The 59,690-nt window shown below is 42.6% G+C and overlaps 2 protein-coding genes across 8 annotated transcripts in view; one reads left to right on the top strand and one right to left on the bottom strand.

The window, feature by feature from the left end:
- The window catches only part of Psmc4 (proteasome 26S subunit, ATPase 4), a 9,638-nt gene extending 2,236 nt beyond the window's left edge, over positions 1–7,402 (top strand). The window contains exons 4-10 of the mRNA XM_057762851.1: positions 684–940; positions 1,030–1,123; positions 6,109–6,276; positions 6,359–6,435; positions 6,577–6,745; positions 6,917–6,972; positions 7,193–7,402. Of these exons, the coding sequence (XP_057618834.1) occupies positions 684–940; positions 1,030–1,123; positions 6,109–6,276; positions 6,359–6,435; positions 6,577–6,745; positions 6,917–6,972; positions 7,193–7,306 (935 nt within the window). The 3' untranslated portion in view covers positions 7,307–7,402. The remainder of the gene's footprint in view (positions 1–683; positions 941–1,029; positions 1,124–6,108; positions 6,277–6,358; positions 6,436–6,576; positions 6,746–6,916; positions 6,973–7,192) is intronic.
- Positions 7,403–39,419: 32,017 nt separating this feature from the next.
- Positions 39,420–59,295, bottom strand: LOC130870276 (zinc finger protein 60-like). Of its 7 annotated transcripts, none has more exons than XM_057762925.1 (6): positions 59,224–59,295; positions 57,345–57,447; positions 55,065–55,115; positions 53,790–53,916; positions 51,819–51,917; positions 39,420–42,681 (listed from the first exon to the last, which is right to left on the bottom strand). In XM_057762925.1, the coding sequence occupies exons 3-6, from the start codon at positions 55,095–55,097 to the stop codon at positions 40,568–40,570; spliced, it is 2,373 nt and encodes a 790-aa protein (XP_057618908.1). In that variant the 5' UTR covers positions 55,098–55,115; positions 57,345–57,447; positions 59,224–59,295; the 3' UTR covers positions 39,420–40,567. The 7 variants fall into 7 exon arrangements, with proteins under 7 accessions (XP_057618908.1, XP_057618912.1, XP_057618910.1 ...); XM_057762929.1 differs by lacking the exon at positions 57,345–57,447 and adding an exon at positions 58,828–59,043 and having other exon boundaries at positions 59,224–59,273; XM_057762927.1 differs by lacking the exon at positions 59,224–59,295 and adding an exon at positions 58,666–58,815.
- Between the last annotated feature and the right edge of the window lie 395 nt (positions 59,296–59,690).

The following is a 59,690-nucleotide window of genomic DNA, read 5'->3' as shown; positions in this document are numbered from 1 at the left end:
GGCTGTGATTGGAGGGTAGGTTTGCAGGGAGGCAGCATGGGGAGTTGAGGTTGTTGTGAGAGTGGTCCAGCTTCATAGTCAGGTCTTGCTGTGCGTTGTTAGTGTAACTATAGGGAGTAGACTGGAGAAGAGGGACAGAGGCTGGTAACCAGGAATTCATGCAGAGACTTAGGTAGACTGTAGGTCTGAATGAGGGCAGGGTTTGGTTGTAGAATAGGTGAGGGCAGAGGAGAGACTGGGTGAATAGATTTGGGAGGTTGGGTGGAAAGTCACACTGAGTGAGGGGCTCTGAAAGGATGGAGAGAACCATCCAGTATGAGGCTTAGTCCTGACTGGGAACTCAAGGACAAGGGCACCCTTGACACAGATCCAGGAGGAACAGCACAGTTCAGAGAAAAATACAGGATAGTGTTGGGACACATTGAAAGATACCCAAGGACATCCTGAAGACAGTGTGTGGGACACCAGAGCTAGAACTCAAGGAGACCAGTACTGTAGACATGGAAGTGTGAGCATGGGGCTAGATTGCAGGAGGCAAAACTGGAGGCCAGGAAGGGCTGATCTGGATCGAAGTGTGAAAACTCAGGAAGTGCCATCTGTGGGCTAAGGAGAGTGGGGAAGGAGCAATGTCATGTCTCGGCCCTTTTCACCTTCTCTTTTTCCTTCCTGTCCCCTTTCCAAAGGTTCTAACTATTATGTGCGCATCCTAAGTACCATTGACCGGGAGCTGCTCAAGCCCAATGCCTCCGTGGCCTTGCACAAACACAGCAACGCGCTGGTGGACGTGCTGCCTCCCGAGGCCGACAGCAGCATCATGATGCTCACCTCAGACCAGAAGCCAGATGTGATGTACGCGGATATCGGAGGCATGGACATCCAGAAGCAGGAGGTGCGGGAGGCCGTGGAGCTCCCGCTCACACACTTCGAGCTCTACAAGCAGGTGAGGCGGAGGAGGTGAGGGCAGGGAGAGGCCTAGCGGGCTTCGGCGTTGTTCACGGGATCCCATGACTCATCCTCTGCCTCTCTCAGATCGGCATCGACCCTCCCCGGGGAGTCCTCATGTACGGCCCACCTGGCTGTGGGAAGACAATGTTGGCAAAGGCTGTGGCACATCACACGACAGGTGAGCCTCTCAGTGCCTCCCCCGTGCTCGTGTGCCCTGGACTCCTCACCTTGGTTCCGTGGGGAATGACATAGCGTGCTGTCTGTAAATAGAGGCTCTGGGGGCAGGTGGTGGGGTTCTTATGGGATGTCCAGTCCTAGGCAGGTGAATTGTGCCTTGGTTTTCTCCAAATTAAAAAACCTGATGAGCCAGGTGTGGTGCCGCAGGCCTTTAATCTCATCATCCAGGCAGTAGAAGCAGGTGGGTTGCTGTGTGTTCAAGACCAGCCTGGTCTATATAGAGAGTCCTGGCTGGCCAATGCTAAATAGTGAGACCCTGACTCAATAAGGTCAGATAAATTTTAAAAAGTCTGTCTGGACATGTTAGCAAATATCTTTATTCCTAACTCAGGAGACTGAGGCAGTAAGATAAGAATTTGATATTTTCCTGGGCTACCTAGCAAAACACTTTTCATAAAAAACAAAAAAAACCCAAAAAACAGAAACTCAAGCAAATAACCAAAACTCTACCCTGATTCCATAGGGCAATTTCAAAGAGTTGGAGAAGTGAGTAATACAGTGTCTTTCTTTCTTTCTTTCTTTCTTTCTTTCTTTCTTTCTCTCTTTCCTTTATTTTTATTTATTTATTTTTTAATTTTTTGGATTTTTTTGAGGCAGGGTTTCTCCGTAGCTTTTTGGTTCCTGTCCTGGAACTAGCTCTTGTAGACCAGGCTGGCCTCGAACTCACAGAGATCCGCCTGTTTCTGCCTCCCGAGTGCTGGGATTAAAGGCGTGCGTCACCACCGCCCGGCTCTTTCTTTCCTTTAAAAAGATTTATTTATTATGTATACAGTGTTCTGTCTGCATTTATCCATGCAGGCCAGAAGAGGGGATCATATCTCATTATGGTCCACCTCTTATGATTGTGAGCCACCATGTGGTTGCTGGGAATTGAACTCAGGACCTCTGGAAGAACAGCCAGTGCTCTTAACCTCTGAGCCATTTCTCCAGCCCATTCAGTGTATTTCTTATGGTGGGTTCAGACTCAGTGGTTCTAAAGGCGGTTGCTGGGCTGAAGCCAAAGCGGCAAGTGGTTAGAGAGAAGACAGTCCGCAGGGTGCACACGAGTGTGTCCTGGGTGTGCTGTCCATCCTGCGTGGACTCTCAGGAAGAGGTTCCCAGAGGAAGCGGGGTGTGGGAGGAGTGTGTCAGGCACAGAGATCGGAAGAGAGAATTTAGGACCAGAGGTGGAAAGGAACTCATTTAGTGACATCATGCCACTAGAGCAAATTCATGCTTTTGGTTTTTTCCTGAGGAGGGGCTGGCTGAGTAGGGGCTGTGTTTGGCAGCAAAGGAGGTGAGGCTGAAGCGATCGTGAGGTTCCTGATTATAAATAGTTGAGAATAGTTTTAGTCCGAAAGAAATCCGACACCCAGAGGACTCGGTTGGGGAGCCCTGTTACTATCCTTTCGCTGGGTGCTTCAGGACGGATAGTGCAGGGGTGCACACAGAGGCTGGATTAGGTGTCATTGGCAAGAGGTAATTCAGGAACAGTTCTCACCCTGGAGGATGGAGGGATGAGCTGGGGTAGGGGAACAGTGGATTCACTGTGGCACACCTGAGATTTCATGACAGGGACCATCCAGCAGAAATGTAAAGCAGAGCACTGTGTCACTTTGATTTGGGCTGTAAGTGGATATTTGGATTCATCGGTGTTTGTCCCCTTTAGTTGTATCTGTGGGTTTTGACAGGTGAGATAAAAATGCTAACAGCCACAGTAAATAAAAATCACAATGCACACTAGATGTCTGCAATGCTCTGCTCTTCTTGGGAAGCTGTGTGCACCTTTTGGAAATGAGCACTGGAACCACACTGGCCATTTGCTGAGTGTTTGCCATGTGCTGGTAGCTCTAGTTCCTGAGATACCACAACAATCAAGTGTCCATTCCTGGGATCTGCGTCCTCAAGGGCAAGTTGGAGTTGGTTTAAGGTGGGGAAGATTTAAGGCAGGTGGAGGTGGTGCACGCCTTTAATCCCAGCACTCAGAAGCCTGGTGCAAGCGGGTGAATCTTTGCGTTCAAGGCCAGCATGGTCTCCAGAGTAAGTTTCAGAACATCGAGGGCTACACAGAGAAAAGAAACTCAAAAAAAAAAAAAAAAAATTAGAGGGAAAAATTGTACTGTATTATAATTGCCTTGGGCAGGAGCTGGTTGGCTGGAAACATGATATAAACTTGAAGAAAGGTCATGGGTGGAAAGAGAGCCCTAGAGAGGTGGGGGTGCAGCATAGATGGAGGGTCAGGAGGGTGGAGAGGGTGAGGGAAGGTCCTGTCCTGGCAAGGAGCAGTCACATGATCTCGCTGCTCTCTATGGTGGGCTTAGGTGAGGTCTTCTGACAGCAGAGAGGCAGATAGAAGAGGTGCTTCAGGACAGTGAAGATTTAAACTCTGAAAATGCAAGCAGTTCTGAGGGAGACTGCAAGGTATTTCCTTAGCTGTGTTAGAGATCCAGGGCCAGGCAGTGGTGGTGCACGCCTTTAATCCCAGCACTCAGAAGCAGAGGCAGAAGAATCTCTTGAGTTTGAGGCCAGCCTGATCTACAGAGTGAGTTCCAGCACAAGCTCCAAAGCTACACAGAGAAACCCTATCTTGAAAAACAAAACACACACACACAAACCTCCCAGGGCACATTGATGAGGATTTGTGGTGGTACCATCTGTCCTTTTCTCTGATCTCCATAACAGCTGACCCTTGGGTGGGCATTTGTTTGTGTGGCAATGGCCCTGAACCCCTTATGTCCTGTAATAGGGGTAGCTTTGGGCACTGAAGCAGGCATTGCCTGTAATCCTGACTGCCGGAGCCCTGTAGAAAAAGAAATGTCTCACATAAGAACACAGTTATAACTTGTTCAGGGTCACCAGCAGGCTTCTGTGGTGCTAGGATTTGATGCTAAGACCTCTGTCCCCAAACCACAGGCTCTTGATACTCCACTGATCCTGGAGCTCAGTGAGACAGGAATGTGTAAGCAAGGTAAACGGTTCCAGGAGATGGCTGGCTATTTAAGACGGTGATGATAAAATTATAAAGGTTTTGGAGAAAATGATTTTAGGAAGTTCCAATGTGCCCCTCCCCCAGGTCCCTCCATGTTACTTCATGTCCCTATAGTGTTACAGAGCAGGTACAAAAGGCAGGAAGTTGCCATTGCAGCCCACTGGTGTCCTTGTTCTACCCAAGTTTCAATCCAGACAGGTGATTTTAGCCAAGAGCAGTCAGAAGTTGAGGGCTTCTTCTGTTCTGAGTGAATTTGGTGAAGGCTTTTTCACTGGAAGAGGGTGCAGGGGTGGAGCAATGGGGAAGATCCTGGCTTTATCTTCTGTGGAGAAGGAAAGTCCTGGTTGAGACAAGACTTAATCCACTTGCTGCGATGGTGACTGACCGCCAAGAGTGAGCCACTAAGCAGGAGATTGTTCCAGGGTAGGTGGGAGGGGTCAGAGGCTGAGCATTCTAAAGATTGACAGGAGGGCAGGGAGGGGGATGCAGGACAGGGTAGGTAGGAGGAGTCAGAGGCTGAGCAGTCTAAAGATTGACAGGGGACTGGAGTGAATGAGTCATACCAGATAACTCCAGAGATGGGTTTTCTTGTGGGCACAAAGCTAGGAGGATGTGCTTAGAACAAAGTTAGCAGCCCTGAGGTTAGAGTACGTGGTGAACCCCAAGGTGATGCAGGAGAATGGGTACTTCATACCTTCAGTCAGATGTGAAGTCTGGGCCTGAGGGAGTGTCAGGCCCCCAGTCTGCAGCCTTGCTCAGTTCCTACTTGGCCTGTGTATATGGATTGTATCTCCCTACTTGGTGGCAGCAGGAAGGAGAGTCTCAGGAGAATGTACCACACAGGATACAACCGTCCACTTACTAGGAAACAAGTCTAGAGGAAGGACCCAAAACAAACCTGATTCGGCCTTGCTGCCAGCTGTAGATTAAATAAAAAGATGGACTTTGATTCCTCCAGGGATGTGAAAAGTGGCTCAGAGCAGGGCAAACTTGTATAATCCCAACACTGCAGTGTAGCTAGTTGCTCTTTACTCCTTGAGGGCCCTCCACCCAGCTCCCAAATATACATGGAGATTTAGTCTTACTTGGGAATGCTCAGCCTTAGCTTGGCTTGTTTCTAGCCAGCTTTTCTGACTTAGCCCATTTCTCTTTTAACTACATTTTTGCTTCTGGGCTTTTTCCCTTTCTTTATCCTATATATCTTTCTTTCCTTCTTACTCCATGGCTGGATGTGTGGCTGGATGGCTGGCCCTGGCATCCTCCTCTCCTTTTTTTCTCTCCTTTCTCTTCTCCTGAGCCTAGATTTCACCTATTTAGTCTCTCTGCCTGACGGTCCCACCAATTTCTCTCTTCTGCCTCACAGTGGGCATTCAGATCAATCAGGTGTTTTAGACAGGCACAGTAATACAGCTTTACAGATTAAACAAATGCAACATAAAGGAATGCAACATGTCTTTGCATCATTAAACAAATATTCCACAGCTTAAACAAATGTAACACTTCTTAGACTAATATTTACAACACTGCAGAGCTTGCATCAGGAGAATTACTAATCCCAGGCCAGGCTGGGCTGTGTATGGTTCAGAGAGCAATCATGCACTTAGCACTCTTGGCCCAGCAGTCTCATTTCTCTTTCTGTGGATGTTTCTGATTTGTTAATTGGTTTTGCATGCGTGCTGGAAATTTGGGCTTTTAGTTTTTGTTTTGTACTTAATATTCTGATTCTTTTAAAAAGTCCCCAAAATAACATGTATGTATAAGATTTATGATTGCGTCTTATCTGTCACCGTGAGGCAGGAGCAATGATTGGACGTGGGGACCCAACCCTGTGCCTTCTTCAGATATTAGGGGGTACTTATTCAAGAATAACATCTTCAGGAATTCCCAGGGTCAGTTAAAGCACAAGGGACCCTAAAGGAGGATGGTCCCCATTCTGAGCCTTGTCATTCTGCCCTCAGCTGCATTTATCCGTGTGGTGGGCTCAGAGTTTGTACAGAAGTACCTAGGTGAGGGTCCCCGGATGGTCCGGGATGTGTTCCGCCTGGCCAAGGAGAATGCACCTGCCATCATCTTCATCGATGAGATTGATGCCATTGCTACCAAGAGATTCGATGCCCAGACAGGAGGTGAGTAGTGCCCACACGGCCTGGATCTTGTGCAGACTTGTCAAAGGATGTCTCCTGGATTGACCGTGTTTCTTACTCTCAGCTGACAGGGAGGTTCAGAGGATCCTGCTGGAGCTGCTGAATCAAATGGATGGATTTGACCAAAACGTCAACGTGAAGGTTTAGGGTTCAGGATTGGCAAGGGGCGGCATGGTGTAGGGACTGGGGAAAAATGGGGGCTGCTCATGAGGGCCAGATGTTATGATAGGAAAAAAGGATGTAGGGATGGCAAAAGTCTGAGCTGGTCCCTCCCGGTGCCAGGTAATCATGGCCACAAACAGAGCAGACACCTTAGATCCAGCTCTACTGCGGCCAGGACGCTTGGACCGCAAAATTGAATTCCCACTCCCTGACCGTCGCCAGAAGAGGTTGATTTTCTCCACCATCACCAGTAAGATGAACCTCTCTGAGGAGGTAGACCTGGAAGACTGTATCCTTTGGAAGTGTCGGGGAGGGGGGCTAGCAGAAAGTGATTAGGTCTTCATCACAGTCACCACCCTTAGGGGAGTATGGGGGGAGGTGGCACAAGAGCAGGACAGCATCCATTTCTAGAACTGACCCCATCATGTAAGGAAAGGGTTCCTTAACTTGACTGCCGCAGATGTGGCCCGGCCAGATAAGATTTCAGGAGCCGACATCAACTCAATCTGTCAGGAGGTGAGTGAGATTCTCTTCCTGGTCTGAGCAGGGATGCTTAAAGATGTCTCCCTTCTCTGGTGTTTTCTCTGCAGTCTGTCCGTCCCCTTGTGGCCTCCCTGGGGTCTTGAAGATGTCTCCCTTCTCTGGTGTTATTCTCTGCAGTCTGTCCTTCCCCTTGTGGCCTCCCTGGGGGTGGAGAAGGTAGTACGTAAGAGTGCAATTTTTATTCCCTTTCTAGAGTGGAATGTTGGCTGTCCGTGAGAACCGCTACATTGTCCTGGCCAAGGACTTCGAGAAAGCCTACAAGACTGTGATCAAGAAAGATGAGCAGGAACATGAGTTTTACAAATGACCCCCCCACACTCCTCCCACTCCCTAGGCACCTGTCCCAGAAGCTAGTTTTCTCTTTACCCAGGATTGGTTTAGTCAATAAATGGATGTGATTGGATCTATTTAATTTCTTCTTAGGTGTTACTCCTTTGGGGAATATGGATCTTGAGTAGAATCTACTGGGTCCCTCCTTGACAAATAAGTAGGCCTGGGGTGCAGCTTGAGAAGAGCAAACAATGTGGACCGAATGATTTCAGAGATGTGGGCAGGGGGGTGGAAGCCGTGGCCAGAGGCTGAAGCCCCTCTCTCATTTCTCCGGGAAGATCATTTGGATTTTCAGGGATTTCTGCAGAAGGGCCAGGGCCACAAATCCCCTCAGTCTTCTCCCTCTGCAGCCTCTCAAAGCACAGTGCATTTGGTTACCAAGTAAACTGTTAAAGCCCAGTGCACATGCTTGTCTTTTTGGTAGGGGCTGGTTCCCAAGATTCTCTCTTCAATGCCTGGGTATACCAAGTCTGCTGGGCATGCTACCCTATGTGTGAATGCACTTAGACTTGTGACTAAGTGCCCTTCCCTAGGCAAATGAGATTTAATCTCCGAGTCACAATCTAGCAAAAGCCCTTCCACCTTCCTTTATGCCAGAGGCTTTGTGCTTCGTTTATCCTGGTGTCTCCAGGGGTTCCATTCCTGGTTAAGCTTTGCCTGCCTGCTCTGGATGTGATGCTTCTTGCTTGGTCATCTGTATGGATGCTGGCTGCTCTGCCCTGCAATCCTCTGTCACCTAGCTGCTAACCACAGTTCAGTGTGACTTTCAAGGCTCTTGTCTGCCCCCTGCTTGCCTGTTAGCCTGTCTGGCTGCCTCACCTTGCAGGACTCTGAAGACACGCTCCCCTCTGCCCTTAGCTCACACTGTCCATCATTCTAATCAGGCCAAATCCCAGTTTCCTTTACTAGTATTTAGACTCATCTTCCTTTATGGATACCCAGCCTGCTCCCACCCTAGTCAGGAAGCTGAGTCCTCTGCCATGCTCCCTAGGGCCTGCCTATGTTATGCTTAGAGAAGCTACCATATGGCTCTCAATCTTCCTAATGCTGCAGCCCCTTATGTAGTGATCTCAATCTTCCTAATGCTGCAGCCCCTCATGTAGTGATCCCCAACCATAAAATTGTCGCAGTCCCCCTTGTCCAGCAAGAAGGATGCAACACCGGAGCTCTTCTTGCTAAGCAGTTTTATTCAGGACCTTTTGACAATTGTAAAATCTCTCACTCTCACCCTCTCTCTCCTCTCCCAGGGCAAACCTCTCCCAGCCCTTAAGTAGGCATGGGCTACCAATCCCAGATTGCCAGGTGGGCACTGCTCATAGGTCCACGCATATGCAAGCAGCTGACTATCATTGCGTGATAATAGCATAAGTCAGGTCTTAGCCATAATTAGGAGCTGATTATCAGATGTGGCTTCACGCAGCTCATTACAGTTCCCCCTTTTGTAAAGCTACAGGCAAGAGTAGAGGTCTAATCTGTTAAAAATGGAACATGTGCTAGTGTCCGTCCAGGTGTCATCCACCCAGAGAACACTAGACCTGTCCGGTGTCTTTTTACAGAGGTGGGAGCTAGACACCAACCCGCATGCAATCAGACTTGCTCTTCTTGAGGTTGGTGTATGCTTACCTCAAGTGCAGTGCGCAAGCCTCGCATCCTGTGCTCAAATATAGATAATCAAGCTTGAGGGGACTGTCCTGCTTCAATGGCCATGAAGGCCTGAATGATCATAACTGCATTGCAATGCTGTGAAACCCTTATGTGACAGACGCACCACAGGCATAGCAGGGAGGCAAGCACCATTAAGCCTGTTAGGGCTCCTATCCCTCCCACTCCTTCAGATGATCCATGGCTGTAGTGATCCAGGAGGATAGTCCTTCTGCCAGGCTGGTGTCCATGCGTGTGGAATCTGCAGTCGCCACTCGCAGCTCTTCCAGTTGTTTTCGAATTCACCAGACCAATTACCTAAAAGATATCTAGACAATTCTTTAGACAGATTAGCTGCATGAGTCATATTGAATGCTGGTCACACACAGCCCCAGATGGATAGAAATGTCTGACAGACTAGGGTATGGACTTGCCTCTAATAACATACCCCAGCTGCCATACCCCCGTGGCACATTCATTCTTGTCAGCTGAGTGCATTTAAGACACCTTCTCCCTCGTGCACCTCTTTGCTTCCCTAGCAGCTCAGCTGATCCTGCTTCTGCTAAGTGACCATATGCTGCATTCTCATGGGTTGTCTGATCTTACACAGGATTTAAAGATAAATGCCCATGACAGCAGGTGTTGAGATTGCCAGCAGTAGGGTTCCCAGTCACCACTAGACCCAACCTCCCATTTGGGCTATGGTATTCTACCAACCCTTTGGCTAAAACAGTACACACAGGTACCTACAATAAGGCAGTCTCTTGATTTAAATTTGCTCTGTCGCAGACGTGCAGAGCCTAAAACTGCCATTACCTTTTCCTTGCCCCGCGGCTACGCTGCGTTCTCTGGCAGCCCTGTGGGGTCTGTGCTCCAGCTTGTCTCAGCTCCAGCACTTGTTGCTTTGCTGATACTCTTAGCACTGCTGTGGCATCCGCCAGGCTAGGCACCGACTGCTGAGGTAATGTGCCTTCCACCACAGCCACCTAGCAAAGCTCTGCTCCAGCTCTGCTCCAGCTGCCTTTTCTGCCCCAGCTGCATTCATTCTGGGTCCAGACTGGTGCACGGAGTGGAGTGGAACTCAGGAAAGTAGGTTTGCTGCTCTGCAACCATTGAAGGGTCCCCACTTACACCATGTTTTAGGGAATTTGGGTGTTGTCAATCTGTCTACCTCCCCACCGAGCTGGAAGGTGGAGGCCAGCGCAGAGCCCGCCCCGGCCTGTTGCCCTGGGCTGGGACAGAGGTTCAGGCCAACAGATCTTTTCGCGGTTGTGCTGCGCTTCTATGCCCTGAGGCAGGTCCCCAGTGTTTGCAGCTTCGCAGACCCTCAGTGTTGCTTGGCCTTGGAGCCGCAGCTGCTCACACTCCACTGCAAACTCAGGAGGTCTCGGTAATTCAAACCACATGAATCTAACTCCCTTCCTTAGCGTACCTTGTTCAGCGGCAAAATTCAGATCTCTACCAAGCTTGTCCCAGGATGACACATTAAGATTGCCAGAGACAGCAAACCAAGAAGCAATTGTGTAACATTCAGTCAAAAACCTTTCCAATGGGCTGGAGAGATGGCTCAGAGGTTAAGAGCATTGCCTGCTCTTCCAAAGGTCCTGAGTTCAATTCCCAGCAACCACATGGTGGCTCACAACCATCTGTAATGAGGTCTGGTGCCCTCTTCTGGCCTTCAGGCATGCATGCAGAAAGAATACTCTATACATAATAAATAAATAAATAAATAAATAAATATTTAAAAAAAAAAAACCTTTCCAATGCGCTCCATAACAGCTCGTTAAGAGCCAGAAAAATCAGGTGTGCTGTTGAAACGCCCATTCTAAAATCCCATTTTTCCTTTTAGTTTTACTTTAAACCGTCCACTTTGGTCGTGGCTCTCATTTGATCCGTCTGCTATAGTCGCAGCTCTCATTACCCCCACTCTCCCTTCTACCGGCGAGAGCGGAAAACCCGCTTTTTTCGCGGATCCCCAGCCTTTACCTGAGGATTATACAGTGCACCCCCTGACTGCAGCAAGTTCTGGGCTCCACGGAGAGAGGTTTGGAGGTTCCCCGCACGCGGCACCACTTGTCTTGTCCCCGTACGGGCAACCACTTGTCGCAGTCCCCCTTGTCCAGCAAGAAGGATGCAACACTGGAGCTCTTCTTGCTAAGCAGTTTTATTCAGGACCTTGTTAACAATTGTAAAATCTCCCTCTCTCACTCACTCACTCACTCACTCACTCACTCACTCACTCACTCACACTCTCTCCCTCTCTCTCTTTTCCTTCCTCCCTCTCTCTCTTTTCCTCTCTCCCTCTCAGGCAAAACCTCCCAGCCCTTAAGTAGGCATGGGCTACCAATCCCGGATTGCCAGGTGGGCACTGCTCATAGATCCACGCATATGCAAGCAGCTGACAATCATTACGTGATAATAGCATAAGTCAGGTCTTAGCCATAATTAGGAGCTGATTATCAGATGTGGCTTCACACAGCTCGCTACATAAAATTATTTTTGTTGCTACTTTATAACTGTAATTTTGCTGCTGTTATGAACTGTGAAGTAAATATCTGTTTTCCGATGGTCATAGGCGATCCCTGTGAAAAGGTCATTTGGCCCCCAAAGAGGTCATGACCCCCAGGTTGAGAACCACTTTCTCATCTCCAGACTGAAACACAGCGCAGTCAGGGAATGCAGTCTGATCATAGTGCAGTCACCATCCCCTACACATAGTAAATATTTGTGTTTTGTTTCAAAATTGAGTACGTATTTTGAAGAATTGATGGACTCTTCCAGTAAAGAACATAAGGGAAGGGGCTGGAGAGATGGCTGGGTGCTCCTCTTCCAGAGGACCTAGGTTAGTTTTCCAGCACTCAAATGATAGCCCACAGCTCTTTTGGTCACTTGAGTATGCACTTGGTATACAAACATACATGGAGGCAAAACACATTAAAAATAAAATTTAAAAAGGAAACATAAGGAAAAATAGTTGAAGGGAAGGGGGTGATCTTCCCATCTGGCAGAATGAGCAGAAAAGACCCTATTAAAATGAGTCAGAGGCAAAACCACATTTAATCAATACCTATCCACAAATCTAACCTTACAGAAAGTACTAGAAGGAAAACTCCAACCCAAGGAAGTTAGCTGCGCCCATAACCATAAAGACAAGCAACAGATAATCTCACACCAGCAAACCCCAAAGAAAGGAAACATACAAACTAGCACCGAAAAATGACAGGAATAAACGATCACTGGTCATTAATGTCTCTTAATATCAATGACTCAATTCACCTATAAAAAGACACAGGTTAACAGAATGGATATAAAAATAAGATCCATTCTTCCGCTGCATACAAGAAACACTTCAACCTCAAAGACAGACATTACCTCAAGAGTAAAGGGAAAAAAATTTCCAACCAAAAGAACCTAAGAAACAAGCAGATGTAGCTATCCTAATGTCTAACAAAATAGATTTCAAACAAAAATCAAAAGAGACAGAGAAGGACAACTTCATATTCATAGGGAAAATTCATCAAGATGAAATCTCAATTCTGAACACTTATGCCCCACACAGAAGATCACCCACATATGTAAAATAAACATTACTAAAGCTTAAATTGCATATCAAGCCCCACACACTGATAGTAGGAGACTTTAACACACCATTCTTACCAATGGATAGATCTTCCAGACAGAAACTTAACGGAGAAATAAGAGAATTAACAGGGCTGGAGGGATGGCTCAGTGGTTAAGAGCATTGCCTGCTCTTCCAAAGGTCCTGAGTTCAATTCCCGGCAACCACATGGTGGCTCACAACCATCTGTAATGAGGTCTGGTGCCCTCTTCTGGCCTGCAGATATACACAACAGAATATTGTATACACAAAAAATATTTTTTTTTAAAAAAAGAGAATTAACAGATGTCATGACTCAAATGGACTTAATAGACATCTACAGAACACTTCACACAAACATAAAAGGATATACCTCAGCACCTCATGGAACCTTCTCTAAAATTGATCACATACATACTCAGTCACAAAGCAAATCTCAGCAGATACAAAAAAATTGGGATACCCCTTATCTTTTTGGATCATCATAGCTTAAAGTTAGAATTCAATAACAACATTAATTGCAGAAAGCCTACAAACTCATGGAAATTGAACAATGCTCAACTGAATCACCCCTGGGGTCAAAGAAGAAATAAAGACTTCCTAGAATTTAACAAAAATAAATGCCCAACATACCCAAACCTATGAGACATTATGAAAGCAGTGCTAAGAGGTAAGTTCATAGCACTAAGTGCCTACATAAAGAAAATGGAGAAATCTCACAGTAGTGACTTAACAGCACATCTGAAAGCTCTAGAGCAAAAAAAAGCAGACTTGCCCAGTAGGAGTAGATGACAGAAAATAATCAAATTGAGGGCTGAAATCAATAAAATAGAAATAGAGAAAACAATATAACACATAAATGAAACAAAGATTTGGTTCTTTGAGAAAATCAACATGATAGACAAACCTTTAGCCAAACTAACCAGAAGGCAGAGAGAATATCCAAATTAACAAAATCAGAAATGAAAATGGGGACATAACAACATTGAGGAAATCCAGAGAATCATTAGGTTGTACTTTGAAAACCTGTACTCCACAAAATTGGAAAATGTAAAAGAAACGGACAATTTTCTGAATGGATACCACATGCCAAAACTAAATCTAAACCAAGTGAACAGTTTAAATAGACCTATAACCCCTAAGGAAATAGAAGCAGCCATCAAAAGTCTCCCAACAAAAAAAAAAAGTTCAGGGCCAGATAGTTTCAAAACAGAAATCTACCAGAATTTCAAAGAGCCAATACTAATATTCCTCAAATTGTTCCACAAAATAGAAACAGAAGGAACGTTGCCAAATTTTTTCAAGGCTACAGTTACCCTGATACCCAAACCACACAAAAACTCAACTAAGAAAGAATTACAGACCAATCTCCCTCATGAACATTGATGCAAAAATACTCAATAAATGCCGGGCGGTGGTGGCGCACGCCTTTAATCCCAGCACTCGGGAGGCAGAGGCAGGCGGATCTCTGTGAGTTCGAGACCAGCCTGGTCTACAGAGCTAGTTCCAGGACAGGCTCCAAAGCCACAGAGAAACCCTGTCTCGGAAAAAAAAAAAAAAAAAAAAAAAAAAAAAAAAAAAAAAAAAAAAACCTCAATAAAATACTGGTAAACCGAATCCAAGAACACATCAAAAAAAAAAAAAAAATCCACCATGATCAAGTTGGCTTTACCCAGAGATTGATTACTCAGCCAGAAAAAAGCAATGACTTATTGAAATTTGCATGCAAATGGATGGAACTAGGAAAAAACATCTTGAGTGAGGTAACCCAGACCCAGAAAGACTTTTCAGTGAAGCAGGAAATTTGAAAGACTGTCCTGCCTATATTGGCAGTTTGTCAGTCACTCTTCTCTGGGTCCTGAAGAATGTCTGGTCACAAAATGAATAAGCAGCTTCCAAAAAGATTGGCGTGCCAACATGTGCCAGCTAAATCCACATAAAACTTGAGAAGGCTTGGAAAGGAATTTTAGACCCACCCAAAAAAAAAAAAAAAAACAACAACAACAACAAAAAACCTTGAGATGCATTTTTTTTTAAAGATGGGCTTGCAGCAAGCATGGGCACTACAGTTCCTTTAAGAGAGGTGCAGTAAGCCGGGTGGTGGTGGCGCACGCCTTTAATCCCAGCACTCGGGAGGCAGAGGCAGGCGGACCTCTGTGAGTTTGAGGCCAGCCTGGTCTACAAAGGGAGTTCCAGGACAGGCTCCAAAGCCACAGAGAAACCCTGTCTCGAAAAACAAAAAAAAAAAAAAAAAAAAGAGAGAGAGAAGTGCAGTAAAAACTGCATGGCATCTTTAAAAACAGTGGCTTCCTAGTTCACAGGCACAAATATCTCTGACTCTTTTGGGAGGTCTGGTTACAGAGTACTTAAATGAGATTTGTGAGCAGAGTGCTACAACTTGCTTAATGGCAACATAGATCTGCTGTGTACCTGAAAATGGGGCAATGTACATGGCTCTCAGAGGAAGCAAACATGTGTCTGCCATATTGGACTAGGCAGAGCCAACAGGCAAGACTGTGAAATTAGTGCTAGCCACACCTACTTAGCATTAAAAAAGCACTCCTTTTCAAAAAATAATTCCAGATATGCAATAAAGACAGATTCAGATGAAAAAACCTCTAAATGGGTCACAGTGTTGGATTAAAGGAATAAAAAAAACCAAGTCACACAGAGATGGAATATACACAGAGAGTACGGATTATGCATATTATTGTGTTTTCTTTAAATTTTTTGACTGAAGAGCGACATTTGATTTTTGGGACTGCTAATCTAAACCAACATACATATTTTAAATGTATCTTGACTTCAAAATTTAGGTCTAAGGATTTGTTGCTTTGGAAAAGAGGGTTTGCTTTTGTTTCCCCAGAGGATGAGAACCTATGGATTCCTTCAAGACTAATGTGGTTTGATGGACCAAATCCCTGAAAAGTCTCTCTGCAAAACCCCCCAAATACTTCACCCAACAAAAGATAGGAAGAAATTTGGAGAGAACTATGTCTAATTTCCCAAATACTGTTTATAAATATTTGCTTACATTTAAAGGGGGATATGCTATAGAGATGAATACTTTGCATTGGTATGAATCTTGGTTTATTAATACAAATTTAAGGCCAATTTTGTAATATATATTTCTTCTCTTGATTAAGGTATTATGTTTGTATAGATCATTTAAAAATGTAATGTATAATTAAGAAATACAGGATAATAGATAGTCATTTATAATAGTCAAGCTTGTAGTCATGTTGGTTAGGTTTTATAGATATATAAAGATATATTTCAGTTAGATAGATAATCTTCAAACCTTTCAAAGACCTACAGAATATGTCATTTAAAATGTTTTAAGAGGGCTGAAGAGATGGCTCAGAGGTTAAGAGCATTGCCTGCTCTTCCAAAGGTCCTGAGTTCAATTCCCAGCAACCACATGGTGGCTCACAACCATCTGTGATGAGATCTGGTGCCCTCTTCTGGCCTTCAGGCATACACACAGAAAGAATATTGCATACATAATAAATATATAAATATTTAAAAAAAATGCTTTAAGAACTTAGGACTTCTCATGACAATGAAACACATCTGCTCCTGGCAATACCAATTACTTCAAGAGCAAGATGGGCATTGAAGGGGTTCCTTATGGAGTTTGTTAGCAATTTGGGCAAAAAACTGCTCTTTCCTGGACTGATTAATATTATGCTGTATGAACTGGACATGCAAGACCCACAGAGAAATGACTGTGGAACTTGCTTAAAGGTGAGATGGTCCTTTGGGGTTCCTGCTTCATTTAAGAATCTGCCAGACATTCTGTAGGACGCAGAGGAAAGTGACTGATAAACAGCCAATATAAGTAGAATTGTCTTTGAAATTTCTTGCTTCATGGGAAAGTCTGCCAGATACTATGGGCCTGTATGCTGAAGCTGGGTGCTCCAATTTTAGAGAAGAACTTTGGGTGACTAGGCAGTGAGAAGTCTCTGTCAATTCTAGGGTTTTGGAAGTTGCTTACAATGCACTTCCTGTTAACTTAGGTAATATAACCTTCTGAAGTCTTTAATGGAGTTGAAGAACAGATAGTTATAGTTTTCCTTAGTTATGATAAAAGATAAAGTAGATATAAATATTGTAACTATAATTCTTGTTTGATATATGTTTTGCATGTGTAGTTTTACTATGTTAAAGTTAAAACCTTCCTCTTTATTTAGACAGAAAAGAGGAAATGGTGTGAGAAGTCCTTCTATATATGTGTTGCTTTTACCGGTTAATGAATAAAGAAGCTGCTTGGGCCTATGACAGGGCAGAATAGAGCTAGGCTGGAAAACTAAAATAAATGCTGGGAGAAAGAAGGCAGAGTCAGTGAGATGCCATGTAGCTGCCAAAAGAGACAGACATGCCCCAGAACTTTACTGGTAAACCACAAGTCTCATGGTAAAATACAAAATAATGGAAATAGGTTAATTTAAGATAGAAGAGCTAGCTGGCAATACACTTAAGCTTTTTACCAAACAGTGTTTTAAATAATACAGTTTCTGTGTAATTACTTCAGGTCTGGACAGCTGGAAATGAATGAGCAGTCTCTGCCAAAAGAGCTGTATAAATATAATACCCCAACAAGAGTAGAAACATATAAATTATAACAAATTTAACTTTATATTAATAAACAAAAATTCATACTAATGTTAAATATTTAATACTAGCAGTTGCCTTTTTTGTTTTAAAGTAGATTCAATAATCTATCCTTTTATCCTATCATTTCTATATCCCCGTTTTTCTTTTTAGAACAAGATTTCTGAATCTAATCTCCTTTGTTCAGCTTTTTTTTCCAGGCCATTATCAATAACAACTTTTAACTAATCCCCCTAAATGATGACAGATATCCATAACCAATCTTTTGGGAATGTGGGTGTTGTTCCTTTCTAGACTGCTTCCTGGTGTATGGAGGTGCTGACTCTGCATTTGGTTGAAGACTCCTCTGACTCTGTCCTTCTTCTTCCCAGCATTCTTCTAGTCTGGATCTCTGCCTAATCTTACTCTGTTCCGCTATTGGCCAGTCAGCTTGTTTATTAAATTAATTACAGCAACAAAGCTTCACAATAAACAAAGGGATTATTCCACAGCAGCTCTGCCTATCCTTTCTCCTGCTTTGCTATTGGTTGTTCAGCAATTTATTAGACAAATCAGATGTTTTAGACAAGGAAAGTAACACAGCTTCACAGAGTTAAACAAATGTGACATAAAAAATGCAACATATCAGCCGGGCGGTGGTGGCGCACGCCTTTAATCCCAGCACTTGGGAGGCAGAGGCAGGCGGATCTCTGTGAGTTCGAGACCAGCCTGGTCTACAAGAGCTAGTGCCAGGACAGGCTCCAAAACCACAGAGAAACCCTGTCTCGAAAAACCAAAAAAAAAAAAAAAAAATGCAACATATCTTTGCCTCATTAAAACAAATGTTCCAGAGCATAAACAAATGCAACACACCTTAAAATAATATTCCACAACAGGTTCTCTTGTGAGATTCCTAACAATGGGAACAGGGACTGTCTCCAACTCTTTTTTCTGGCTCTTGGGACTCTATTCCTCATATTGGGTTACCTTGCCCAGCATTGTTACAATGGGAAGTGCTTAGTCTTACTGCAACTTTATATGCCATGTTTTATTGATGATACTCATGGGAGACTGGCCCTTTCCTAAACAGAAACAGAGGGGAAGTTGTTGCAGAATATTTGTACACTGTGTGAAGATGTGTTGCTATGATTGGTATAATAAAGAACGCCGGGCGGTGATGGCGCACGCCTTTAATCCTAGCACTTGGGAGGCAGAGGCAGGTGGATCTCTGTGAGTTCAAGGCTAGTTCCGGGATGGGCACCAAAGCTACAAAAAAAAAAAAAAGAACTGAATGACCAATAGCTAGGCAAGAGGTATAGGCAGGACTTCTGGGGACAGAGAGGATTCTGTGGAGAAGAGAGGTAGAGAGGCAACAATGAGACTCTAAAGAAGTCAGACATATGGTATAGATCAGAGGTAATTGAGCTATGAGGCAAATGTAGATTTAAAAATATGGGTTAATTAAATTATAAGAACTAGTTGGAGAAAAATCTAAGCTAAGGCCAAGATTTCATAATTAATAATATAGAGCCCAGTCATGACAAACTCAACAGAGGCCTGAGTCTCAGTAGTTTATCCTGAGGCAGTACTTGATTCTAATAAAGACCACAAACTGAGACCACCCAGGCAACACCCTGTTGACTGAGATTTCTGTCCCACCTGGTCCTGCAGTCATTCAGTCTCAAAGAAACACACAGAGGTCTACATTAATTATAAACGAATTGGCCTACTATCTCAGGATTCTTATTAACTCTTATAAATTATATTAGCCCATAATTCTTGTCTGTGTTAGCCACATGGCTTGGTACCTTTTTCAGCGAGGCAGTCACATCTCGTTATCCTGCTTCCTCTGTGGCTGGGTCATGACTGTACACTGAAACTTTCCTCTTCCAAGAATTTTCGTTGCTCCGCCCAGCTACTGGCCAATGAGCATTTATTTAAAATACAAGTGACAGGGTACAGACCATTGTCCCACAGCACCCCCCTCTTTTTTAAAACAAGAACTCTGAATCAAATCTCCTTTGTTTAGCTTTTCTACTGATCATTATCCATAACAACTTATAACCAACATTCTAAACAAAGGAAACATCCATAATTCATCTTTGGGAATATGGGTGTAGTTTTCTAGGCTACTTCCTGCTGATTGGGGGTGCTGATAATCTTATGGAAACCTAAAGAAAATTTAGAATTATGATCAAGTCATGACTGGAGTATCCTGTGAGGCTTGATCATCTCAGCCAGCGGTCTTTGAACTGTTCTGGGTGTAGAATTCAGACATCTGGGCCATCCACTCCTAGTGGAGATTTCCTTGATCAAACCTGATTTTTCTTAGCCCAGAATGAATGCATAGCCTCTCATTTCCTCTGGAAACTAAAGCAAAAACCTCTTCTCCAAAGTAACATATCTTTTGACTTAAATTTTGAAGTCAAGGCATTTTCAAATATATAGGTTGGATTAATCCAGCAGCATTTATAATCAAATATCTTTTAGCAACTTTTTCTCTTTCCTCAGCCATCAAACAATTTAAAGGTACAATAACACACAGTAAGCAGACTCTCTATGTTTTTTCATCTTTATGTGCCCCTATTTTAACCTTTATTTCTTTAATTTTTGGCTTTTTGAGACAGGGTTTCTGTGTATCTTTGGCTGTCCTAGAACTCAAGGACAGACAAGGTTGTCCTTGAACTTATAGAGATTCATCTGCCTCTGCCTTCTAAGTATTGGGATTAAAGGTGTGTGCCATCACACCCAAATACTCTCTTTTTTACTTTTTTCTTTTAAGGACTTTATCTTTTTTTTACCCCAAGCCTACATATATTTTTAAACACACAGTAAACCATTTAGAGATTTTCTTCATCTTTGAATCTATCTTTACTGTTTATCTCTCTTTTTGACCACATGAGTCTTTAATTTGCTAAGCAATATGGTTAGGATTAAAGCCATGGCTTTGATGGCTGGATCCAGCTCATTCCCAATTCCTTAGCTTTTTTTTCTGAGAGTCTAGCCTCATGGCAGAGGTACTGGCCAGAATCATGTTTATTGCCACAACTCTATGGCATTTCAAGGTCCCTGTCACCACCAAAAAGTACGTAGTCAGCTTTTCATCAACACCATTTAAATGTTTTGTGGCAGGACCTGTTAAAAGAGCTGCAAGGTTTTGCAGCTAAAGCTGAGTCAGGAAGCCTCTCTTAAATGAGAGTGCTTGTCTCTAGCAAGCAGAGCCCACCCAAGAAAGTGCCACTATCAAGAAGTCATGCTTAACTCTATTCTTTTCTATCAAAAATAACTCCCCAAGCTCTCCCAGGCTTTTAAGTGGATTTGGTCAACCCCACTTTGGGTGCCATTCTGTTGAGTGAGGTTTCTGTTCCACCTGGTCCTGCAGTCATTCAGTTCCAAAGTCCCATAGTGCCATGGGACAATGGTCTGTACCCTGTCAGTTGTATTTTAAATAAACGCTGATTGGCCAGTAGCCAGGCAGGAAGTATAGTTGGGGCAATGAGAATTTTGGGAAGAGGGAAGTTTCAGTAGGTAGTCATCACCCAGATACAGAGGACACAAGATGTGACTGCCTTGCTGAAAAAGGTACCAAGCTGTGTCAGACACAGGCAAGAATTATGGGCTAATATAAGTTATAAGAGTTAATAAGAAGCCTGAGTTACTAGGCCAACCAGTTTATGATTAATGTAGATTTCTGTGTGTATCTGTGGGGCTGAACAGCTGCGAGACCCCAAGGAACAGAAACCTCAGTCAACACCATCCAGGAACAGACCATCCAAAGGAAATTCCTAACATTCCAACCGTTGTAGATAGGATCACCTGCCAGTACACACCCATTGCTTTTCTCCAGGATACCCCTGGACAAATGTCAGCCAATCAGGGATCCTAAATCTTAAAAACCCATCACCCCCACACCCTGCTAATGTAACTTTTCTGATTTTTGCCTTTAAATAATGCCGTCTAGAAGGGCGGGTACCTCCTCTTGCGGCTGCTGTAACAGTTGTTTTGATGAGGTCCCTATTGGCTTGTTTTGTGTACACAATAAACCTTGCTTTTGCATTTCAGTGAATCAGTCTCCCTGGTGGTCTTTTGGGGTCCCCATAGACTGGGCACAACAATAATAAGTCTCCAAGCTGTTATTTGTGAGATGGTAGCTGATAGTGGATTGGAAGGTAGGAACAGAAGAGGATGGGGGAGGGACTGGAAGGAGAGGAAGGAGGGGAAAACACAGCTAGGGTGTTAAATAAATAAATAAATAAATAATAAGTAATTGTTTTAAAAAAAACAGGCAGGGTGGCACCTGCCTCTTATCACCAATAATATGCTCTTGCTGTCATGGAGATGATGATTTGAAAGAACAGGAACTAGGTGTGTCCAGTCTGTAATTAGCGGGCTCCAAGTGGCCAAGGATAACATTGTCTAATGTGAGACTATGAACTTTGATAAATTCTTAGTTTTGGTTTGGCAGGTGATGTAGCAGGAAATTTGATCATACTGTGAAACACCTGAGATTTGGTTGTTTACTGGAAAAACCTGTTTCTAGTTGTGGCATGGTTCAGCTCGAGCACACCCCTTTAACCCAAGAGCTTTCTGCTTGAATATTGTAAACAAGATTAAATAAAATCAACCATAGGTTGAAAGGTGGGACAAACACCTAGTTGACAGGAAAAAGAAGTCATAGAGAGTGAGAGGAAGTCAGGAGGATGAAGAGAGAGGTGTACAGGAAGTAGAAGAGAGGGACATCTGGTTGGAGGAGTTTTTGTTTTAGACAGGGTAGGAGAAGCTTCCTTTTCTGAGTGACAGCAGAGGAGGAAAATCAGCTGAGTTCTTTCTCTGTCTTTCTGAGTTAGCAGGTTTTTACCCCAGTGTTTGACTCCTGAGTCATTATTGGTAAAATAGAACAATTGAGACTAAGTTAAAAACAACATTTGGTGGCAGCGGCATCAGTGACAGAGGCTGTGGTAGTGAGATGCAGAGGACCCACTGTGCCTCAGCCTCAGCAACAAAACAGCAGTAGCTGCAGAGATGCAGTCAGTAGCTGAGACAGGCTAGGTTCAGGCACAGCCACTGTCTGCTGATCAAACAATAAGGTGGTACTGTCTACATGCTGAGTTTTGTGGACTAAATGGTACTTCCATCATGGAGTCATCAGTGACAAGTTCTGAAGGTCAACTAAAGTCTGGGGTCAAGTTACATTCCCCCATGGTCTTCATGACTAAGTCAAATTGTGGGCTCATTCCGCTCTAAAGAGGTGTATTTGGTTTGAATAACCATTCATTTGATTTAATCAATCCTTTGTTTTACATAATGGCAACCCACAAATCTTTAGACACAGAACCACACTGTTACTCCAATCAGTAATTGAAGTAAAGACCCAGCCAGTATTGATAGTGTTGGACCCTGAAGTCCAACTACCAGGAGGAGTCGCCCCAAGAGACCATCTCTCACACCACAGTTGATGTAAAAGCATGAGGATTTTATTAATTCTGTCATGACAGGGTCTTTCAGCATTTGAGAAGCCAGAAAGACCCTGAATGGCTGGTACACGCTACTTTTAAAGCAAAAACAGAAACAAGAGAGGAGTCTGGGTTGTTCTTCACCTATTATAATTGACTTATTTAAATAATTGGTTTAAATTATTATAGAGTGGTTGCCAGATCAGATGAGGTAAGAGGGAACATTTGAGGGTTACTTTGCCCCCTTTTCAGGGACTGAGTCAAAACATCTGTGGACCTCTGTGGATTATCTTGTTCCAATTTTAGGAATGGAGCTCTATTTGGAGAACACTCACAAGGGCTCAGGGAGTCCCAACATTTTAGAATGTGTATCTGTAGTTGTTAGGTTCTTGGTTCCCAGAGGAGGGGGCACTACTGCTGAAAGGCCTCAGCTTAAAGTTCTACAAAAGCAGAGAAGTTAGCCAGGAGGACCAAGAGAAAAGAGATGGTACCAATTATTTGAATTATGTCTCTCTTTTTTTAAAACAAACAAACAAACAAACAAACAAACATGGTGTGCTGCCTGGTCTTACCACAACTTGACACACAAACTTGAGTTATCTGAGAGGAAGGATTCTTGGGAAAATGTCTCCATGAGATCTGACTATAAGGCAGTTTCTTAATTAGTTATTGAAAGAGGAGGACACAGCCTATGTTGGGTGGTGCCATCCCTGGGATGGTGGCCCTGGGTTTTAGAAGAAAGCAGGCTGAGCAAGCCATATGTAGCAGGCCAGTAAGCAGCACCCCTCCTCGGCCTCAAGCCAGGTTCTTGCCCTGTTTGAGTTCCTGTTCTGACTTCCCTTGATAATGAACAGAGTAGTAGTTTGAATGTAATTGGCTCCCGTGAACTCATAGGGAGTGGCATTATTAGGAGGTGTGGTTTTGTTGGAGTGGGTATGGCCTTATTAGAGGAAGTGTGCCACTGTGGCGGGCAGACTTTAAGATTTCCTATGCTCAGCATACCACCCAGTGTCTCGGTGAACTTCTGCTGTGATAGTCAAAGTTACATTTTAAGTTTTAATTACTATGCCTAAGAGATTCATGAAACAAAAATGCCTCTGATCTGCAAGTCCCTTGCCCAAGGACAGATAGTTCCTAAAATGCTGGAGGCTATTGTTTATGGGAGAAAACAAGCCACATGGTTTTTGTGACCCTAAACAAGTTTATTTGATCTATCTGCACTAATGTGCTTGGTCATATAGGGTGGGAGATTCATAGGCCGGAGGTACATCAGGATATATGCTTGTTCCTGATTGAACCTGATGGGAAATGCAATGGATTATGGGTTTTACTTCTGAAACCACTTCAAACTGTGGTTCTGGGCTATTACCCAGGAACCTGGGTATGGACCTGGCCAGAGCCCATCCACCTGGTCAGTATTTAATTGAAGTTTGTTTAAAATTTGGCCTTAACTGTGATGGTGGTCTTAGTCTTAATTGGTGGTATACACATTTCTGGAGACGCCAGCGATATTCAGACCACCCACCCAAATTGTAAAGCTGGACCTTCACCCTGGAACTCTGGGCTTGAAGGGCTGCTTCAGGAGGCACATGCCTTCAGTTTGTGGACTGTCAGAGTGGATTTCCACGCTGAGAAAGGCAGCAAGCATCTGCAGAGGCCTTTTGATGAATCATAGCCTAGTTCGGTTCTGTGGGATCCCAATCTGAGATATGCGGAGGGTTTGATGGGACCCCAATATTCTACCATCCAGGACATGCAGTGAAATATAGCCCATTTATCTGGTTCTGGTTAGAACATTTTGTTTGTTTCCTGTGGAAAGTTTTGTTTATCTTGTTGAAAAGTTTTCTTTGTTTCTCAAAAAAAAAATGTTTCCCCTTGTTTTGTTTAAAGTCTTGTCTGGTTTCTGGTGTGTTCATAAGTTTTGTTGCAAGCATGGAGCTGAGACAAAAATGAGTCAGATTTTTAACTGTTTCTGTGTACCAGCTGCCAGTGATCACATGGCTGAATTCAAGGCCTGGGCTCAGAATTTATCTCTGAGCTCTCTGATCACTGGATTCAGGTTTGTAGAAGCTCAGCTGTCTTTTGGATATGGGTAACGTTAAAGTTGCTTTAAGCTGATTCCTATTGGAAATCTGGCTCTAGAGTTGGATTATGGTTCTCCCTTTGCTAGACATAGGCATGCTTATTTTTTATTACTTCTTAACATTTATTTTGCTTACTGTTCTCTTTCTGTAGATACATTTTACATATTCTTGTGACCTTTGTTAACTGCTTGATATTTCAACTCTACATTTTTATTTACTTTATAAAATTCTAACTTGATCTGTGTCATCTAATATCATCCCTAGTAAACAGGAAATATTTATTTATTTATTTTCAGTTGTTTTTTTTTTATTTTTCCATTCAAAAATTTACACTTCCTCCCCACATCCCATTCCTCTCCTACTCTCCCACTCACCCTCCTCCCTCACCCTCCCTCCTTAAGAGAGGGCAGGGTACCCTGCCCTGTGGAAAGTCCAAGGCCTTCCCCCCTCCATACAGGCCTAGGAAAGTGTGCATCCAAATAGACTAGGATCCCCAAAAGCTAGCACATGCGGTAGAAACAGGTCCCAGTGTTATTATCAATGGCTTCTCAGTCCGCCTCCATTGGCCGTCACATTCAGAGAGTCCGGTTTGATCACATGCTCGTTCAGTCTCGGCCCAGCTAGATTTGGTGAGCTCCCATTAGAACAGACACACTGTCTCAGTGGGTGGACCAACCCCTCAAGGTCCTGACTTCCTTGCTCATCTTCTCCCTCCTTCTGCTCTTCATCTGGACCTTGGGAGCTCAGTCTGTTGCTGTTGATGAGGGCCTCTGTCTCTATCTCCATCCCTCGCTGGATGGAGATTCTATGATGATATTTGAGATAATCATCAGTGTGATAGTGGGGCAAGGCCAGTTCAGGCACCCTCTCCTCTGCTGCCCCAGGACCTAGCTGGGGACATTCCCATGGACACTTGGGATCCCCTCTAGAGCCAAGTCTCTTGCAACCTTAAAATGGCTCCCTTAATGTAGATATCTTCTTCCCTGCTCCTATATCCGCCCTTCCTCCATCTCCACCTTCCCACTCCCCCAAGCTCTCCCCAGTCTTTCCCTTCTCCCTTCTCTCTCCCACTCTCTCCTTTCCCCACCCCACCCCTACCACCACCCCCGTGCTCCCAACTTTTGCCCGGCGATCTTGTTTGCTTCCAATTTCCAGGAGGATCTATATTTGTTTTTCTTTGGGTTCACCTTGTTATTTGGCTTCTCTAGGCTTGTGAACTATATGCTCAATGTCCTTTGCTTATGGCTAGAGTCCACTAATGAGTGAGTACATATCATATTCATCTTTTTGGGTCTGGGTTATCTTACTCAAGATAGTGTTTCCTATTTCCATCCATTTGCATGCAAAATTCAAGATTCATTGTTTTTTACCGCTGAGTAGTACTCTAATGTGTACATATTCCACACTTTCTTTATCCATTCTTCCATTGAGGGGCATCTAGGTTGTTTCCAGGTTCTGGCTATTACAAATAATGCTGCTATGAACATAGTTGAACAAATGCTTTTGTAGTATGATTGGGCAACTTTTGGGTATATTCCCAAGAGTGGTATTGCTGGATCCTGAGGAAGGTTGAAGGCATACTTATTTAAAAGTTTTCTGTTTCTGTTTCCATCGGTTGTTAGATGAAGGTTCTATGGTGATATTTAAGACAATTTCAATCTGACTACAGGGCAAGGTCAGTTCAGGCACCCTCCCCTCTATTGCTTAGGGTCTTAGCTGGGGTCATCCTGGTGGATTCCTGGGCATTTTTCTAGAGCCAGGTTTCTTGCTAACCCCAAAATGGCTCCTTCAATCAAGATATCTAATTCCTTGCTCTCATATCTGTCCTTCCTCCTTCTCAACTATCCCATTCCCTCAAGCTCTCCCCAACACTTCCCTTCATGCCTCCTCTTCCCCTTCTCCTATCCTTCTATCCCCACCCCCATGCTCCCAAATTTTGTCAGGTGATCTTGTCTGCTTCCAATTTCCAGGTGAATCTATATATGTTTTTCTTAGGGTTCACCTTATTACTTAGCTTCTCTAGGATCATGAGCTAAAGGCTCAATGTCCTTTGTTTATGAGTAGTGTTCACAAATGAGTGAGTACATACCATATTCATATTTTTGTGTCTGGGTTACCTCACTCAGGATAGTGTTTTCTAATTCCATCCATTTGCATGCAAAATTCAAGATGTCATTGTTTTTTTTACAGCTGAGTAGTACTCTAATGTGTAAATGTGCCACACTTTCTTTATCCATTCTTCAGTTAAGAGGCATCTAGGTTGTTTCCAGGTTCTGGCTATTACAAATAATGCTGCTATGAACATAATTGAACAAATGCTTTTGTAGTATAATTGAGCATCTTTTGGGTATATTCCCAAGAGTAGTATTGCTGGATCCTGGGGTAGGTTGACTCCCAATTTTCTGAGAAACTGCCACACTGATTTCCAAAGTGGTTGCACAAGTTTGCATCCCCACCAGCAATGGATGAGTGTTCCCCTTACTTCACATCCTCTCCAGCATAGGCTATCATTGGTGTTTTTGATTTTAGCCATTCTGACAGGTGTAACATAGTATCTCAAAGTTGTTTTGATTTGCATTTTCCTAATAGCTAAGGAAGTTGAACATGTCCTTAAGTATCTTTTGGCCATTTGAAATTCTTCTGTTGAGAATTCTCTGTTTAGTTCAGTACACCATTTTTTAATTGGGTTATTTAGAATTTTAAGGTCGAAGTTCTTGAGTTCTTTATATATTTTGGAGATCAGACCTTTGTTTCTTGCGGGGTTGGTGAAGATCTTCTCCCAGTCAGTAGGTTGCCATTTTGTCTTATTGACAGGATCCTTTGCTTTACAGAAGCTTCTCAGTTTCAGGAGGTCCCATTTATTCATTGTTGCTCTTATTGCCTGTGCTACTGGGGTTATATTTAGAAAGTGGTCTCCTGTGCCCACGCATTGAAGGCTACTTCCCACTTTCTCTTCTATCAGGTTCAGTGTGTTCAGATTGATATTGAGGTCTTTGATCCATTTGGACTTGAGTTTTGTGCATGGTGATAGATATGGATCTATTTTCATTTTTCTACAGGTTGACATCCAGTTATTCCAGCACCATTTGTTGAAGATGCTTTTTTTTCCTTTGTATAATTTTAGCTTCTTTGTCAAAAGTTAGGTGTTCATAGGTGTGTGGATTAATATCTGGGTCTTCAAATCGATTCCATTGGTCGGCTTCTCTGTTTTTATGCCAGTACCAAGCTGTTTTCATTACTGTAGCTCTGTAATAGAGTTTGAAGTCAGGGATGGTAATGCCTCTGGAAGTTCCTTTATTGTATAGGATTGTTTTAGCTATCCTGTGTTTTCTGTTTTTCCATATAAATTTGATTATTGGTCTCTCAAGTTCTGTGAAGAATTGTATTGGGATTTTGATGGGGATTGCATTAAATCTATAGATTGCTTTTGGTAGAATTGCCATTTTTTACTATGTTGATCCTTCCTATCCAAGAACATAGGAGATCTTTCCATTTTCTGGTATCTTCTTCAATTTCTTTCTTCAAAGACTTAAAGTTTTTGTCAAATAGATCTTTCACTTCCTTGTTTAGTGTTACTCCAAGATACTTTATGTTGTTTGTAGCTATTGTGAAAGGTGATCTTACTCTGATTTCCCTCTCAGCTTCTTTATCCTTTGTGTATAGGAAGATTACTGATTTTTCTGAGTTGATCATGTATCCTGCCACATCACTAAAGGTGTTTATCAGCTGTAGGAGTTCTCTGGTAGAGTTTTTAGGGTCATTTATGTACCCTATCATATCATCTGCAAATAACGAAAGTTTGACTTCTTCCTTTCAAATTTCTATCTCCTTTGGTTGTCTTATTGTTCTAGCCAGAACTACAAGAACTATGTTGAAGAGATATGGAGAGAGTGGACAGCCTTGTCTTGTTCCTGATTTTAGTTTCTCTCCATTTAGTTTGATGTTGGCTTGCTGTATATTCCCTTATTTTGTTTATGTATTTTTGTTGCATCCCTGCTTTCTCTAAGACCTTTATCATGAGGGGATGTTATATTTTGTCAAATGCTTTTTTGGCATCTAATGAGATTATCATGTGGTTTTTATTTTTCAGTCTGTTTATATGGTGGATTATGTTTACAGATTTTCATAGGTTGAACCATCCCTGCATCTCTGGGATGAAGCCGACTTGATCATGGTAGATGATGGTTCTAATGTGTTCTTGGATTCAATTTACCAGTAATTTATTTAGTATTTTTGCATCAATGTTCATGAGTGAGATTGGTCTGTAATTCTCTTTCTTAGTATTGTCTTTGGTAGTTTGGGTATCAAGGTATTTGTAGCCTCATAAAAAGAGTTTGGCAATTGTAGTGGGAGCTGCGGGCTGTTTTCCTGCTGCCCCAGCTCCTGGTCGCCTGGCTACCTTATGCCCCAAAATAACAACACACAAACTCTATTCATTTAAACACTGCTTGGCCCATTTCTATTCATGTGTGTAGCACGCCAAGGTGCGCTTACCGGGAAGATTCTAGCCAACGTCCATCCTGGGTTGGAGCTTCATCGCATCTGCCCCAGAGAGCAGAGCTATCTAGTCTGAGCTCACTTCCTCTTCCTCCCAGCATTCTGTTCTGTTTACTCCACCCACCTATGTTCTAACCTATGAGGGACAAGCAGTTTCTTTATTTTTTAACCAATGACCTTCCTCCATCAGGCAATTTTCCTTCTGCTTCTATTGTGTGGAATAATATGAGGAGTATTGGTATTAGTTCTTTTTTGTAAGTCTTGTAGAATTCTGAGCAGAAACCATCTGGTCCTGGGGTTTTTTGGGTTGGGAGACTTTTGATGACTGTTTCTATTTCTTCAGCAGTTATAGGTCTGTTTAATTTGCTTATCTGGTCATGATTTAATTTTGGCAAGTGATATTTATCCAGAAAGTTGTCCATTTCCTTTAAGTTTTCCAATTTTGTGGAATACAGGTTTTTGAAATATGACCTGATGATTCTCTGTATTTCCTTCATGTCTGTTGTTATGTCCCCTTTTTTATTTCTGATTTTTTTTTAATTTGGATATTCTCTTTTTGCCTTTTGGTTAGTTTGGATAAAGGTTTGTCTATTTTGTTGATTTTCTCAAAGAATCAACTCTTTGTCTCATTGATTCTTTGTATTTTTTTTTGTTTCTATTTTGTAGATTTCAGCTCTCAATTTCATTGTTCCCTGCTGTTTAGTTCTCTTGGGTGAGTTTGCTTCTTTTTGCTCTAAAGTTTTCAAATGTTCTGTTAATTCACTAGTGTGGGATTTTTCCAGCTTATTTATGTAGGCATTTGGTGCTATGAATTTTCTCTTAACCATGCTTTCATCGTGTCCCATAAATTTGGGTATGTTGTGTGGTCATTTTCATTGAATTTTAGGAAGTCTTTAATTTCTCCCTTTATTTCTTCCTTGACCCATTGATGATTAAGTTGAGCATTGTTTAATTTCCATGTATTGTGGATTTTCTGGAATTAGTATTGCTGTTGACTTCTAGTTTTAAAGCATGGTGATCTGATAAGGTACATTGGGTTATTCCAATTTTTTGTATTTGTGGAGGTTTGTTTTGTTACCAAGTATGTGATCAATTTTTGAGAAGGTTCCAAGAGGTGCTGAGAAGAAGGTATATTCTTTTCTGTTTGGATAGAATATTCTATAGATGTTTGTTAAGTCCAGTTGAGTCATAACATCTGTTATTTCTCTTATTTCTCTGTTCATTTTTTGTCTGACTGACTATTCAGTGGTGAGGGGGGAGTGCTGAAGTCTCCCACTATTAGTGTGTGGAATTTAATTGTGTGATTTAAGCTTTAGAAGTGTTTCTTTCACATATGAGGGTGCCCTTGTATTTGGGGCATAGATGTTCAGTATTGAAATTTCCTCTTGATGGATTTTTCCTGTGACTAATATGAAATGACCTTCTTTGTCTCTTTTGACTGATTTTAGCTTGAAGTCTATTTTGTTAGATATTAGGATAGCTACACCCACTTGTTTCTTAGGTCCATTTGATTGGTATACTTTTTCCCAACCATTTATTCTGAGACAATGTCTGTCTTTGAGGTTGAGATGTGTTTCTTGTATGCAGAAGAAGGATGGATTCTGTTTTCATATCCAATCTGTTAGCCTGTGCCTTGTTGTAGGTGAGTTGAGTCCTTTTATATTAAGGGATATTAATGACCAGTGATTGCTATCTCTTGTTAATTTAGTTTACATTGTTGGTGATGTTAATTTGTGCATTTTTCTCTTCTTTGAGATTTGCTGCTATGAGACCATCAATTTTCTGTGTTTTTGTTGGTGTAACCAGCTTCCTTGGGTTGGAGTTTTCCTTCTAGTATTTTGTGTAGGGCTGGGTTTGTGGTTAGGTATTGGTAAATTTTAGATTTTTCATGAAATATCTTGTTTTGTCCTTCTATGGTGATTGAAAGTTTTGCTGGGTATAGTGGTCTTGGCTGGCATCTATGGTCTCTTAATGTCTTCATAACACTTAATGTCTTCATAATGCTTTCACTGTCTCCAATGAGAACTTAGGTGTAATTCTGATAGGTCTACCTTTATATGTTACTTGGCCTTTTTCCTTTGCAGCTCTTAATATTCTTTCTTTACTCTGTATGTTTAGTGCTCTGATTATTATGTGGCGATAGAACTTTTTATTTGAATCCAGTCTATTTGGTGTTCTATAAGCTTCTTGTATCTTCATAGGCATATCTTTCCTTCGTTTCAGAAAGATTCCTTCTATAATTTTGTTAAATATATTTTCTTTTTTTCATTTATTTATTTATTATGTATACAATATTCTGTCTGTGTGTATGTCTGCAGGCCAGAAGAGGGCACCAGACCTCATTACAGATGGTTGTGAGCCACCATGTGGTTGCCGGGAATTGAACTCAGGACCTTTGGAAGAGCAGACAATGCTCTTAACCACTGAGCCATCTCTCCAGCCCCTTAAATATATTTTCAGTGCTTTTGAGTTGAACTTCTTCTCCTTCTTCATTACCTATTATTCTTAGATTTGGCCTTTTCATGATGTCCCATATTTCCTGGATATTTTGGGTTAAGCTCTTGTTAGATTTAATGTTTTCTTTAACTAATGAGTCTATTTCTTCTATAGTATCTTCAGCACTTGAGATTCGCTCTTCCATCTCTTATATTCTTCTGTTCATGCTTCCATTTGTGGTTTCTGATCGTTTTCTCTTTTTTATACATTTTTTATTTTTTTTAATGTATATTTTTATTTTATTTATTTATTATGTGTACAATATTCTTTCTGCATGTATGCCTGAAGGCCAGAAGAAGGCAGCCCTCATTACAGATGGCTGTGAGCCACCATGTGGTTGCTGGGAATTGAACTCAGGACCTTTGGAAGAGCAGGCAATGCTCTTAACCGCTGAGCCATCTCTCCAGCCCTACATTTTTTATTGATATTTATTGAGCTCTACATTTTTCTCTGCTCCCCTCCCTTCTTCTCCCCTCCCCTCTTTAACCCTTCCTCAAGGTCCCCATGCTCCCAATTTACTCAGGAGACCTTGTCATTTTCTACTTCCCATGTAGATTATATCTATGTAAGTCTCTCTTACATAGTTAAGTTGTCTAAGTTCTCTGGGATTGTAGTTTGTAGGCTGGCTTTCTTTGCTTTATGTTTAAACACCACCTATGAGTGAGTACATATGAGAATTGTTTTTCTATGTCTGGGTTACCACACTCAAAATAATGTTCTAGCTCCATCCATTTTCCTGCAAAATTAAAGATGTTATTATTATTATTATTATTATTATTATTATTATTATTATTTTGCTGTGTAGTACTCCATTGTGTAAATGTACCACATTTTCCTTATCTATTCTTTGGTTGAGGGGCATTTAGGTTGTTTCCAGGTTCTGGCTATGACAAACAATGCTGCTATAAACATAGTTGAGCACATGTCCTTGTGGCATGATTCAGCATCCTTTGGATAGATACCCAAGAGTGGTATTACTGGGTCTTGAGGAAGGTTGTTTCCTAGTTTTCTGAGAAATCGCCACACTGACATCCAAAGGGGTTGTACCAGCCTGCATTCACACCAGCAATGCAGAAGTGTTCCCTTTTCCCTACAACCTCTCCAGCATAAGTTGTCATCAGTGTTTTTGATCTTGGCCATTCTTACAGGTGTAAGATGAAATCTCAGAGTTGTTTTGATTTACATTTCTCTGATGACTAAGGATGTTGAACATTTCCTTAAGTGTCTTTCAGCCATTTTAGATTCCTCTGTTGAGAGTTCTCTGTTTAGGTCTGTACTCCATTTTTTAATTGGATTATGTGATCTTTTGGTGTCCAATTTCTTGAGTTCTTTGTAGATTGGAGATCAAACCTCTGTCTGATGTGGGATTAGTGAAGATCTTTTCCCATTCTGTAGGCTGTTGTTTTGTCCTGTTGACCATGTCCTTTGCTTTACAGAAGCTTTTCAGTTTCAGGAGGTCCCATTTATTAATTGTTTCTCTTAGTGTTTGTGTTGCTGGGGTTATATTTAGAAAGTGGTCCCCAGTGCCAATGCATTCAAGTGTATTTTCCACTTTCTCTTCTATAAGGTTTAGTGTGACTGGCTTTATGTTGAGATCTTTGATCCATTTGGACTTGAGTTTTGTGCATGGTGATAGATATGGGTCTATTTTCATTCTTCTACATGTTGATATCTAACACCACTTGTTAAATATGCTTTCTTTTTTCCATTTGATATTTTTTTTACTTCTTTGATATTTTTCACTTCTTTGTCAAAAATCAGGTGTTTGAAGGTGTGTGGATTAATATCCGGGTCTTCTATTCGGTTTCATTGGTCTTCCTGTCTGTTTTTTTTTTTTTTTAAGATTTATTTATTTATCATGTGTACAACATTCCTTCCATGTGTGCCCACAAGCCAGAAGGGGGCGCTGGGTCTCATTATAGATGGCTGTGAGCCACCATGTGGTTGTTGGGAATTGAACTCAGGACCTCTGGAAGAGCAGTCAGTGCTCTTAACCACTGAGCCATTTCTCCAGCCCTTCCTGTCTGTTTTTATGTCAATACCAGGCTGGTTTCAGTACTGTAGCTCTGTAGTAGAGTTTGAAGTCAGGGATTGTGATGCCTCCAGAAGTTCTTTTATTGTACAGGATTGTTTTGTCTAGCCTGGGTTTTTTTTTGTCTTTCCACAATAAATACTAATGTTTCTTTTACAAATGTGTGTGCTCTCACATTTGGGGTATAGATGTTCAGAACTGAGACATCATCTTGGTGGATTTTTCCTTTGATGAGTGTGAAATGTCCTTTTCCATCTCTTTTGATTAATTTTGGTTTGAAGTCTATTTTGTTGAATATTAAGATAGCTAGACCAGCTTGCTTCTTAGGTTCATTTGATGGGAAAATCTTTTCTAACACTTTACTCTGAGGTAATGTCTATCTTTGATGTTGAGGTGTGTTTCTTGTATACAGCAGAAGGATGGGATCCTATTTTTATATGCATTCTTTTAGTCTATGTCTTATTAAATTGAGATTAAGATTGAGAGATATTAATGACCAGTGATTGTTAATTCCTGGTTTTTTGTTTTGTTTTGTTTTGTTTTGTTTTTTTGGTTTTTCGAGACAGGGTTTCTCTGTAGCTTTGGTGCCTGTCCCGGAACTAGCTCTTGTAGACCAGGCTGGCCTCAAACTCACAGAGATCCGCCTGCCTCTGCCTCCCTAGTGCTGGGATTAAAGGCGTGCACCACCACCGCCCGGCTAATTCCTGTATTTTTGTTGTTGGTGATGGTCGTGGTGATTGTGTGTGTGTGTGTGTGTGTGTCCCTTCTTTGGGTTTTGCTGATGTGAGTTTTGTGGGTATAGCATTAATTCTAATTGATCTTAATAACAAGAGTAAGATATTGGGGTAAATGCTGAAAGATCAGAGAAGTAAAGGAGCCAGCTACTAGAAAGACCTTTTACCTCTAATGAGTCCTCAGAGCAAAGTTAGCAAAATCCTGACTCCACAAAACTTCAGGCTGAATGCTCCAAGATCCTGTCTCCTCCCTCCACCTTATATTGCTCTATTATTTCTGTCTCTATTATATTGCCATATTATTTCTGTCTCCACCTCCCTAGTGCTAGGATTAAAGGCATGGGATGCCAAGTGCTGGGATCAAAGGTGTGAGCTCTGTTTCTCTTTTAGACTGATTAAAGCCCAGAGTGACCTTGAACTCACAGGGATCTACCTGCCTGTCTCTCAAGCACTGGAATTAAAGGTGTGTGCAACCACTGCTTGGCCTCTATGACTAACTAGTGACTAGTTCCACATTGTTATCATTAGGCAAGCTTCATTTGTTAAAGCAGAAACAAAATATCACCACATCCATTTGCCTGAAAATTTCAAGATGTTTTTTTTTCCCCACTGAGTAATATCACAATTTCTTTATCCATTTTTCAGATGAGGGGCATCTGGGTTGCTTCCAGGTTCTGGCTATTATGAATAATGCTGATGTGAACATAGTTGAGCAAGTGTCCTTATGGTATGAGTGAGAATCCTTTGGGTATATATCCAAGAGTGGTATTACTGGGTCTTGAGGTAGATTGATTCCCAATTTTTTGAAAAGTTTCCATACTGATTTCAAGAGTGACTGTAAAAGTTTGCACTCCCACCAGGAGTGTTCCCCTTACTCCACATCCTCTCCTACATAAACTGTCCTCAGTTTTTGATATTAGCCATTCTGACAGGTCTAAGATGTCATTTAATTTGCATTTCACTGATGACTAAGGATGGTGAGAAATTCTCTTCATGTCTTTCAGCCATTTGAAATGTTCTGGCTTTTTGGGATCCTAGTCTATATGAATGCACAGCTCCCTAGGCCTGGATGTAGGGGGGAAGGGCCTTGGACTTCCCACAGGGCAGGGTTCCCTGCCCTCTCTCAAGCAGGAAGGGAGAGGGAGGAGGAAGTGTGGGAGAGTGGGAGGAGATTGGGAGGAGGGAAGGAAGTGTAAATATTTGAATGGAAAAATAAATAAAATAAAATAAAATAAAAAGGAGGCTTCTCGGGCTGTTGAGATGGCTCAGTGGTTAAGAGCATTGCCTGCTCTTCCAAAGGTCCTGAGTTCAATTCCCGACAACCACATGGTGGCTCACAACCATCTGTAATGAGGTCTGGTGCCCTCTTCTGGCCTGCAGACATACACACAGACAGAATATTGTATACATAATAAATAAATAAATATTTAAAAAAGGAGGCTTCTCACTACATAATAATCAAACCACTAAACATACAGAATAGAGAAAGGGTATCAAGAGCTTTAAAGGAAAAGGCCAAGTAACATACAAAGGCAGACCCATCAGAATAATGCCCAACTTCTCAATGGAGTTTCTAAAAACCAGAAGGTCCTGGACAGATGTTATGCAGACACTGAGAGACCACAAGAGTCAATCTTTATAGCAATTGCCTGTATTCCTTCTAAAAGGGGGGCCTAGAGAAAACTGCCTCCTTCATCAACGCTGGACAGAAGGGGAAATCCATTCTACCCTGACTGCATTGACTCACAGTAATCCCTTCTTCCTGGGAGCAGTTTCTCTACTCTTCAGAGAATGGTGGGTTTTGAGTTTTCCAACCATCTACATCACTGGTTGTTGCTTATTCAGTAACTACTTACATTGTGGAAACACACATCCATCTGTCTCCACACCACACTCTATGACCACACTCTACCACAGACCTTGTACAGGTCTATACATGCGTCTACTAAACACCAGCACGACAAGAGTATCCTGCAAGGTTACAGACCATCTTTCCTCCAGTTTATCTCTTTGGAGGCAACAACGAAATGTTCAGTGTTACCATTACTAAATCTCCTGCTGGACAAGTTTATGCAAAGACCTTGACTCAGAGCGACCTCTCCCCAAAGGACCAGACACACCAAGGTATCATTTAGATAAGTGTTAACAGAGGTAAAATTTCCAGACACCACAAGTCTTTAGAATCCAGAAAAATAACAAATCCGAGTAATTGTAGAAACATAAATGTAGGAAAAATGGTGTAAATTTATACTCTTGAAAAAATTTTATTCCCTTGTTACTTTAAAATTATCATGGGGCTGGAGAGGTTGCTCACTCAGTTAAAAGCACTTTGAGAGGGCACAGGCATGTTCAGTCTCCATCACACACGGTGACTCACATGGAGCCTGACTCCAGTTCCAGGGGGATCTCATGCCCTCTTGTGGTCCACTCAGGACTCAGGCACCCAGAAAATGCATTTATATGCAGGAATTTGCCATTTACTGCAATTGGCATCTATATATTGGTTTAGGGTTTATTCTTTCTTCTTCTTCTTCTTCTTCTTCTTCTTCTTCTTCTTCTTCTTCTTCTTCTTCTTCTTCTTCTTCTTCTTCTTCTTCTTCTTTCTTCTTTTCTTCTTCTTCTTCTCCTCCTCCTCTTTTTTTAGTTTTTCAAGACAGGGTTTCTCTGCAGCTTTGGAGCCTGTCCTAGAACTAGCTCTTTTAGACCAGGACTCCTGCCTCTGCCTCCCAAGTGCTGGGATTAAAGGCATGTGCCACCACTGCCCAGCCAGGTTTGTTTCTTATATAATTCCTTTACTTGAATGTTTTTCAACTTTGTCAATTGCTAATGTGCTAGGGACAATGCATGTACTTGGGGCTGAAGTGCTAACAAAAACAAGGTTCTGGGCAACAGCCTTGGCTTCCTGTGTACTCTGAATGGTGCTAATTTTGTACTTGGTACAGCATCAGGCCCCACAACTTGAATATGTTAATGTTACTGTATTACTCATTCAGAGGTCAATTTCAATTCCTATTTATATTTTAGCTAGGATTACAGTATCCATATCTATATTTTCCCCACAGATTACTTATCCACAACAAATTAGACCTAGAACTCTGGTGGCATCCCAATTTACTCAAATGACCAAGCTTAATGTCTTCAATAATGTGTTATCTGACACTAAATGTTTCTGGACATGTTGCAACATGATAGACATCTGCAATGTGTTCTTACTCAAAATGCTTCATATGAACCTAACTTCCCTTGGATGGAAGATACAGTGGCTCCGGGCTGGGAATGTAGTTTAGTGATTGAGCACATTTCTACCATTCACAAGCCTGTGGGCTAATCAAAACTGAAAAGTTAATGAAGGACAGAGCAAGGCCAAATCTCTATTGAATTCTCCTTAGAATAGTTTGTAAAAACAGCTATTTAGGGGCTGGAGAGATGGCTCAGAGGTTAAGAGCACTGCCTGCTCTTCCAAAGGTCCTGAGTTCAATTCCCAGCAACCACATGGTGGCTCACAACCATCTGTAATGAGGTCTGGTGCCCTCTCCTGGCCTGCAGTCATACACACAGACAGAATATTGTATGCATAATATTTTTTAAAAAACAGCAATTTGAAGGTCAATGACAAATTTCTCAATGTCATAGAATTCTGGATCACTTCCTGAAGTATAATAATGACTGGAATAGGGATGACATTCCACCTTGGCTGATGTAAGGGATGAAATCATGTCTAGAGTTTTATAAAGGGTCCCTAAACAGCAAAAGTTGGAATTGAAGTCACTGTGTAGCTATGTTTGCCTCCAACTTTTGATCCTTCTGCCTCAGTTTCCCAATTACTGGGTTCCAGGCATGCACTACCTCACCCAGCTCTAAATATATTCTTAACAGCACAGCCCCAAATACCTATCTATCTATCTATCTATCTATCTATCTATCTATCTATCTATCTATCTATCTATCTATCTATCTATCTACAGGATGGATATAGGAAATCATTAACAATTTTTAATCTAGGTGAGCATACCAAACTATGTTGCTACTATAAGTGGATCCAATTTGGCTATTTTTGTTAATGTTTTTATGGGGAGTCCTTCAGACATAGTTCATAGTCAGCTCAAAGTCTATTTCAGTTAGCTGGGACTTCACTCAGGTATTTTGGACCCAAGGCATTTAGAGGAAAACCGATATCCTGTTATCTTGCTGCAGCTGAAGTGGGCAGCTTCTGCCCAAGCAGGCAGATTAACAGAAGCCAAGATAAGCATCATCTTCCTGGAGGACTGACAAGGCCTAACCTGGACGGGGGCATTTGTACATGCAGGTAATTTAAGTCAAGATAAATTAATTAGCAGGGGCATCTTGACCTCAGGGCCTGAAAATAATTTGGGTAATTTCCCACAATATTCTCCATCAAAGACAAATTCTTGCCCTGCTATAAATGTATAGTTTATCTTAACATCTGGGCAAAGAGCATAAATTTCAGGGTATTATCCTTTAAAATAGTTATGGGTTTAACGCCTTTAAAAACTACTTACCAGCTGTGTTTAGAACATCTCCACACAGATATTAAATGGATTCTCAATGGAAATCCTTTCACATTCCTTTTCATCCACCAGATTTTATCCAGAATGATGTTATTTAATAGTGGACAAATACATGATGTTTTTTACTAAACTATCTGCAATACAATTTTGTCTTTCATATGAGTTACAAGAATGCCAATAAAAGGGAGAACAATGTAAAAGATATTTAATAGAACATTAGAATAAGCCAAATATTCTCTCAAGAATTTTATTATTGCCGGGCGGTGGTGGCGCACGCCTTTAATCCCAGCACTCGGGAGGCAGAGGCAGGCGGATCTCTGTGAGTTCGAGACCAGCCTGGTCTACAAGAGCTAGTTCCAGGACAGGCTCCAAAACCACAGAGAAACCCTGTCTCGAAAAAACCAAAAAAAAAAAAAAAAAAAAAAAAAAGAATTTTATTATTTATTAGAACCCCTTTCCCCACAACTTTGGCTGGTACTGTGTTCACAATCAACAAATTATACATAAACAAAAAGTAAATGTCAGGTGGTAGTGGTGGCACCGCCTTTAATCCCAGCACTGGGGAGGTACAGGCAGGCAGATCATTGAGCTCAAGGCCAGCATGGTCTACAGAGCAAGTTCCAGGACAGCCAGGACTACACAGAGCAACCCTGCCTCTAAAAAACAAAACAAATAAACATAATCAAAATAAATGATCAGTCTAACGTGACAAGAGTCACGGAACATTAATGGTGAAAAGGTGCCTCAGATAAACCCAGTTCCAATAACTGTTTTCCCTATGCTCACTGTCCTTGGTGAGTAGTGTTTGAGAAATTATGTTTATACAATTAACAAGATGAGACTAAATCAAGAACATGATGGCTACCCTATTACTTCTGACATTTGTACACATTCTCAACAGAATATCCCCTATGAACAATAGACTTCCCACGTTCTCATTGGCAAAGAGATCCTTGACATCAAGAATATATGAATACTCTGATGTTGACCAATTCTAGAACAAATTAAAGTTCTTTCCACATTCTTTTCAGTCATAGTCTTGGAATTATGAGTTTAGTAACATTTCCATACAAAGGACTGTCCACCTTCCTTACATGCATAAGACTCCTGAAGATTATAATACATTTTCTGATGTGATGATGTTGTATAAGCTCACCATTTCCAATAAAGGCTTTCCCACTCTTTAACTCATAATGTTTCAGACCAATAAGGATTCTCTGATGAGCTTTAAGAGCTGAGCTGATTCTATAAATAATCCCACATTCTTTGAATTCATAGGGTTTCACATCAGCATGGAATCTTTTATGTTGAAGGCCTGAGCTCCAACTGAAGTCTTTCCACATTCTTTACAACAACAGGTGACTTCACTGTGCAGTGATGGCTGAACTCAATCTAAACATTTCTCCACATTTCTTACATTCATACGGTTTCTCACCAGCACGAATTCTCTGATCAACAACTAGCATAGACTTATTACTAAAGGCCTTTCCACATTCTTTACAACCATAAGGATTTTTTACTAATATGAACATTAGCATGCCAAACAAAGTTTCATTTTCAACTAAAGGCCTTTTCACATTTTTAACATTGGTAAGGTTTTTCATCAGTGTGGATTTTCTGATGTGCTTTAAGGTATTCACTACGAGTAAAGAACTTCCCACATTCTTTACATTCGTAAGGATTCTTGCCAGAATGCATTCTAAAATGTCCAAGAAATTGGTAGTCATATCGAAAGGCTTCCCCACATTCCGAACATTTAAAGGGCTTCTCACCAGTGTGAATTCTCTGATGAATTCGAAGTCCTCTACCGCGAACAAAACCTTTTCCACACACCTTGCACTGATAGGGTTTCATGTCGGTATGAGTTCTCTGATGCTGAGTAAGTTCAGACTGAATTCGGAAGGCCTTCCCACATTCCTTACACTGAAAGGGCTTCTCATCACTGTGGGTTTTCTCATGAATTCTAAGGCCTGTACCGCGAACGAAGCCCTTTCCGCATACCTTGCACTGATATGGTTTCACATCGGTATGAATTTTCTGATGCTGAGTAAGTTGGTAATGAAGTCTGAAGGCTGACCCACACTGCTCACATTTAAATGATTTCTTTCCAGTATGAATGCTCTTGTGCCGAGTGAGCTGTGTCAGAACAGAGAAGGACTTCCCACACTCCTTACACTGAAAGGGTCTCTCACCAGAGTGAGTCTTCTGATGCTGCGTGAGGTTTGAGCGACGATTAAAGGCTTTCCCACACTCTTTGCATTCATATGGCTTCACACCAACATGAGTGATCCTATGTTGAACAAGGGTGGAGACACGCTTGAAGGACTTCCCACATTCCTTGCATTCATACAGTTTTTCACTTGAATGAATTATTTGATGGCTCTTAAGATGGGCGAGAAGCCGAAAGGCCTCTCCACACTCCTTACATTCAAAAGATCTCTCACCACTATGAAATCTCTGGTGGCGAATGAGATGTGTATTAAGTCTAAAGACCTTCCCACATTCCTTACAATCAAAGGGTTTCTTTCCGGTGTGAATACTCTGATGTTCAGTAAAATTTGAACGTCGACGGAAGTGTTTCCCACATTCCTTGCACTGATAGGGTTTCTCATCAGTATGGATTCTCTGATGTTGAGTAAGCAGGGACTGAAGTCTGAAGGCTGAGCCACACAGTTTACACTTGAAGGGTTTCATGTTAGTGTGAATACTCTGATGCACAGTAAAATTTGACCGTCGGCGGAAGAACTTCCCACATTCCTTGCACTGATAGGGTTTCACATCACTATGGATACCCTGATGCTCAGTAAGGTGGTACTTACGTCTGAAGGCTGACCCACACAGCTTACACTTGAAAGGCTTCTCATCAGTGTGAGTTTTCTGATGCTCAGAAAGGTACGACTGAAGCCTAGAAGCCTTCTCACATACTTTACACTCAAAGGGTTTCTCACCAGTGTGAACACTCTGGTGTTTCACATGGTATGAGCCAGTACTGACTGTCTTGCCGCACTGCTTACACTGAGATGACTTCTCTCCAGTATGACTATCCTGGGTCTGAGTGGTGATCTGTGCTAGAACAGCGAGGGCCTTCTCACATTCCTTACACTGACCCGGTTTCTCGCCAGAGTGACTTTTCTGATGTTGTGTGAGGTTTGAGTGCTGATTAAAGGTTTTCCCACACTCTTTACATTCAAAGGATTTCACGGCAGAATGAATGCGCGTATGTTGAAGAAGCATGGAGAGATGCTTGAAAGACTCGCCACATTCCTCGCATCTGAAATGTCTCTCAGCACTGTGGGACTTCTGAGGTCTCGTGAGCTGTTGGGGTTTCAAGGCCTTCGCACCTTCCTCATGGAAGTCACAGGGCTTCTCTCCAGCGTGACTAGCCTGATGCTGAACAAGACTGGAGCTACAACCAAAGCACTCCCCACACTCTTGACATTCAAATGCTCTGTCTACGTTGTGAGGAAGAGTCTGGCTGGTATAAGGAGGTAGTTTTTCCTTGTTTCTAACCGATTGGTCAGCATTTCCCTTTTGACAACTCTGTAGTTCCCTGAATGTACTACAGTCGGGGCCATTACTAAAACTGGAGCCCTGGAGGTCAAAAGTTTTACTTATATGCTTTATGCTCTCTTTGGGTAGATTTATACTATGACTGTCTGGAGATATTTTTTGAACTTCAGAATCTGAGTCCAAATCTGAAAGAAAATGAAAAAGCAAGAATATTTTAGTTTCCCACGACACAAACACATAAAAAAGTCCATTTTATGAGCAGCAGTAACAAAAGTTTATGTGAGACAGTACTCTTTACAGTAGAATAGGGTGGAAACAGGAAGGCGTATCTGCTTAATGAGATTAAAACAAACTGTACTAAAATAATTTTACATGCTTTATGCATACTCCAGGAAATGCACATGCTTTGGTGAAGGTTTTTGAAACAATAACAAGAAAAATAATATACTACACAATACCAAGTATCTGTCATGCATTAAGAAAACTAGTCAGAGCCGGGCGGTGGTGGCACACGCCCTTAATCCCAGCACTCGGGAGGCAGAGGCAGGCGGATCTCTGGGAGTTCGAGGCCAGCCTGGTCTACCGAGCGAGTTCCAGGACAGGCACCAAAGCTACAGAGAAACCCTGTCTCAAAAAAAAAAAAAAAGGAAAACTAGTCAGGGCCTGGAATTATTAAAAAAGAAAGGGAGTAAAGATCGGTGGCGGTGGTGGTGCACAATGGTAATAATTCCATTAACAGGCAGCCAGAAGTAACAGCATCATGACTTCCAAGACAGCTTGGATTAGATAGTGAAACTACTTCCTGTGGTATCTCCTTACTCTCTGACCTCTTTCCTAGGGGACTCAGCAGATCCTAGTGGAGTGCTTGCTTTCTTCCCTCTTGTGGAACCCTTTGATAACCTCCATCCAAATTTCTAAGTGTCAGCTTCCAAGACATAGAAACAAATTTTACCTGAAGCCCCAGTGGCCACACCTATCAGGATCCCACAAGAATTCCCTACCAACAACATACAGCTACCACACTCTCCTAAGAACCAGAGAAGGCAACAAGGGCCAAGAAACAAAACACTCACCCAACAAAGACAAGACCAGATATCAGCACCTAGAGTTACACTCTTCCCAAACTCAGATGCCTAGATGCCAGAATAAAACACAGCAACAGCCACAGCAGTTTGTCTGCACTAGATCCAACATCCCTACTACAGCAGGTGCTGAGTACTGTAACATACCCCCCTTAAAGCCATTACAATGAATTTATGTATATGAAATTAATTTGATATTTATGAATATGATAGAGGTCATTAAATAGGAAATGAAGAAATGCCTTAAAGAAATCTATGAAAACACAAAAGTGGAAGGAAATGAATCAAACAAGACCTAAAAGTAGAAACAGAATGGATAAAAAAAAAAAAAACCAAGCTGAGGGCATCTGGAAAAGTTTCAAGACTAAAAAGGGAACCTAAGAAGCAAATCTCAGCCGGGCGGTGGTGGCGCACACCTTTAATCCCAGCACTCGGGAGGCAGAGACAGGCGGATCTTTGTGAGTTCGAGGCCAGCCTGGTCTACAAGAGCTAGTTCCAGGATAGGCTCCAAAACCACAGAGAAACCCTGTCTCGAAAAACAAAAAACAAAAAAACAAAAAAAAAAAAAAAAAAAAAAGCAAATTTCCAGGGCTGGAGAGGTGGCTCAGAGGTTAAGAGCACTAGCTGCTTTTCCAGAGGTCCTGAGTTCAATTCCCAGCAACCACATGGTGGCTCCCAACCATCTATAATGAGATCTGGTGCCCTGTTCTGGTCTGCAGGTGTACACACAGGCAGAACATTGTATAAATAATAAATCTTAAAAAAAAAAAAAAAAAAAGAAAGAAAGAAAGAAAGAAAGAAAGAAAGAAAGAAAGAAAGAAAAGGAGCAAGTCTCATGAACAGAATACAAGAGATGAGAGAGTGAATGCCAGGCATTAAAGACATGATAGAAGAAATGGACAGCTCAGTCAAAGAAAATGGCAAAGCTAAAAACATTCTTGCACAAATTATCCAAGAAATCTGGAACATCATGAAAAGACCAAATCTAGGAATAAGAACAGAGGAAGGAAAAGAGAGCCAGGTCAAAGGCACAGGAAAGGAAAAAATTAAAAAAAAAAAATACAAAGAAAAAAAAGGCACAGGAAATATTTCCAACAAAATCATAGAAGAAAAGTCCCCTAATCTAAAGAATGTAATACCTAAATAGGACACAAGAAACATACAGAACACCAAATAAAACCAAACCAGAAAAGAAAGTCCTCTTAGGGCATAAGACATCAAATGTACACGACAAAGAAAGAATATTAAAAGGTCATACAACTATGTGCCAACATAAAGAAATTAGAGAGGATCTCGTACTCCAACTTAATACCACAGCGGAAAACTCTAGAATAAAAAAAAAAAGAAAGAAATAATGAACTCAGGGCTGAACTCAGTAAAATAGAAACAGTGAGTATAAGAAAAAATGCACAACGAAACAGAGTTGGTTCCTGAGAAAGTAGGAAGACTGCAACTCTTTATCCAAATTACCTAAACGGCAGAGAAAGGAGATCCAATGAACAATATCAGAGATAAAGGAGAACAAAGCAACAGACGGGAAATTGGAGAATCAGTGGGGCATAAGGTAAAAGCATCACTCCATCAAATTTGGAAAAAGAAATGGGTCAGCTTTCTAATACACACCACTTACCAAAGTTAAAAAGATGAGGTAAACAACTTACACAAACCTATAATCTCTATAATTAGTAATTAAAAGACCCCTAACCCAAAAAGGCCTAAGTCCAGATGTTTTAGTGTACAGTTCTACCAGACTTTCAAACACGAGGTCAGGTCAATACTAATTTAGTCCTCAAAACAGACATAGAAGGAACATTGTCCAATTCTTTTCTTGAGGCTACAGGAACCCTGATACCCAAACCACATAAAAACACAACGAAGAAAACTACAGACCAATTTCCTTGATGAATACAGAAGCAAAAGTTCTCAATAAAATACTTGCAAAATGAATCAAGAACACATCAAAAAGATCATCCACCATGATGTAGACTTCATCCCAGAGATGCAGGGATGGATCAAAATATGTAAATTGATAAGTGCAATCCCACCATAAAAACAAACTGAAAGACAAAAGCCACACAATCATCTCATTATCTGTGGAAAAGGCCTTTGACAACATTCAACACAGCTTGATGATAAGAGTCCTGGAGGACCAGGTGGTGGTGGTACACACCTTTAATTCCAGCACTTGGGAGGCAGAGACAGGTGGATATCTGTGAGTTCAAGGCCCGCTGGTTCCTCAGAGATAGTTCCAGGACAGCTGAGATGTTACACAGAGAAACCCCATCTCAAAAAGTCATAAAGAGAGAAAGAGAGTGTGTGTGAGAGAGAGAATGAATGAATGAATGAATGAATCCTGGAGAGATTAGGGATACAAAGGATGTTACTTCAACATAATGAAAGCACTGTACAGCAAGTCCATGGCCAGCATCAACTTAAATACAAAGAAATTCAAAGCAATTCTACAAGGTTGTCTACTCTCTCCATGTTATTTAATAGAGTACTTGAAGTCTTAGCCAGAGCAATAAAGCAATTGAAGGTGAACATGGGCTTACAAACTGACATGGTCAGAGTATATCAATTTGCAGATGATACAACAGTATACATAAGTGACCCTCAAGACTCCACTAGGAAACTCCTACAGCTGACAAACATATGCAGCAAAAAAGGTGGATGCTAAATCAACTCACAATAATCAATAACCCACTTGTAGTAGTGTCAAAGTAGTTGTTACCCAATGGGAGTAGCACTATTTTGAGGTATGACTTTGTTGAAGTGGGTATGGCCTTGTTGGAGGAAGTATGTCACTGTGTGGGTGGGCTGTGAGGTCTCATTTATGCTCAAGACACACCCACTGTCTCGGTTCACTTCCTGTTGCCTGCAAGATGTAGAATTCTCCTTTACCTCTAAGTCAGCATGTCTGCCTACATGCTGCCATTCGCCCAGCGGCGATGTCCCATTATGATAATGGACTGAACCTCTGAACCTGTAAGCCACCAACTCACTTAAATGTTTTCCTTTATATGAGTTGCCATAGCCATAATGTCTCTTCACAGCAATAGAAACACCTAAGACACCACCTATGTACAAATGACAAATGGACTGAGAAAGAGAAAAAAAGTCAGGGAAACAGCCTTTCATAAGAGCCTCAAAAAATATACAGTATCTTTGGGTAACTCTAACCAAGGAACTGAAAGACTTGATGATAAAAACATAAATATGGGAAAGATTTCCCATGTGCACGGCTTGGTAGGATTAATATAGTAAACATGACCATCACATCACACATTAATCTACAAGTTCAACAAAATCATTACCAAAATAACACAATTAATTCTTCAGATATGGTGAGGCCAACTTTCATCTTCATATGCAAACATAAAAAAATCAGGATAACTAAAACAAAACAAAAAGGAAAATCCTGAGTAATAAAAGAACTGCAGGAGGTGAGGTATCACTAGCCTAATCTCAAGCTACACTACAGAGCTATGGTATGAGAGTGTGATAGTGACATAAAAACAGACAAGTTGATCAAGGAACCATATTGAGGACCCAGACATTGATCCGCAAACCCACAGACACCTGATTATTGATAAAGAAGTCAGAAATAGCCAGATGGTGGTGGCGCACGCCTTTAATCCCAGCACTCGGGAGGCAGACACAGGGAAATCTCTGTGATTTTAAGGCCAGCCTGGTCTACAAAGATAGCTCTAGGACTGCCAGAGTTGTTACACAGAGAAATCCTATCTCAAACAAACAAAAAGAAATCATGAAATTCAAAAGCAAATGAATGGAACTAGAAAAAAATCATTCTGAGTGGGGTATCATAATCATTCTGAGTGGGGTATCACAGACCCAGAAAGACAAAAATGGTAATGTATGCATTCACTTCTATGACATTAGCTGCTAAGCCAATGCTAATCAACCTGCACTCGATAGAACAGCAGGGTTAGGTATAGAGTAAGGGACGGGTGGGCAGACATATAGATAATTTTTAGAAAAGGCAAACAGAATATAGTTATGGATGGATGGGGCGCTAGCATGAGAGGATCAATAGGGGAGGGAGAGAGGGAACAAGGGAGGAATTATGAGAATACCTAAACTCAAGGGCCAGTGAGGGGTAGTATGGATATCTAATGAGTAGGAAGGTCCTAAAAGAAACACACATATGAAGACTACCTGAATGAAATAGCCAAATAATGGGGGAGACGGAATCCCAACTGCCCGCATCTTTCACTAAATGAAGCGTCTAGTGCCTAATTGAGCTACCCACCAACAGCTGTCATGGGAACCCCAAACAACTTAGGCTGCTGCCGCAAACTGATGGCAAGCCCACAAAGCTGAGAACAGCACCCACAAAACTCATTGAACATGAAGAAGTCGAGCTGGTGCCCACAGAGCATGTGCCCCCACATTCCAGAGACTTTGGTACAGCAAGACATGCTGCACCCTACCAGAAGAAAAACAAACACCGAGCCAGCCACAAACCCTTGAATGTAGTCTTTTCTGCAAGTTATAACAGGGCCATGGAGGCAGAAAGTTTGTGGAAACAACGAGTCAATATGTAATTTCATTAAGGCCCACTCTACAAGACAGAACCCATTCTTTTTTTTTTTCTTTTTCCGAGACAGGGTTTCTCCGTAGCTTTTTGGTTCCTGTCCTGGAAGTAGCTCTTGTAGTCCAGGCTGGCCTCGAACTCACAGAGATCCGCCTGCCTCTGTCTCCTGAGTGCTGGGATTAAAGGCGTGCGCCACCACCGCCCGGTTGATAGAACCCATTCTTAATACTGGCTGAATGTTCAAGAACATGGAACCAGACAGCCCAGGAACCTCTAGGATCAAACCAAATATTACTGTTCGAGAAACACAAAAGCAAAAGACAAAGCAACAAAATGGGTCCTAATGACATTCTGCTGTCCTTACAGTGTCTCGCTGTCATCAGAGGCGTTTCCTTCTGCAGCAGCTGCGAACAAGCACAGAGACCCACAGCCAGACCCATGCAGAGAATGAGAGACCTTGAGACACTCAGCCCAAAAGGATGTTTCCAACAAATTTCTCCCATAAAAGTTCAGGTAACCCCATTGAAGAGGAGGCAGAAACCAAAAATGTAAAAGCCAGAGAGACGGAAGACACCAAGAAAACAAGGCCTCTAAATCAACATTGATCAAAGCTCTTATGACCTCACACAGACTGAGGAAGACGCACACGGTCTGTACTACCCAAACTGCACTTGGTCGGTCCTTTGTGCACAAATTTATTATGGCCTCCAGTTTAGTATTTTTATGAAATTCTGGAGTGTGTAAACAAATGTGTTTCTGTTTCATGTGTCTTTACTTGCAGTGTTCTGTTTGTTCTAATTCTGATGTGTTAGTTTTTGTTTTAGCTTCTTATTGTATTATCTCCTAGAAGCCTGCTTTTAAGGAGAGACAGGAAAGAGTGGATCTGATGGGGAGGAACTGGGATGAGTAAAGGGAGGAGAGGCCATAGTCAGCTCATATTATGTGAGGAATAAATACATCTCAATAAAAGGAAGGAAAAAAGACTAAGGAGATCCAATAATAAATCCATAAAGAAGTTGGACACTGCCGGGCGGTGGTGGCGCACGCCTTTAATCCCAGCACTCGGGAGGCAGAGGCAGGCGGATCTCTGTGAGTTCAAGACCAGCCTGGTCTATAAGAGCTAGTTCCAGGACAGGCTCCAAAGCCACAGAGAAACCCTGTCTCAAAAAACCAAAAAAAAAAAAAGAAGTTGGACACTGATATATCCAGAAAACCTAAAATCAACCCCCAAATGTTATTTAAAATAGAAAATCCATAAGCAAAACTACTTCTGATGATCCTGAGATAATAATGTTATTAGTATGAGAATGACATTTTGTTTTCGATTAATTAGTAATGATGGAATGGTATTTGTGGATGATATCTTACTAGGAGATACAGAAAATACTTAGCATCAACTATCGTATCAATGACTCGCCATAAATAGTACAACAAAAAGTGTTTAAGCATGTAGTTGTAGACAAAAACACAGCACATGAAGCAGAATGTCTGTAATGAGTACATTTAGATAACATTTCTTAAAGCTGTTTTATTTGGGGGGTTTGTGGTTGAGGTTGTAATTTTGTTTTATTAGTTTTAAATGATTCATTTATTTTCATTTTCTGTGTTCCCGTGAGTGCCTGTGCTGCGGTCTGCAGGCCATGCAGTGGCACTCCAGCTGACAAATCGGGTCAACCACAGAAACACGCATTCTGATGGAGGCCGGCCTAGAACAGCAGCTGCTCTTCAGTGCAAATCCCCGTGAACCCAGAGCACTCTCCCTCTCTAGTGGGACTTGTCCAAAAAAGCTTGAGCAGTGTATTAATCAATTACTGGACACAATTTGCATGCCTGGTACCAAGTGAAGTCAAAAAAGAACATCAGATCCTTTGGAATTGGAGTTACAGGCATTTGCAAGTCTCCATGTGAATGTTGGGTATTGGAAGCAAAACGTGGTCTTCTGTAAGAATAGCAAGTACTCTTAATCACTGCACCGTCTCTCCAGCCCCTCTATGTTTTGAGATGGTCTCAAGTAGCCTAGGTTGGCCTCAAACTCAGTACGTAGCTGAGGATAACCTTGAAGTTCTGATCTTCCTGCTTCCACCTCCCAAATCCTGGTATTGTGTGTGTGTGTGTGTGTGTGTGTGTTTGTGTGCGCCTGCGTGCGTGTGTGCCTTGTATTAGTCAGGGTTCTCTAGATGAACAGAACTGTTCATTTTATATATGTGGGATTTATGAGAGTGGCTTACAGGCTATGATCCAGCTAGTCCAACAATGGCTGCCTAGCAATACAAAGTACAAGAACCCAGTGGTTGTTTACTCCATGAGGCTGGATGTCTCAGCTGGTTTTCGGTACATTCTGGATTCTGAAGAAGTAGGCCCCCGTGCCAGTGAAGGAATGGACTTGCCATCAGAGTGAGGGAAAGCAGACAAAAGGCAACAGATTCCTTCTTCCATGTCACCAAATGATGGGGCAAGATTTAAGATGGATTGTCCCACCTCAGAAATAGGTGGGTCTACCCACTACAAACGACATAACTAAGAAAAGTCTCTCACAGGTGCACCCAGCTGCTGGGGTTTTAGTTCCAGATGTGGTCAAGTGACAACCAGGAAGAGCCACCACAGCACCATGCCAAGCTAGGCAGAGGTTGTGTTGTGTGTGTGCTCACATGTTGTTTCCCTGGCTTGTCCAGCTACTCTTTTTGAGTCAGGGTCTCTCATTGGTCTGGAGCTTGACAAGTAAACTAGGCTGAGTGTTAGCAAGACAAAGGATCTGTCTTTTCAACTTTCCCAGTGCTGTAGTTGAGAGCACAGGCTACACCATCACACCCTGATCAGAGTCAATATGAAGATATACAATTAAAATATGTGCTATGCCTTATAGTGGTACATTATTTGTATTCTGATAAATAAGTCTTGTCTGAAGACCAGAGGCAAAGGTGAAGCCACTAGAGGTCAAGCAATGGTAACACACACCCAGGATTTGGGAGATGGAGGCAGATGGTTCCCTGTGAGTTCCAGGCCACCCTGGACTACACAAGATCAATGCAGAAATAGATCCAGGTATTGCCTCACCTTTAATCCCAGTACTAGGGAGCCACACGCCTTTAATCCCAGCACTAGACAGAATATAAAATGCAAGAAGAGAGAGGCTTAGTTTGCTTAGAGTTGCCCAGCCTTGGCAGAAGTAAGACTTCACTAGTGGCTTGGCTGCTCTGCTTTTCTGGTTTTCAGGATGAACCCCGACTTCTGTCTCTGGGTTTTTATTCTTCATGCTACAATGCCTCACTGTGTTACCGCATTCACTGGTGTTCAGTGTGTCTTATCATTGGATCAGTAGTTAAGAGACTGACTGCTCTTCCAGAGGACCTGGGTTTAAGAGCAGTTATATCAGCCACCTCCAACTCCAGCCCCAGGGGATCTGACTTTCTCTTTGGGTACCTGCACACACGTGCACACACACAACCAATAATAAAATACATTTAAAATGACACAAAGAGGGTAACTGCTCCAGTACGACGAAGAGGGGAGAACTACTTAGACTCATGAACTAGCAGCCCCTGTGGCAGCTTTTGCTATGACCTTGACTTCCTTCCACAGGCCCTGGCACTCTGAAGGGAGTGTGTCAACCCCGGGTCAGGCATGGGGACCTCTGCGACCACACACTGAGATGGCAACGCTGCTGCCCTGCCTTCCTCTTACTCACCTGGGCTGGGCCTGTCTGCTTCTTCCGTCACAGCCATCCAGGGCTCTCTCTCCTGCTCCAATAAGGTGATCAGATCGGGTTTGGAAATGGAACTTCCCACTTAAAAGAAAGGAAAAAATGACACATGTGGAGACTTTATTTTTTTGACTCAGTCTCTCTTGTTATCCCCAGGATATCCCGGAATACAATACGTAGACCAGGCTGTCCAGCAACTTTCTTGATCTGCCTGCCTCTGCCACCCAAGTGCTGGGATTAAAGACAGGTGCCACCATGAGTTGCCTGTGCAGATTTTTAAAAATACAGACTTATTTATTAAAAAGGTCTCTATAGTTCAGTATAGTGAATCATGCCTGTAAGCCGAGCAGCTGGGGAATGAGCCAGGCCAGTCTGGGCTGCCTAGCAAGACCCTTGTTTTAGAAAAAAAAAGGGGGGGGTGGGGGAATGGGTTAAATGCAGACAGGGTCTTTTCACATAAGGAGAGAGTATACATAGTGGGTAAGAACATGAACACTTAGGCTACACTGTCCAGTGTAAACCCCGTCTCTGCAGCTTAGGAATAATGGGCCATTAGTTTAGGCAAGTCCCATAAGATGCTATGTACAATTTTCTCATCTAAAAACTGGAAAGTGTGGCTCACATGTAATCACAACACCTGAGGAGTGGAAGCAGGCAGATGAGAAGAAGTTCAAGGTTGGCTTTAGTTTCATGACAGGCCCAAAGCCACTCTGAGCTACATGAGACCTGGCCTCGACAAAAAAAGCAGTTAATAACAACAACAATAGCAATAATAATAACTTAGATTGAATTGGTGATATCTATTGGATAGGGTTGATACTAAGATGAAATACTATAATCAATACTTTGAATGCTGTGTGACTGACACTAAACATCATTTTTCTTCATTTCCATTTATTACGTAGTAATGCTGGGGACGGAATTAGGACTTTGAGCATGCTGGACAAGTGCTCTACCGTTGAGCTACATCCCCAGGCAAGAAAACTGTTACCATTATTGTTAATTATGTTGGCTTTGTTCACATTAACACCTCATTGTAACAGATTTAATCGACGAAAATGAAAAATTCAGAGTTTGAAACTTCCACCACAAAGCAGGAAAAGGAAGTATTCATTAAGGGAAATAGAATGTGTCCACTCCTGCTCTGAATTGTTTCTATTGACTCACAGGAAGTAAATTATAAAAGCTCTTGTATTTGATTCTGTATGCACACATGTGCAGTGTACATATGCCCTTATGAGGGTGTGTGCACAAGAGTGTGTAGGCATGCATGCATGGGTGTGTGCACAGGCCAGAGAGCAATGTGAGGGGTCTTCTTTGATTGCTCCCCACTTTGTTTTTAGAGAGAGGGTCTCTGTGAACCCAGAGCTCATTGAGAGGATTTCTAAGGTGTAGACAGAAGGCAGGGGTTTTTAAACCAAGGAAATCCCACTTTACTCCTTTAAGGAGGAGGAACTCAGCTTCTTCTTTAAAATTCTATTGATTAAAATTAATTTTATTTTATGCCCATGTGTCTGTCCACATGCATGGCTGAGTACCATATGCATACATGATGGCCACGGAGGCCAGAAGAGGCCTTCAGAATCCCTGCAACTGGAGTTACAGAGGGCTGAGAGCTACCTTGTTGGGCTGAATCCTCTGCAAGAGCAGTCAGTTCTCGTAAACAAAAATCTCTGTAGTCCTTAATTTCATTTATTGATTTATTTCCTTATTTATTTCACTTTGCTTATTTGCTCTGTTTTGTTTGAAACCTGGCCTCATCCTGTAGAAAAGGCTACCCTGGAACTCAATATATATCTGAGGGTGACCCTGAACTCACAATCTTCCTGTCTCAGGCTTCTGAGTGAAAAAAATGACAGGCATGGGCCACCAGGCCCAGCTTCAGCTACCACAGGAAAGATGGCCCTGTCTTCTCAGTCAGAGGCAAGAAAGCCAACAGTTTAGAGGACACCTTACCCACTGTGAGGAGGTTTCTGTAGGTCTCCAACATAATGTCCCTGTATAAGACCCTTTGAGCAGCATCCAGGCAGGCCCACTCCTCCTGAGAGAAGTCAACAGCCACATCCCTAAACGTCACTGACCCCTGAAACCACAAACACAAGTAGAGTGAGATTGGGGAAGCGTTCAAGATGGAAAATGAGAAGGGGAAGGACTCAAGGGCGGGAGGAGCCACATAGAGATGCTCAAGGCACCTGACTGTGTGAGCTCCCCCAGGAAAGGAGGACTGTGGCCCCTACACACCCAATAGAGGTGCGCTTCCATTCCATCCACAGCCTTAAAGTTACAGCACAAAAGAGAACTGTCACCAGGCTCAGTGTAAAACACCTAAGACACAGTGTGAGTCCCTGAGTTTATTTTGGCATCAGGAGATATCATAAAGATTTCATTTGGTAGCCGGGCGGTGGTGGCGCACGCCTTTAATTCCAGCACTTCGGAGGCAGAAACAGGCTTATCTCTGTGAGTTCGAGACCAGCCTGGTCTACAAGAGCTAGTTCCAGGACGGGCACCAAAACCACAGAGAAAACCTGTCTCGAAAAACAAACAAACAAAAAAAAAAAAAAAAAAAAAAAAAACAAAAACAAGTATGGGCTAAAGATTTCATTTTGTCATCAGCATGATTTTTATAAATACGTAAGAGTCCATACTACTGGCTACTAGGTTTAAGGGTGTTTTCCCTTAAAATCAAAAAACTACATTCTACTAAGATAGTGCAGATGTCTCAGGTCTTCCTGAATGCTAGAGACTACAGTCCTCTCCCAATCACAGCCTGGATGACCTTCCCTCTCATCACTGCACTCTCTATTAAAGTCCCTCAAGCAGGTCATCTCGTCACACACATGCACGGAGGTCATTCACTCTCAAACCCTGTGTCATCAGCCTGAAAACACCAAAGATGTCAATCAGGATCGCCAGTGCAGTCAAAGGAGACCATCACCTCAACGGTCTGAAACCCCCAAAGACCCTGGTTCCCTGTGGGACTGTGGTCCTCTGCAACGACAGTCCTCCCTGACCACAGGCAGGAGAGAGCAGGTGTGCAGGAATGCACTCAGAGCAAACTGCAGAAGCAGCTGGAAACAGGCCAGACAGGAAGTGCTCTGACCTTCCAACCCTCACTGTAACTGGGCGGGCGGGCCTGGAGGATTTCGGGTCCTGGAAAGCTTCACAAGAGAAAGGCAGCAAAGAGTCATCTAACCTGGAAGCCGCCTGTGTAGAGAGAGAATGTCAACTTACACAGACCACGTCTTGAGAACCAGAGCTGGCCATTCTTCTTCAGGATCCTCCCTGGGGGACAAAAAGAAAGCCTCTCATTGGACTGTCACTTGATGTCCCACACTGACTTATGACACCATGATTTTCTTCTCAAGCATCCCTACTCACACTCCTCTCCCATGGCTCATGGCCTCCCACACACAAATCAGAAGCAGACAGGAGTCTACACAAAGTCGATTCTGTCCTAACCCCGACAATCACTACGCAAGGGCTCAACGTGGTTGTGCGGAGCATAAGCCCGTCTGCCTTGAACTTCCTCCAGAAGATGTCGGCAGAAGGGATCCCATCCTCCATCCTGAGCTCCAGCTAGCCCTACACGGGGTCTGCCCTCCTACTGTGAGCAGGTCTTCCTACTGGAACCCCACCTTCATGGCTGATAGGGCTGACAGCATCCCAACTGTACATCCTTTGGAAACTCAGGGCTGAGTGAGGCACAGCAAGGCTGGAGGGCAGGAGGTCTGCAGTGCAATCCTCAGGCAGTGTTCAGCAGTCTGAACCCACTTTTAGTAAATGGAATCCTACACCATGGAGCACTTTCCTGAGAACCTTCGCTCATCTATGGTCATGGCTTATGTTGTACCAATAACCATGAATCCTGATGAAGATAATTAGCTAAAAAACATGCTGTAACAGCCGGGCAGTGGTGGCGCACGCCTTTAATCCCAGCACTTGGGAGGCAGAGGCAGGCGGATCTCTGTGAGTTCGAGACCAGCCTGGTCTACAAGAGTTAGTTCCAGGACAAGTTCCAAAACCACAGAGAAACCCTGTCTTGAAAAAGCGAAAAAAAAAAAAAAAAAAAACCATGCTGTAGCAATAGGTGAGTATGATTTGATTCACTCTTTCCATATTATGGGCTATTTTGCAGAAAATAATTTTAAATTTATCTCAGGTGTCCTAAGACTTTCACTTCTAGAACTGGGTTTCTCAACTTCACCATGCTGATATAATTATCAAAACAGATTAAAATTTAATAACAGAAACTGAGACTACTTGAAAAAATATACAGGAAATCATCCACAACACTGGACATTTGGGGTGTTACTCTAAAACAAGCGACAGAAGGAAAACGGACAAATGGGATTTACATTAAACAGCAGAGGAAACCATCAAGAGTAAGGGAAAATCTAGAGAACGGGAGAGAGTATTTGCAAAGCACACCTCTGACACAGTTAATACCTATACTGCACAGCAAAGGAATGCAGACAATTCCCTGACATGGACACATACTAAGAAACAGACAACCACAGAAACACACAGTTCTTCATATGGAACAACAGTATGGCTGATAACAGGTATATGAAAAATAACCACAGTGAGATACGGGTTAAAGTCCCAAAGAGAGGCCTCCTCCTTGCTATTAAGAGTGCCCATGATCAGATGGCTGGAGAGATGGCCCAGGGCTAGAGTATGCTTTGTTCTAGGAGAGGGTGGGCTTTGGTTCCCAGCACCCACATGGTGGCTCACAACTATCTCTCACTCCAGTTTCAGGGGATTCAACACCCTCTTTTGGCTTCCTGAGGCACCAGGTATATACATGCTGCACACACAGACATGCAGCCAAAACAATCATAATTGTAATATAATTATATAATTGTAATATAATTATATAATTGTAATTGTAATATATGTGTACATATTATATGTATGTAATTGATAAACATTTAAAAAGTGTCCGTTTTCTGAAAGAAATATTACGTGGAGAAAGTGTAGGAGAAAGCACATTACTGGAGGGAATGCATATTAATAGTCATCATGGAACACAATCTGGCAAGTTCTCAAACAATTACAACTAGAACTGGCGCACAATCCAGCAATCCCACTGCTGAGCAGAGACACAAGGGAACTACAATCAGTGTCTCCAAGTCACATCACAGTCCCGCATTTATTCCAGCGGAGCTTACATAGCTGTGATACGCAACCCTACCAAGAGATGAGTGGACAAAGCAAATCGAGATTGAGGTTCACAGACACAGTGGAAAGATATCCCACCATTTACTACAATGTGGTGAGCATGGAGGAAAATAAGAGAAATAAGCTAAAGACAAAAAGAAAATGCTGGGGCGAGAGATGACTCAGCGGCTGAGAGCTGGTTTGGCTTTTCCAGAGGTCAGGAGTTCAGTTCCCCGACAGCTCCCGATGCCTGTAACCCAGGTCCTGCAGATCCTAACCATCAGGTCTCTGCGGCACCAGCGCTCATGTGCACATAACCCCACCTGCAGAATTCTGAACAAAAGTAACTACCTGTCGGGTGTTCTGTGTCGCATAGGCCGGTTGAAGAAAGAGATCACTCCGAGATGAAATTTTAAGGCCTGTATATCAGCAGGAAGGTCCAGTCTCTGATGACCTAAGACCCAAAAAGCCATACAAAAGCATATTTACTGACCCTTAGGCAGAGTTGTTTTTCAAGTAAATTATTTCCTCATACCAAGATACCTAATCTATTCTCTCTGTCTCTCTAAAGGAAAGCATCTCATGTCCTCATGACTCCAGTCCTTTAGTGTGTATCCATGTCATCCACAGTAACCCAAGGCCCTCGGGTATGCCAGAGGTGTCTTCTGGCCAAAGCCACACTCCACAAGAAAAACAAGTCTACAAATCATCGGAAACAATCACCGTTTCATCTAAAAAATAAAAATCTCTGTTCTACATTAGCACATTTTCATTTCCTTGTTGTTTTTGAGACAGAGTCTCACTGGGGAACCCAGCTAACCTGGAACTTCCTAATGGAGACTAAGCTGACCATGAACACACAGGAATCCTCCTATTTCAGCCTCCCAGTGGTGAGATTGGAGCCGACACTGTAAAGCCTAGCTTTTTTGTTGTTGTAATTAAGAAACTTGCTTTAAAATACAGCCAGTAATCACGGTATTTCTAGCACTCCTCTGTGCTACAAAAAAACTGAAGAGAAAGAACACAAAGCAACAACAAAAATACATCAGGCTCTTATCATACGGCTGGCACTGCACTAATAGGCTTTACAAATGTCATTCAATAAAGTTCATGACTAGAGAACCAGAAGGGGACATAATCAAAATCCCAACTGAGATACCACAGAGCCACATCCCCACGTTCAACCACAGCACTGCACACCTGGAGCTGGCCAATGTTACCAGTTTCCATACACGGAAACCCTGATAGCATTACCTCTCAAAGATGGAAACTTTAAGTGCTATCCCTTGCCCATTACGGAAATTCTCAGGAGTGAACAGAAATCAGCTACCACCGCCATTCTTCCCCTGCTTTGAAAACAAGGCCTTAAGGATAAAAGACCACCTGATGTGTGTTCCCATCGAAATAGTATCCTATTTATCAAATCGGAGTTTGAAAGCCCAAACGCAAACCTCCGGAGGTTCCCACCTATAACATCTTGGAGAAAGGGAGTGATTGTAGAGAGAAGATGTCAAGGGTCTCCGAAACGATCATGTGACTATTAAGTGGAAAGGGAGGGGACAATGTAAGGGGCACAATGGTGGAGGCATCAATTTACATATTCCTACCTCACTTACTGACAATTCTATATTCTAAAACCTCGTTTCTCAAAGAGGGAGAAAGCGAAACTCACTCTTGAATCCCAGATGCGTAGCGATAAAGCCCGCACTCTTCTCCAGGCCCTCCTTGTGAACACCGGCCGACGCGGGGAGCCTGAGCAAGCACGAGATCCCAGACTGCACGTTCTAGTGACACATCCTAGTGAGCACTGTCCTTCACCCCGCACGACACTCACGGCGGCGGCTGGAGCGCTGAGAAAGTTACGGACTCAACAAGTAGCTGCGCTCCTAGGCGACCCCGGGAGGCGCCTCCGGCCTCAAATGCGCGCCCGCGCTCAAGTCTGGAATCAGGGGCAGCTCCCCTTCAGACTCCGTCCCTGACCTCTCATCGCCGCAGCCTGGTCCTCTGCTTCAGCCGCCGTGGCCGTGAGGGAAAGCAGAAGCAGATCCGACTGGCACAGTGACACGGACAATCAGAGAGCTCGAGGTGTGTAAACGCACACACATGCACACACGCACGCACCAGAGCACACACGTACACACACCACCATCCCTACACACTCGCACACATCACCGTCCACCTACCCAACACCACCGCTCACACCCAGCCTGCTGGCTCCCGCCTTACTCACTGGAGAACAACGCCTACGCCAACTTCTTCCTCCAACTAGAATGCTCCGACCTTCCGCGGCAGCGGCGCCAGGAAACCGGAAGTCGACGGTTACTTCCGGCGCAGTGTCTCCTGGGGAATGGAGTTCATGCGTGCAGGGCCCCGAGGAAGCCAGGCACTTCTGAGAAATCCCTGCAAACTACCTAGACCACCCATCTGGGAGCCGCGCCCAGTGGTTTGAGGAAATTTTCAAAGGGATGCGAGCCTAAAGCATAGGCTCCTCGCTGTGTTCCAATGGTACTTCCGAGTTCTAAGTGCAATGTATTTTCCCTCCTGTGGAATGTACACACGAGCCTGAGGGTTCTCTCTCTCTCTCTCTCTCTCTCTCTCTCTCTCTCTCTCTCTCTCTCTCTCTCTCTCTCTCTCTCTCTCTCTCTCTCTCTCTCTCTCTCTCTCTCTCTCTCTCTCTCTCTCTTTTGGTTTTTCGAG

The sequence above is a fragment of the Chionomys nivalis genome, chromosome 2 (assembly GCF_950005125.1).
Source record: "Chionomys nivalis chromosome 2, mChiNiv1.1, whole genome shotgun sequence".
In the NCBI taxonomy this organism is placed as follows: Eukaryota; Metazoa; Chordata; class Mammalia; order Rodentia; family Cricetidae; genus Chionomys; species Chionomys nivalis.
The sequence above is the reverse complement of the archived record's forward strand: the minus strand, read 5'-3'. Positions and strand labels throughout refer to the sequence as shown.

Bases quoted from the DNA above. Each gene is read 5' to 3' on its own strand.
- LOC130870276 (XM_057762925.1), bottom strand. From the start codon at position 55,097: ATGGCCAGCTCTGGTTCTCAAGACGTGGTCTGT. The intron at 53,917-55,064 runs GTAAGTTGACAT...TTGTGGTTTCAG, and splicing joins GTTCTCAAGACGTGGTCTGT to GGGTCAGTGACGTTTAGGGA. The intron at 42,682-51,818 runs GTGAGTAAGAGG...ATTTTCTTTCAG, and splicing joins AGCAGACAGGCCCAGCCCAG to ATTTGGACTCAGATTCTGAA.